At 41.1% G+C, this 70,875-nt stretch overlaps 6 protein-coding genes across 9 annotated transcripts; 3 read left to right on the top strand and 3 right to left on the bottom strand.

Moving 5' to 3' along the window:
- Positions 1–18,347: 18,347 nt before the first annotated feature.
- On the bottom strand, positions 18,348–19,245 carry CNX7 (co-factor for nitrate, reductase and xanthine dehydrogenase 7). The gene is made up of 2 exons (XM_078577243.1): positions 19,129–19,245; positions 18,348–18,831 (listed from the first exon to the last, which is right to left on the bottom strand). The coding sequence occupies exons 1-2, from the start codon at positions 19,148–19,150 to the stop codon at positions 18,503–18,505; spliced, it is 351 nt and encodes a 116-aa protein (XP_078433369.1). The 5' UTR covers positions 19,151–19,245; the 3' UTR covers positions 18,348–18,502.
- Positions 19,246–19,437: 192 nt separating this feature from the next.
- Positions 19,438–21,284, top strand: GRP23 (glutamine-rich protein 23). Its single transcript, XM_078577234.1, has one exon. It carries the CDS (start codon positions 19,540–19,542, stop codon positions 21,235–21,237), a length of 1,698 nt encoding a protein of 565 aa, XP_078433360.1. The 5' UTR covers positions 19,438–19,539; the 3' UTR covers positions 21,238–21,284.
- Positions 21,285–27,861: 6,577 nt separating this feature from the next.
- On the top strand, positions 27,862–35,758 carry LOC144704716 (esterase/lipase/thioesterase family protein). Of its 3 annotated transcripts, none has more exons than XM_078577236.1 (14): positions 27,862–28,012; positions 28,597–28,681; positions 28,761–28,831; positions 29,136–29,250; positions 29,341–29,420; positions 30,029–30,113; positions 30,227–30,307; positions 30,479–30,573; positions 30,658–30,708; positions 30,816–30,896; positions 31,023–31,095; positions 31,649–31,726; positions 31,795–31,896; positions 35,573–35,758. In XM_078577236.1, the coding sequence occupies exons 1-13, from the start codon at positions 27,909–27,911 to the stop codon at positions 31,852–31,854; spliced, it is 1,059 nt and encodes a 352-aa protein (XP_078433362.1). In that variant the 5' UTR covers positions 27,862–27,908; the 3' UTR covers positions 31,855–31,896; positions 35,573–35,758. The 3 variants fall into 3 exon arrangements, with proteins under 3 accessions (XP_078433362.1, XP_078433363.1, XP_078433361.1); XM_078577237.1 differs by lacking the exon at positions 35,573–35,758 and adding an exon at positions 32,292–33,029; XM_078577235.1 differs by lacking the exon at positions 35,573–35,758 and having other exon boundaries at positions 31,795–31,976.
- Positions 35,759–48,519: 12,761 nt separating this feature from the next.
- LOC144704714 (KH domain-containing protein) lies at positions 48,520–54,720 on the bottom strand. The gene is made up of 7 exons (XM_078577233.1): positions 54,352–54,720; positions 53,990–54,216; positions 53,446–53,631; positions 53,126–53,221; positions 52,972–53,043; positions 52,773–52,889; positions 48,520–49,647 (listed from the first exon to the last, which is right to left on the bottom strand). The coding sequence occupies exons 1-7, from the start codon at positions 54,671–54,673 to the stop codon at positions 48,718–48,720; spliced, it is 1,950 nt and encodes a 649-aa protein (XP_078433359.1). The 5' UTR covers positions 54,674–54,720; the 3' UTR covers positions 48,520–48,717.
- Positions 54,721–56,076: 1,356 nt separating this feature from the next.
- On the top strand, positions 56,077–61,247 carry LOC144704713 (putative serine/threonine-protein kinase At1g54610). 2 transcript variants are annotated; one of them, XM_078577232.1, is made up of 8 exons: positions 56,077–56,859; positions 57,568–57,852; positions 58,552–58,869; positions 59,068–59,295; positions 59,385–59,485; positions 59,561–59,675; positions 60,316–60,636; positions 60,914–61,247. In XM_078577232.1, exons 1-8 carry the CDS (start codon positions 56,404–56,406, stop codon positions 61,127–61,129), a joined length of 2,040 nt encoding a protein of 679 aa, XP_078433358.1. In that variant the 5' UTR covers positions 56,077–56,403; the 3' UTR covers positions 61,130–61,247. The 2 variants fall into 2 exon arrangements, with proteins under 2 accessions (XP_078433358.1, XP_078433357.1); XM_078577231.1 differs by having other exon boundaries at positions 60,313–60,636.
- Positions 61,248–61,542: 295 nt separating this feature from the next.
- On the bottom strand, positions 61,543–63,396 carry LOC144704721 (zinc finger/BTB domain protein). Its single transcript, XM_078577241.1, has 3 exons — positions 63,127–63,396; positions 62,135–62,249; positions 61,543–61,790 (listed from the first exon to the last, which is right to left on the bottom strand). Exons 1-3 carry the CDS (start codon positions 63,337–63,339, stop codon positions 61,717–61,719), a joined length of 402 nt encoding a protein of 133 aa, XP_078433367.1. The 5' UTR covers positions 63,340–63,396; the 3' UTR covers positions 61,543–61,716.
- Between the last annotated feature and the right edge of the window lie 7,479 nt (positions 63,397–70,875).

Raw genomic sequence — 70,875 nt, 5'->3', positions numbered from 1 at the left:
GATAGCAGAAGACATGAGATACAAGAGTAGACACGGTTGGAGAGAGATCGCATCGATGCTGCTCCTGTAAACCATGCTGAGAGGATCTTGCTACTCCCTTCAAGTTGCTGATGTGATTTGAAATCAAGAAGACTATGCCCTGTCCCATGCTAATAGAGTAGACAAACCCTGCAAAAAATTGGCAGTGGATGTAGTGGAGTCATTACAGGCCATGATATGAGGAAGCAGAAGATCAATGCCGCAGATTTGGTTTCTTCATTTCCACAACTCAATCTATGGATTCAATCCATAAAAAATAAAGTTCAGCTAGAGTGCTCTTTTAGCCTTGTTAATTTCAAGCCCTCTAAAAAATAAATGTGTTCCCTATGTAAAACAGTTCAAATTTATCTGATATCTCTGAGAAGAGAGTTTTCAGGTTACTGGTTCAAAAAAGCAATGGTATTACATTCACAGATATTTAAAATATTGCATCCATAATGCTTTAATTAGGCCATTTTCTATGGAAAATAAATCACCAATGAATTATTAAGTGATTTCATATATTATTTCCCATTAAACATGTCTGAACAAAGTATTTATCTAGATTCTAAAAAAGAGATGAAACCTAGTTTTCAGAAAATCCTATGAGTCACATATTTCTCTTTTTAATCACCATTAGAAGACAAATGCTAAAATTCTCCCCCAATAAAAGTTTACACATTGCTTTCATTCAACCTGAGAAATAAAATTTTTAGTTATTTTGGGATATTCATTTTGTAATTACTTCCATGTTTTATGTTTAAGTAATTTAAATATAGAAATGTTAGACCTATGTTCATATTTTATTAGAAAGCAATTGAACAATTTTCTTTCGAATAAATGTTAAAATGCTAACCCAAATAAATTTACCAATGTATAATTCAGTTTTTTCTCTCAAAGAGACACCTATGTTGAACCTTACCAATATCCATTATTTTTTGTCGGATATTTAAAGACCAGAATTCAATGTCTCATATTTACCCAGAGCAACCTAAACCATATCTTCCTCTTACATCAACCTAAACCATACCTTCTTAATTCATGATCCATTTCAAGGGTTAAACATGATGACATAATAGAACTTTAATTTTTTTAAAAATGAGAAATTTAATTTAATATAAATGAGAAATAGTTAAAACAAATTACTTCATCTTCACAGAATAATTAAAAATGACATTAATGTGCTTCCATAATTTTTATTTCGCAAAAAAAGTTTATGCACCATAGTAGAGAATGAAATTAAAATTTAAGAACAATTAGATGAATATATTTCAAATTTTATAACTCACATCTCATATTTCATTACTCCACTGAACATTTTTACATAATATATAAGACACCAATACAAGATAAGGAACATATTGAAAAAACATATATTTCCATAGCTATAGCAAGATTTTTACAATCTTATGAAACATAAATCTATATCGAAACAAGCACTTATTTAGTTCAACCTTACAGCACATTATTTTCAGGTTTATTCTTTAGTGCACACCAACTCATTAAATAGTTCTGTATAATTTCCTGAATAATATGGAAAAGAGAAGAACAATATAATGTTGAATTATGAAAGACTCCATTTCGTTAACATTTGATCAGGTCATTAAAACTATAAGCCTTCTGTATTGAAAACATATCAGTAACATCGCTTAATACGTTCATTAATTTTTTGTGAAAACTCACATTCTTATTACCAATAAACCTTAGAAATAGGAATTTTTTGGATATGAGTTCTTGCCCACAAAGCTATGGAAGTGAGAGAGATTAGAATAAGTACCAGGATAAGTGTGCAGTTAATCTCTGTCCTCCATGATCCAAGAAAAGGAAGATGAAAGTGATGGCTGGCTGTATTTTTTCATCCTATAGTTAGGAGTATAAACTTACTTTCATTTCGTCTTTCTAAAGTACATAAGCTTCTCTAACAAACCTACAATAAGAAATGTCCATCAGTGTTGTGAAATTTGTCGAAAGAAAACGTCTAAAAACTATGACCTTAACCTTCCCAAATGAGTTAGTTATGGGTCTTCAAGAAGCAACTCATGTATCAGTCATTGAGCCATTTCCCCCATAACAGAAAACACAAGGCAGTAGTTCATTTTTAAATAAAAACTGCTGGGATTTTCAAGTACAGCTAATGTAAGCCGATAATTCATGTTGGATATTTTATCAAAGGCATACGAGAAATGAACAGACACTGCACAGAGGCTGGTTGAGACCTCAGATGTCAGCAATTCTAGAGTGAAAGAAAAAAGGAATGCTATTTAAAAAGGATTAATTATCCACTTTTACATTTGGAAATATGCAGAAATATGACATTGCATCTGTGTTGAGAATAAATAAATCAAAGCAGATTTAGGGTTTTATAATCTGATTTATGTAATTCTAGATGTAGCCTGTAGTTTTTTCCAAGAAAAGTGGAAGAAAATAACAACTGTACGGACCAAATCTTGTGAGAAAATGATCCTTAGAAGCTGCCAAGATGGGCTTGACTCATAACAAATAAAGGTTCTGGTGGCGACGTCAACGCGCCATTTTTGGACGTGCCTCCACCATCACCAGCGACATCCCGCATCATGACTTGTCGCCAAGTCAACTCCAGAACCGCCCTGATAACGAAAAAGTCAACGCACCAGCATCAGATGTGTCTCCACTTACACATGACACATCACGCATCATGACACGTCGTCAACGCCAGATCTAGAACTGCCCTTTGACGTGACACAATAGCACATCGTCTATTCTATTTTACTCCAAGGCCTATATGTAGGCCAATGTTGCACGATACACGTGATGAATCATTTTCAAGAATTGAACTTTTCTTTCTTCTTGATGGATTTGCCCTAACTCTCTCTCGTTCTAATCCACTGCCACCACCGCTTGTTGTCGATGTCATCGTCGCACCTCATCGTCATCCTATGCCGAGTGGATTGATCGCCCACACAGGCCGCCACTCGCGCCGGCCGTCTTCCGCGCCCTTGGCCGCCGTCCAGCACCCTGGCCGCCCACAGCCGCGCCCTCGACGGCCCACACCCTTGGCGGCCGCCCTACACCCCGGTCGCACATGCCCGCCACGCCCTTGGCGGCCACCCGCGCCCGTCGCGCGCTTGGCCGCTCGCGCCTGGCCGCCTGCTCCCCCAACGCTCAGGCCGCTTGTGCCCGCCGCACCCCAGGCCGCCCATGCGTGCCCGCCACGCCCCCAGCTGCCCACACGCGCCCGCCGCGCCCCCGGCTGCCCTTGTGCGCCAGCCGTGCCCCTGGCTGCCCTCGCAGCCACTTGACACTACGCATATCATTTAGGTTTTGGGGCACTGCCCCAAACCCCGCAAGTTGGATCCATGCATATCGTTTAGTTGGATCTGCGACACCTTGTCGAAGCGCACGTCAATGGCCAGCACCAACGACGTGTCAAGAATTCCCCGTATCATTGTCACGCACTAATCTAGTTCTGAGGTACCTCTCCACTCTTTGGGGTCTAGTGTTCATCATCCGGTGTTCCTCTAGAGTTTATCCACCGCTGTCGGGTTTGATTTAGATTTTGAATCTTCAAGGGACTAGTTGAATAGGTTTTTGAATCTTCTAGCAGACGATTGTTCAAATTTATTGATTTCGGTGTTTGGCGTCAACGCGGTGGTTGAAGACAGTACTCCCGCCCTCGACGAGGAAAGGGGCTACACTATCACTATTTCATCGGATTAAATTCTCCAGATCCGATCGTGTGATTTGCGGTCTGGTTTTATCCTACACATTCCCTAGTCGTCCCAATATCCAGCACCCATCGCCATCCCGTCCCCGTCTCTTCTAGTCATCCTGCATCAGGTTTTTCTAAAATTATTGTCCCTCAAAAGCTCACAATTCCATAAATTTTTATATGAAGTTTAATACTTCAAAAGTTCATGAAAAAAGCAACATACATTATCCTGAATATCTCAAAACATGAATCTATGTAACACAAGCAGAACAAGACGACACAGCTGGAAATATAATTTCAGAAGTGAAACAATGGGAAAAGAAATGAATGTTCTCGTATTAGGAATAAATTATTATTCAATCCCACAATAAACAATTCCAAATATTTAACATCAAACCCAAAAAGTTTGAGAGAATCCATAAAAATTAAAATAGTTCTCGCTGCAAAGTTTGTATCCAAATTTTTTGTCTAACAAACTTAAACATTTCAACTTATTCTACGATAAATTGCATAAATCTACCAGTGATCAACAAACAAATAGTTTTAAATAAATAATATTCCTGTCAGGTGAAAGATTGCCCATCCTGATATCGACATTGTATTACAGTATCGGGATGGATGCTGTACTGAATACCAGAAATCAAATTTTTGGTATCCATTTTCCTGATATCCGTATATCAGATAATGATATCAGATATCAATTGCTACAACACTAATATCCGATATCTATATGGGTCTCAATGTCTTCATCTGCCTCTGTCTCTTTGGGAGGGTGATGATATCAGATATCAGAGTTGGATATCCAACATAGAAGGGTTGTTAAAAATATATTTCAACCATTGTAGTCATCATCATGCAATGGTTTGTAGAATAATTTACATGGGCCATCGGGTAAGCAAAAAGCTTTTCTAGTTGTAATGTAGCTCTTTTAATATATACAGCCCAACATTTTTGTTATCTTCCATATGGGATAATAGGATTTGAAGCCTTTAATATATACAGCTCAAATTTACTGTTTTCTTCCATGTTGGACAATATGATTCGAAGTTCAATGTTAAACTCTGAATCGTGTTACCCATATGGAAGAAAACAAAAATATTGTGCTGTATATATTAAACGAGGTATGATACATATCAAAAACACATTTCATTGTTAACATAAATCATATAAAATGAAGTTCAATGCTGATTTTTTTATGTTGATACCAGATATTGATATCCGGATAGCGAAATCCGATATCCGGTATCTGATATTTATCTAGTCCTTACCCATTTGCTATCCATCTCCGATATCAGACACCGTCCCATTTTTTCTGGATATTGGATATCGATTGTCCGATACCAGTTATCGGACGGACAATCCCTATGCAACAAGCAGAAAAATAAAAAACAAATGTGGTGGTGGTACATGTGACTCAAACGTGTACCTCAGCAAATCATTAATAAAAGAAGAAAATAAAAAAGTACTAATGTGACAGGCAGAAACATGTGTGGTGCCAAACAGTGACAGCGCCAAACATGACGATGATTGTGGAATCAACGTCATTCACTTACGTGAATGACGTGTGTCAGTGCGTCATTGACTTAAAGAGCAAGAAAAAGATGAATATTGCATGATGTGGTGCACGGCGACGTGACGCCACATCATGGACTAATCAATTAATAAAAAATGTTCATTGTTCATTTACCTTGGAGGTACATGTGGCAGATATGAAGCACGAACACAGAAGATGATGCTACATGGAATATCGATGATTTGATAGCTCAACCAAAATGGAAAAAGAGGAAGTGTTAGTACCAATGATGAGAAGAGAAAAAATGAAGGTCTAGGATTGCTTTAAATTCAAACAGTGGTATCTGACGATTCACATGTCCAATTGATTTAAAAATTGTAGGATTTCAGTCTCCCCGCCTTCTGTCCGTATCTTCTGATCTATAAATAGAGGCCTGGATCACAATAAAAATCATTCTTAAACTTAATTCCTACTCATTGAAGAGATAAGTTTTTGATGGCGCGATGCAGCCCAAGACCCCAGGATCATCATCGGAGAAGTCATCACCATCGTCGCCATCTAGTGTTCGCCGTCCCGATATCCGTCCGATATCCGGTATCGGACAACCTATATCCAATATCCGGGAAAAAGTGGGACGGTTCCAGATATTGGATATCGGATATCGGTTCATATCCGTCTATCAGGGGTTAGACGGATATCGGTATCAGATATCGGAGGGGGAGGGACGAGGCGGATCTCGGATGCTGGATATCGGTTTTCAATATCCGGATATCGGTTTCCGATATCCGGATATCAAAAACCGATATCCAGCAATTTTTGTTCAGTTTTCTGCAATCCCATATCGGAAAATTCCAATTTCCGTGAGAGTATATATTCTCCCCAGCCATTTTTCAGTTAAATCTCATCTTTGCCACCGTGCGGGCCATAATTATGTAAGTTAGTAAGTTTAAATTATCATGATAACGAGGGTAGAGTTGCCTAATATAGCTAATAAAAATAACAATAAATTAAATGTTATTTGAAGGAAATATATCGTGTTTTATAGTTAGTAAATGAAATAATAATGTTTATATGACCTAACAACTAATGCTACTAGGTAATTAATATATAGTCATTTTGAGTAAATAAAGTTGCAAATATAATAAAAAAATAACAGTAGATTTAATCTTACATAAAAACTAGTGGTATTAAGAAAATACGTAGAACCATAACTAGATTGTCGTAGAATTGTTATTTTTAACTAAAAACTATTGTTATTAAGAAATTAATATACTGTTATTGTAAGAGAATAGAAATGTGTAATGTAGTGAATAAATATACTAGAAGAGTAAGTATATTTCTTGGCAGTATGTTTAATTACAGGGATTAATTTTTTTGATTGATACTAAGATTATTAATGTTAATATGACCTAACAACTAATGCTACTAGGTAATTAATATATAGTCATTTTGGAGTAAATAAAGTTGCTAATATAGTGAATAAAAATAACAATAAATTTAATCTTACATACCAACCAGTGGTATTAAGAAATAAATATATTGTTATTTTAGGAAAACAAAAATGTGTTTTATAGTTAGTGGATTAAGTAATAATGTTAATATGACCTAACAACTAATGCTACTAGGTAATTAATCTGACATAACAAGTAGTGGTATTAGGAAAATACGTAGAACCATAACTAGATTGTTGTAGAATTGTTATTTTTAAGAGAATAGAAATGTGTAATGTAGTGAATAAATATACTAGAAGAGTAAGTATATTTCTTGGCAGTATATTTTATTACAGGGATTAATTTTTTTTATTGATACTAAGATTATTAATTGGACAGTTGGAGGAATATAGTGATGTCGGATATAACCTTGTAAGAAGAACTGAAAGTGTCTATTCAAGTTGATATAAAATTTAATATTATGCATTCAACGGAATCATCGTTGTAATCTAGGGATATTCGATTACATATTTGGCAAATGTATCAAAATTTGAATAAATTCAAAAGAAACCATACACGTCGTTAATTCAAGATTTCTAGCAAAATTCACACGTATGCTATGATTGTGGCCCTGTCAAAAAAGCGTAGTCCTAACGGCTCTGTCAGAGATTTGTGCTCAATTGATCATCACCTGCGTTGCATAAGATAAGTGATAAGTAATGATAATTACGTATAAATAAGAAGATCTAGTTCAGTTATGTGATGTGTATCTCGAGCACATGCGACCACACCATCTTCGTCGTCGTCAGCATCCTCATCTAGCTCGACGTCATTGTACCAACGTTTGTTGTCCGCACGGAGCCAACACTTCACAGTGATTAGTGTTTAAATGCTTATTGGCAACAGATGCGATCGCTTGTACGTGACAATAGCATTGCCAACCGAGAACATGCGCTCGGCAGGGGCGCTCATCCCACATACGGATAATAGGTCCCTCGCGACGGTCGCAAGCAAGGGGAACGCTTCACCCCGGTCGTGGCCCACCAAGATAATGGAGTGAACACACCCTCATTTGGCACAGTCTCCGCAAGGAACTGGTTGAACTCATCCTAGGCCGACCGCGTTGTCACCGGTGTCGGTTCCACGTGGTGCATACTGGTGCTAAGCCACTCGTCCAACTCTTCACCTCCTCGCTGTCCCTCCTCAACGGCCACTCTCGGTCCACGGCTCGACCAGTCACCGGGCAACAACGACCGTACATATGCGATGGTCGCCTCTCGGACCCCCGGGCGGAGCATTGCCCCTTTGTGGATTGGATCCATCAATGTTGCGGCCGTGATAGCCTCATTAGCCCACAATATCTCCGCGTACTGTGCAAGCTTGGAAAGCATCGCTCTACACGCCTGTGCCATGTTCGAACGATCTCCTTCGTGCAAGCGTCGAACGAATGTGAAAAATGTGCCGTCTTCGATTTGCTGGCCACTTCCTCCATGTGAACCTTGAGGCTGTTTATGAGATATAGGACATCGCAGATTGTTGGCGTCACTATCTTGCAATCATGATTAGTCGATACGGCAAAGCGGCCAAGGATGCGGCAGAACTGTTTGACCAGTTCCCACTTGTCCTTCGACAGCTTCGACGACGTCGCCTTCCGGCTAAAAGCTGTCGAGACTTCATCAAGTACATCACGCTTCTTCACGGCGGTCGCCAACATAGTGTACTTGCTGTTCCATCGGGTTGGACAGTCTAAGACAACCATGTTGAGTCCCCGACTGCGGGGTCGTCTTCACAGGCCTGGGTGTAGAGTTTTCTTCGCTGCATAGAGCTCCGAATACTCCGCACTAGGGTGCGTACCTTTGCAACTGCATCACCCAAACATAATGGCTTGCGTGGTCCCTCACTGTCATCAGACACTGAGTATACATCACCGAGATCATTGTTGTGGTCGTTGTTGTACTGATCTGTGGTCCTCATCACATCGCCTTCTTCGGGTTCCACATCCTGGGCCGAAGGAATACTGAAACTTTTTAACGCCGCTTGCACTACAATATTCAAAATGTGTGCGACACATGGGACGTGCCTCCTGGCAGTAAACGTCGGGTTTACGCACTTCAACTTTCTCGCCATCAAAGCCAACATCCTCTTATTCGCCGTGGCATTGTCGGTAGTAACTGCGTAGACCTGCATAATTATGTTAGACATGTAAAGTAACAAGTTCAACTAATAAAACGAGCAACACGTTGAGTGCTGACCTTCGTCCGTAGACAGAACTCATCTAGTGCTTGGAGAACAATGGACGCCATGTTCTCCCCGTCGTGCTTGCCGATGATTTCCCAGATGGCAAGAACTCGCTCTTTGTACGTCCATGTGTCGTCCACCCAGTGGACGGTGATGCCTAGCAATCCGGTCCCATTCTCCGCAGTCCACGCGTCTACAGTGAGTGACACTCGGGCCACAGTCTCCCAAAGCTTCTTCACATCAAGTTTCATTTGGCCGTGCATTTGGATGGTCCACCTCTTTATGACTTTCGCACTTGGAGGATCCAAGTCGGTAAGCATCGCGTAACGCCACATATCCTTGAAGGCGACGTTGTCAACAATGCTCCAGGGTGAATCTGTCAAGCATACGAATCGTGCAATGAAGTTCTTCGTCTCATCTGGAGTGTGCCCTTTAATCGGCCCCTGTCGGCTAGGCTCTCCCTGTTGTTTGCTCTGCATTCTGTCAGTGATGCGTGTCTGACCACGTTCTTCAGGGACTTCGCCCTTCAGTTCGGCATGACGAGCTGGATGGCAGGATTTGAAGTGATGCCAAAATACATCTGTGCTTTTGTCGGCTTGCCTCTTAATGGGTTTCCTCTTACTGTGCGGGTTCAACTCCCGGCACAGTAAGCATGTATAGTATCCCTCTTCCATCAGTTTGAAGTAGTCAATGATGAGGGAACGATTCGAACGAGGTTGACTATGTAAGGCACGAGAAGTTCCCGCCTCCGTACATTCGGGACCTATGGCTCCTAACCCAGCTCTTTCCTAGGCTAGGTCATTGCCTCCAGTTGGGTTCATGTTTCTGGTGTCATAATTTTGTAAGCAAAAGGTCAACACAACGGCATCACATGATGCCAAACTGCAATTTACGCTATGAATTACATAACGGATGCACTGAATACAACATTTTACGAGACAGTGAAAATTTGGATAATGGAATGTACAGGTAGAAGGAAGAACGATCGATATTCGAGCAAGTCTTATAGAGTCACGGAGCATGAGAATGAGGTGAGACGGGAAAGGAGAAATGGAGAGGGAAGGGAGAAATTGAGTGAGAGAGGGAAGGAGAAAGTGAGTGAGTGAGAATGATGTGTTGAGTGAGAGAGAGAGGGATGAATGGAATGAATGAGAGGGAGGGAGGGAGAAATGGGGAGGGAGGGAGAAATGGATAGAGAGAGGCAGAAATGGAGAGGGAGGGAGAAATTGAATGAGATAGAGAGGGAGAAATGGAAAGAATGAGAGGGAGGGAGGGAGAAATTGAATGAGATAGAGAGGGAGAAATGGAAAGAATGAGAGGGAGGGAGGGAGAAATGGATAGAGAGAGGCAGAAATGGAGAGGGAGGGAGAAATTGAATGAGAGAGAGAAATGGAGAGGGAGGAAGAAATGGAGAGGGAGGGAGAAATGGAGAGAGAGGGAGAAATGGAAAGAGAAGAAGAAATTGAGTGAGAGAGAAGGAGAAATTGAGTGAGGGAGAAAAGAGAGAGAAGGAGAAATGGAGAGGGAGGGAGGGAAGAAAAAATGAATAGAGAGAGGCAGAAATGAGAGAGAAGGAAAAATGGAGAGGGAGGGAGGGAGGGAGAAATCGAGTGAGAGGGAGAGGGAGAAATGGAAAGAATGGGAGGGAGGGAGAAATGGAGAGGGAGGTAGAAATGGAGAGAGAGGGAGAAATGGAGAGAAAAGGAGAAATGGACAGAGAAGGAGAAATGGAAAGAATGGGAGGGAGGGAGAAAGGGAGAGGGAGGGAGAGAGGGAGAGAGAGGGAGAAATGGAGAGAGAAGGAGAAATGGAGAGAGAAGGAGAAATGGAGAGAGAAGGAGAAATGGAGAGAGAAGGAGAAATGGAAAGAATGGGAGGGAGGAAGAAATGGATAGAGAAAGGCAGAAATGAGAGAGGGAAAAATGGAGAGGGAGGGAGGGAGGGAGAAATGGATAGAGAGAGGAAGAAATGAGAGAGAGGGAGAAATGGAGAGGGAGGGAGGGAGGGAGAAAGGGAGAGAGGGAGGGAGGGAGAAATGGACAGAAAAAGAGAGAGGGAAAAATGGAGAGGGAAGGAGAAATGGAGAGGGAGAGAGGGAGGAAGAAATGGATAGAGAGAGGCAGAAATGAGAGAGAGGGAGAAATGGGGAGGGAGGGAGAAATCGAGTGAGAGAGAGAGGGAGAAATGGAAAGAATGAGAAGGAGGGAGAAATGGAGAGGGAGGGAGAAATGGAGAGAGAGAAGGAGAAATTGAGTGAGAGAGAGGGAGAAATGGAGAGGGAGGGAGAAATTGGGTGAGCGAGAGAGAGGGAGAATTGGAGAGGGTGACCCTGGGAGAGGGAGAAATGGAATGAGGGAGAAAGAGAGGGGGGAGAAATGGAAAGAGAGAGGGAGAAATGGAATGAGAGAGAAAGAGAGGAAGGGAGAAATGTAGAGGGAGAGAGAGAGGGAGAAACGGAGAGGGAGGGAGGAATTGAGTGACAGAGAGAGAGGGAGAAAGGGAGAGAGAGGGAGAAATGGAGAGAGAGAGGGTGGGAGAAAGGGAGAGAGAGGGAGAAATTGAGTAAGAGATAGAGAGAGAGAAATGGAAAGAGAGGGGAGAAATGCAAAAAGAGAGAGGGAGAGAGGGAGGGAGAAAAATAAGTGAGAGAGAGAGAGAGAAATGGAAAGAAAGGAGAGAAATGGAAAGAGAGAGGGAGAGAGGGAGGGAGAAATTAAGTGAGATAGAAGAGAGAGAGAAAGGGAAAGAGAAGGAGGGAGGGAGAAAGGGAGAGGGAGAGAGAAAAGGAGAGAGAGAGAGAGAGGGAGAAAGTGAAAGAGAGAGAGGGAGGGAGAAATCGAGAGAGAGTGAGAAATGGAGAGAGAGAGAGAGAGGGAAAAATGGAAACAGATAGAGGGAGGGAGAAATGGAGAGAGAGGGAGAAATGGAGAGGGAGGGAGAAATTGAGTGAGAGAGAGAGAGAAATGGAAAGAGAGGGGAGAAATGCAAAAAGAGAGAGGGAGAGAGGGAAGGAGAAAAATAAGTGAGAGAGAGAGAGAGAAATGGAAAGAAAGGAGAGAAATGGAAAGAGAGAGGGAGAGAGGGAGGGAGAAATTAAGTGAGATAGAAGAGAGGGAGAAATGGAAAGAGATGGATGGAGGGAGAAATGGAGAGGGAGAGAGAAATGGAGAGAGAGATAGAGAGGGAGAAATTGAAAGAGAGAGAGGGAGGGAGAAATCGAGAGAGAGTGAGAAATGGAGAGAGAGAGAGAGAGGGAAAAATGGAAACAGATAGAGGGAGGGAGAAATGGAGAGAGAGGGAGAAATTGAGTGAGAGAGAGAGAGAAATGGAAAGAGAGGGGAGAAATGCAAAAAGAGAGAGGGAGAGAGGGAAGGAGAAAAATAAGTGAGAGAGAGAGAGAGAAATGGAAAGAAAGGAGAGAAATGGAAAGAGAGAGGGAGAGAGGGAGGGAGAAATTAAGTGAGATAGAAGAGAGGGAGAAATGGAAAGAGATGGATGGAGGGAGAAATGGAGAGGGAGAGAGAAATGGAGAGAGAGATAGAGAGGGAGAAATTGAAAGAGAGAGAGGGAGGGAGAAATCGAGAGAGAGTGAGAAATGGAGAGAGAGAGAGAGAGGGAAAAATGGAAACAGATAGAGGGAGGGAGAAATGGAGAGAGAGGGAGAAATTGAGTGAGAGAGAGAGAAGGAGAAATGGAAAGAAATGGAGAGAGGGAGGGAGGGAGAAATGGAGAGAGGGAGACGTTGAAATTCTCATTTGCATACAAGATGAACAATAATGAAAAATTGACATGTTTTCAGACCTTGAAATTCAACAAAATTCATGAGGATTGCTTAGAAATTCAACACTAAATGAAGGAATTTTACATCCACGCTGTTAATTCTGGGAACAGGGCTGATTGGTCGATCGTTCTTCTCCGTTTCAACTTCACCGATTCGCAGAAGGTTGAAAATGAGCTCTCCAGTGACCTTCGAATGGGGAAATCATAGGAATCAGATTGAAATGCTAGACATTCACAGAGCGATCAAGAAACCCATACCTCTCTAGGGTCAACTCCACTGCTGCCTTCGTCCGCCGACACCGCCGTCCACTCCCCGCCCCTCGCCGTTGGCCGCTCGCCGTTGCTCGTCGTTGTCCACCTTTGAAAAAAGAGGAGGGAGACAGAGGAAATTTTATAACGTATGAAATTCGATGCGGATATCGAAAACCGATATCCGCATCCGATATCCGGTACCGTCATCTGACCCCCTGAGACGGGAGACGGATGCCGGTATTGGACGGATACCGGTATCGAATATCGGCACTATAGCAACCGATATCCGATACCGATATCCGGATATCGGAAAAAACGGATACCGGAAAATCAATTTCCGGTATCTGGTTCAGCATCCATCCCGATACCGGCATCCGGTACCGGTATCGGGACGGGCAAACACTATCGACATCGCCGCCGACTCGCGTCCTGCCCGCCCCGGAAGCCAAAGCAACGATGCGCACACCTGAATTCAGATATCCCGGGTAACGACATGCCATCTTCGGTCTCGTTTGCCGCTCTCATCTGACCTTATCCGTGTTTTTGTGTTTCCTATGTTCGCGATTTCTCGTATTTTCTCGTATTTCCTTCTTCCCTTAGGAGGATTTTTCCCCTCCACCGTTGTTGGGCCCAAAGACCCCCTCTCCTATCTATCTGTTAGTGGCCCATCCACCTTTTCCCCTATAAAAGGGCAAGGGTGGTTGCCATGAAAGACACTCTTTGAATTATCTTGTCTAAGAAAAACGTTGGACGTTGAAGAGTCATGATCGAGAGGAAGGAAGAAGGGAGAAGGAAGAAGAAGAGTAGAAGGAAGGGGGAAGGGACTGTCGCCGCCGCCGCCAAGCCACGCCGCCGTCATCGCTGAGCCGCGCCGCCGCCGCCGCCGCCGCCGAGCCGCGCATCGCCGGCAGCCAACCGCGCCGCAACGCGCAACTCGCCCGCGTGCCACGCCGCTGTGTCACCGCCGCCGTCCGCGAGCACCGCTGCGCCCGCTCCTGTGCCTCCACAGTGCACCCCCGGGCCGTTTAAGTCGCCGGCCATCGTTAACGGCCGCCTCTCGCCGCCCCGCGCTCTCATCTCCTCGCTCGTGCAAGCCCAGGCCGCCGGAGCTGCCAGCCGACATCAGCGGCCGCTATCCACCGCCCCGCGCTCGCCCTTCCTCCCCCGCACGCGCCATGGTCGCTTGGGCCGCCAACTTCCGCCCCTCGCCGCCCGCGTACATGCCTCCATGCCCACTCGGGTTGCTAGAGCTGCCTGCTGCCGCTGCGAACGTTGCCCAACGCTCTTGCACGCACCGTCCACGCCGTAGTCACCGCTCGGTCCTAGATGTGCCCATTTTTTAGTCGCCGCGGCGCCTCTGCTCGCAAGCACGCACCGGAGCCCATCGACCGCAGACCCCACCCACGACCGCACAACAACACTGATTATCTTCTACTGCACCCCGTCGCCAACGACGCCGTTACAGACATAACAGAATATTGAGACGACCTTCGCCAGACGAGACAAACGGTACGCCTCCCTGCCCTCGTCTCTTATTTTCTTCAGAGCACTTTGAATTGCCTCCACCGCACCCGGGTTAGACGTAGGTGAGCGGATTATAGAGTGTCAAAAATAAGTCATGTAGTTATACAAGGGAATTTTGGGACCATTTCATGTGTATTTTACCTAATTTTATGAAATATTGCATGTCATGCACTAAATAGAGCAAATTATAAAAACGATGCATTTTAATGTCATTTTATGCATGTTTTACAATTTAGATAATTTTCAGCAAAAATATGTTTACGACATTTTTAATTTCTAATGCCCCATCTAGTATTTCAGTCATATTTTTTAGCAGAGATGAAGCGGAAGTAAAGGGAGTTAAGTAAAAAAAGAAAGAAAAAAAAAGGAATAATAATGAAAAAAGGGGGGGCCCTATTGGGCCGGCCAGAAGCAGGCCAAGGCACCTCATCTCAAACCAGCATCCAGGCCAGCGAGCGCACAGCACTCGAGCCAGCCCAGCCGCCAGCCAGGCCCGGAACCCAAGTAGTCGAGCCCCAATCCCCACAGTGAGGCCCACAGCAATCGCTTAAGAGAGGTATGTATTCCGATTCAAATCGTTTGATATGACCTGCGGATTATTATATACTGTATTGTTTTTTAGAAAGTTTCCATATGGGATTGCGAAGTCCCACTTTCAATCGGAATCGCAACAGGCCGGACCGTCAGGGAGTCTATTGATCGCGACCCAACGGGTCACAATCTTAAAGAAAACAAGAAGAAAATCGAACCGGGCTTCGAGCCAATCTGGCCCGAAGCCCGTGTCTTTTTCAGGCTTATTTAAAGAGGCGGATATGATCTCAGCCGTCCGATCTTTTTAAAAAGATCGGACGGTGGAGATCTATCTCGTCAAATTTAACTACTTTATTTCTCTTGTTTAGGCTGACTCGGCCGTGGGACCCATCGACGGACGAATCAATAGAGGCCAAGGGGATATGTACTGATGACGGGGAGGTGACAACGCATGCTGACGGGGCAGGAGCATTGGTCCACCATAAGAAGGGTCCACGGCTGTGATTTAATCGCAGCCGTTGAATGTATTTGTGTGGAGGATCTGACGGCCGGGAGGCAGTCTTGTCCATCTTCACGCCCAGCCGTCGACTCCACCGGCCGGAGGCCGTTCTCGGCAGGCGAGGGACCAGCAGAGATCCTACGGCCCGGGAGGATCCCCAAGTCCACCCTCCTCCATCTGACGGCCCAAGGGACCTCTCCCAAGCCGTTAAAAGAGGGCCAAGAGCCCTTAATTTCTCATCTTTTGACCTTAAGCCATTGCGGCGGCGGAGATCCGTTCAGCGTTTGTAAGCAAGCTGCGGCGTCGTGAAAGCGCCGGCGGTTGTGGACAGCGAGGGAGGAGTCGAGGAATCTCTGAAGAAGCTTGGATTCGCATCCGGACGGAGGAGAAGAACGAGGGACACCTTAAACCGAAGCTCAGCGGCGGCGATCGGCTGCACAACTCTCGTCTTCAAATCAGGGCGATTCAGGTGAATTTAAGTGTTTCCTCAGCCAAATCATGTTTTCATATTAACCTAGACGCTTAGATCCTCACTCAATCGAAACCGTGATCGTAACTTTGTTGAATTTTGACTCGCAGACTCATTTTGGCATTTGCATCAAACACATAGTGTGTTTGATCAAATTATCAATATTGTTTTGCTTTAGCTAAGTCTATCCAACTCAACCTTATAAAAATATCAAAAATATATTCCATCTTCTTTTGGGCATTTTGTCGAACACCTTATAGGCGTTCGACAGAATCAACCCTCTTATCCTCTCCTAAGCATTACCCGAAGTCTATCGGGCATTTTGTCGAACACCTCACGGGCGTTCGACAGAAACACCCCGTTCCCTTTATAAAATCTATAAAAAAAAACGTGTAAAAAACTTACGATTAAGTAAGCATTATATAAATATATCTTCTTCTACCATTCTTACGGGCATTTAGTCGAACACCTCTCAGGTGTTCGATTTAAAGCGACCCGATATCCTTGGAATCGAATATAAACAAACTTGTAGACTATATAAAAATCTTAGAAATAATACATTAACTCCTAGTTCGACTAAATATCGATTATACACTTTATAAAAACTATAAAAAATTATACAAACATATAAAAACAAACTGCTAGAATAGGTATAACCTATTCTACTACTCTAACCTCTATTCTAACTATAGATTAAATAGTATACCTATATAAATATTAAATTCAGTTACCCCCTCTTAACTTAGTAATATTTCTCTTTACTCGTATTTACTTAGTATATTATACTTAATAATTTCTTAACTATCTCTCTCTTTACTTATCTGTTTAGTATTTAAAAATGCTACTCTTGCTCTTCTATTCTATATAAATATTTATCTAGATACTTAATGTTAAATAACTAGCTTTTCACTAGCTATATTCTCATCCTGCTTAAATATAATATCTAACTCTTTACTCCCTTACTATTCTTAGTATCTCTAGGGTACATGTATATATAATCTTAGATATTTTCTTCTATACTATTCTTACTAGACTAATTTCCCTTCTACTTATTAATTATTTATCTCTTCACATTCTTATTAGCGTTAGTATTATTATTATATTTTAATAAAGATAACTCAATTATTGAATTTAAACCTAAAGGCCAGTCCCTGTGGAGACGACCTTACTCACGCTATACATGAGTAAGTTTCTATACATTTTATAAATTTATTTGATTATAGGCAAATTAAAATTACAATGATCATTAAAATTAAACACCGCAATTCGCCCCCGTCAAGCACACCCGGCGGGAACTTATTCCGTTCGGCGCCGTATCGTCCTCGACCCCTCGGATGAGGCTCGGAGGGCCCAGCCTACCCACTAGATGACTCCGTCGATGACACGGAGGTCGGACTCCCGTGTTAGTTGGCACTTGCACGTACGACAATTAGACACTCAGGCATTTCATCGTAGTTTCTAACTGTTTAGTATCATTATCGGACGACATTCCGACCGTAGTCTGAATCAGGCCTCACTTAGGCACCGAGTCGATAACCTCGGTGACGACAAGACGATGTCCTAGACAACGTTCGGCATCAGAAATCCATCAGTTGTGTTCTTAGTGCCTTGGGCGTGTGGGAAGAAATATTTCTAATGATGGTTTCCCCAGCCTTACCGATGAGGACCCACATGTATGGACAGGGTATTAGTCTACGAAAAAAAACTAATACTACCCGTCCGTTCAACAGACACGAAGTCCTGATTAGACAATATTTTTCTCAAACGACCGAGAAAATAAAATACAACAAAAAAAACCATATTTATACCTCATTCAACTGTTGCTTGTAAGAGTGGGGTCTTGTGGGTAGACATGGTAGTTATGTTCTTTTTGTGCAAATTTGTGAGAATTTTTTGTTCCGTTCGGTTTTCCAAACAGAACAAAAACAAATTCGAACAGAAAATTTGTGCGAATGTGAGAATTGTGTTCGTTTTTGAAAAAAAAGAACAGAACAAAGAACAAGGCAAATTTTTGTTCGTTTAAAACACACAGAACAGAACAACCATATCTACTAATGGGTGTAACACTTTTAAAACTTTAAAACCTTGTAACTCAATCAATTTTATCATATTCACGAAAAAGCTCGTAAAGAAAAAAAGCCCAACATTTCCTTAAACAACAAGAAAAACAAAGGTAAAACCGAAGGCTTTCCTTATTTTTGGGAACTTCTATCCTCGGTGTAACAGGTTTATCGTTTTCGGATTCAGAAACAGCAATCGTTGTAGCTTTCGGCTGATCATGTTTGAATGTAAAAAAAAACACGATCGATTTATAGGGCCTGGCAGCTCTCTTTCTTACTCTCTATAGACGGATGTAAAAAAAGTTGAAAATGGATTCGTTCTAAGCGTGATCGATTTACCAGATCAGTTTGAATGAGGAATTTATTTACGAAATATTGTTCATAGAAGACACGGATCTGATTTGGAATTTTGATTTGAGAGGACTGAAAATCAATCTTGTTTTCGGACCGATGGCATGTTCAAACAGGTGGTGACTGAAAATTGTTGAAGCCGGAGTGGTTCAACCTCCGCTGATGGGAGGTATGATGGCCAGTTCGTCTTTGTTCTTGAGGATCGTTGATTCCGGCGCGTACTCTTCGTTCAGAGCTAGCACCACAGAGTTTTTGATCTCCTCCAGACTCGGAAACTCCTGGAAAATTTTGACCATGCAATCTCCGGTCGTGCTTCCGATCGGTATCCTCAGCTTCACGTCCGTCTGACCTGCGAGGTCTCGAGCCCTAGCGAAGAACAGAACCTTGATCTCTATTAAATCTTCGGCATTACCTTCGCTTAAATTTTCAGATCCGCGACTGTCGACTGCTCCAGAGCTCGCATCGGTCGAAGACATGCCTGTGAATTAAGCAAGATTTGGGGAAGATCATTGCCGCAATTTGGGAACAGCAGATCCAATGATCGAAGCGCGAATTCTAAAGCATTTTCGAGAACGAAAGACGCTAATAATCGAAGAAAAAAACAAGAGAAACAACTTTAAATATCCTCCAGAGAGAAAACTGCGCATCATCATCGTCGATAAGAAAGAAATCCAGCGGTCAACATACTCAAATCTTCAAATGTTAAACTCAAATCGATCTGCCAGAGGTAAATTACTTCACGAAAATCAAAAGTTCACAAGAGAGAACCGCAAACCTGCGACAGATATCTCAGCCATGAACGCCGTTGCAGTCGCGCAAGACCAGAATCTCAGCTATCATCCATCAGGCAGTTCCAGCGGAGGCTAAAATAGTCATTTCCTCCCCAGAAATTCAACTCAGCCCAAATCGGCCCATTTTACCCAAATTTTAAAAAAACAAATATATGAAATAACTTAAACCTTCCTTCTGTCCGTATAGTCATAAAAAAATAACTTAAATTAAAAAAAAAACATCAATACGAAATGACCAAAATAACCTTCTAGAAACACTCGAAAACTCTCCACAAGTTCTTACTTATTTCCCCCAAATTCATCGCGCTAGGGTTTAAGCCGTCCTCTTCCTCGCATCGGCGGCGATCGATCGAGACCTTCAATCGATTCCACCGGCCGACTGCAGAGCGAAGATCATGGCTTTCTACAGGAACATCCTCCTGCGAAGCCTCCGCAGCTTCGATCAAGCCTTCGGAGGAGCTTCACCGAGGTGCCCGATCTACGCCTCGGCGAGAACGTTCGCGTTTTCTTCAGCAGAGGAGGCGGCGGCGGAGCGGCGCCGGCGGAAGCGCCGCCTGAGGATCGAACCCCCGCTGTACGCCCTCCGGCGCGACCCCAACGCGCCGCGCCCGCCGCCCGACCCGAACGCGCCGCGCCTCCCCGACTCGACCTCGGCCCTGGTCGGCCCCCGCCTGAACCTCCACAACCGCGTCCAATCCCTGATCCGCGCCGGGGACCTCGACTCCGCCTCCTCCACCGCCCGCCACGCCGTCTTCTCCCGCACCCGGCCCACCGTCTTCACCTGCAACGCCGTCGTCGCCTCCATGTACCGCGCCGGCCGCTTCGACGACGCCGTCGCCCTCTTCCACTTCTTCTTCGAGCAGTCCAACATCGTCCCCAACGTCGTCTCCTACAACTTCCTCATCGTCACCCACTGCGACGCCCGCCGCGTCGACGCCGCCGTCGCCGTCTACCGCCGCGTGCTCGAGCACGCGCCGTTCTCGCCGTCTCCGATCACGTACCGGCACCTCACCAAGGGGCTCGTCGCCGCCGGCCGCATCGCCGAAGCCATGGAATTGCTCCGAGAGATGCTCCACCGAGGCCACGGCGCCGACTCCCTCGTGTACAACAACCTCATGGCGGGGTTCATCGAGCTGGGCAACATGGACAAGGCTCTCGAGCTCTTCGACGAGCTCAAGGAGAGGTGCCTCGTCTACGACGGCGTCGTCCACGCCACTCTCATGGAAGGGTACTTCAACCGGGGGATGGAGAAGGAGGCCATGGAGTGTTACCAGTCTCTCCTGGACCGGCAATTCAAGATGAATTCGGTCACCTGCAACACCCTCTTGGAAGTTCTCCTCAAGCGGGGCAAGCACAAGGAAGCAGACTCTCTGTTCGATCAAATGCTCTCTGCCCACAACCCCCCCAGCTTCCAGGCTATGAACACCGACACTTACACCATCATGGTGAACGAGTGCTTCAGGAGAGATGACCCGGTTGAAGCCCTCAACGTTTTCCACAGGACTGGGACTAAGCCTTGTACGATGGACGTGGCCTGCTTCAATAACATCATCGGCAAGCTCTCTGAGAGAGGGCTGATTAAAGAAGCCATGGCTTTATTTGAGGAGATGCCGGGGAAATCAGTGAACCCTGATGAAGCCACGTTTTGTTCTCTGATGGGTGCGTTCTTCAAGGAAGGGAAGGTGGAGGACGCGCTTGGGCTGTTTGATAAAATGATGTCTGCGGGGGAGTCTGCTCCCAAGGTTAGTGTCGTCTCCTTCAATATGGTTTTCCAGGAGCTTTGCAAGGTGGGTCGTGCTGGGGATGCGGTTGAGGTACTTGGGCGAATGAAGGAGAAGGGATTGAGGCCTGATCAGGTGAGTTATGGTGTTTTGATTGGAGGGCTTTGCTCAGAAGGGAGATTGGATCAAGCTCGGTGCTTGCTGGAGGAGATGACTGGAAACGGCGTTTCTTTCGGCAGTGCGCTGAAGGAGAGTGTTTTGCAGGCTTTTGATAAGAGTGGGCGGGTTGAGGAGGTGAGTAGGATTTTTGCTGAGAGAGTAGACTGTGGGGGAGCCCAGGTGCAGGCTCCTGCTGGGCAGTCTGTAGCTTGATGGATGAGTAGAAACACTTTAAATTGGATCGTCCGTTCGATTTCTTACACTGAATTGTTGGTAGAAGAGAGTGGAAGCAATCAGCATTGAGTTGGCTCGTCTGATATTAAATGTTGCCATTGAATAGTTTGTGACTCATCAATCGGTTTCTCAGTTGGGAGGCATGATAGAATTGAGTCTAAAAATAGTGCATGATAGAATGGTCTTGAAGCAGAGTGGTTCACCATCAAGTTAGATGATTGGGGAGTACGTACCTTCAACATTTAAAAAGACCCATCACAGAGTTTGTACACATTTTTTTATTTCTACACGTGTGTTCCCATACCTTTATGAACAATGCCTTAGGCCCAGACTTTATAGAATAACTATATTTGGGATATTATATTTACAATAACCCGTAATGCACGATTAATAATGAGCTAGCCCAATTTATAGGATACCACGGTGGCGCATTGAATTTCAAGAGAAATAATGAAATGGGCGGAGATTGTTTCATTAGCTTGAACTGAAAATTGCCAGAATGAACTTGAATAGCTGCAATGAAGAGTCCATTTGGGGAAATGGTTTTAGAAACTGGTGTTTGTTAAATTGCACTTCTTGCATTAATGGTGGCTCTCTTTCTAGGTTTCGTTGAGTGATCGGGTTCACATAAGAGGGTGAATAAGTAATCTCTATGTGTGAAACAACCTTTTACCTCATGTTTATGTAAATATTATATAGGGAGAGCTGAAATTTTACATTTGTTAATCCGAAGTGAATAACTACTGATTTTACCATGTATTGGGACTTGACGTAGGAGAATAAGAAGTAAATCTTAAGTGATAAGTATAAGATATTTCAAAAAAAAGAAGTAAAATATTTGAAATTCAGATTGCTGAAAAGTGAATTAGAAGAACTACCTTTTTACAAATAGATAATGATTCCAGATAAACTAATATTATTGAAATTGCATCAGTATTGATGTTTTGCTGGAAAGTTATTGCCCGTGATCATGAGCCATCTTCATGGACCGTTATTGATGTAGGTCCAAATTTATCAGATTCCATGCTCTTAGGATGTTTTGTGAGCATGATATGATATTTTTAAAGTCATAGTCTTCATCCTGAATATATGACAAATATGTTTCCACTTGAACGTTTAGTGCTTGCACCTGAATCTCTCTCTTCAATGGCATCAACATAACTGCTAGGTTTTTTTAATAGCGTGGAAGGTCATCCATTGGAATAACTGTGGTTTTTATGTGCTTGGACTTCTTGGGGCACTATCCAGATTGTGTGGCATTCTTTACAGGTTCACTATGGAAAATCCCATGCGTGGAAGGCGAGGAGACGCAGAATATTAAGCAACGTGACATTTAAAAAAAAACAAAAAATGAGGACGCTAACGAGGAGAGAGAAGGAAATCATGGGCTAAGATTGGCTCAACTTTAAACAGCCATAACTTTTGATCTAAAGTTCCAATTGATTGAAATTTTCGGCATTGCTCCGTCTTCCCCTCCTATTTCCATTCTCTCTGATCTATAAATAGAGACCTGGATTATTGTGAAATTCATCTTGAACTTGCTTCCCACTTGTGTGGGCTGATTGAAAGATAGTGAATTTTGAGATCCATCAAGTGTATTATTGGTGTCTTGGGTGTGTGGGAAGAAGCATTAGAGAATTGGGGGAGCTCACAGGCACTCGTAAATCACCGTGATCCTTGAGAAACGTAAGTATCTAACGTAAGTGTCCTCACCTTACGTTGTTTCTCTTTCGAGATCGCCGTTATCATAATTATGGTTTGTTATCATCTCTTCATTTATCATTTCACTTACTTACGTCCCCATTATCTCATCTCTATATTTACCATCATACCATCTACGCATTCGATCACTATCATATCCGTCACACCCTCTACTTTATTCTTGTAACACTTCACATAATTCTACTTATATTTCCTCAATATCATTATCTTGCTTATTCTATTCTCGTATTTATCATTCTCATACTGATAATCACTATAGTGAGAAAATTAAATCCTTAATCATCGTTCCCTGTGCAGACGATCTGTATTCATCACTGACTAATTATTCCAAGTATGGTTAAATATATTTTTATTGAATAATCTCAATTACCAACGACGAATTAAAACCCCTAAAATTGAGATTTTCACAAGGTAAGGTGGACATCACATATAGTGAAAGGATTTATCCATGGTTGCGAACATTTTTGGTCATTGAAGAGCAACTATAGTATGGGCGTATGTGCCCTTGCCATAGAAATCGAATAAAAAATAATTTATAAATATCCTGAATTACTTGGAATAAAGTCTCTCTAACTAAAGTCTATCTAGAAAAAAAAAATCACATTACAAGATAAGACACATATTATTTGCATTTTACTTCTTGATGGCGGAGTTTGGAAATGTTATTATGTAAGATGGCATACTTGATCATTTAAAGACATGGTGGGTCCCAATTGTTGTGATGACAGCACGCCATCGAGGATCGCCGACGACGTTGTCCGTGCTGCCGACCACCATCATCGGAAGCGGGGTGAAGAGATGCTCGATTATCTCGTCTTGATTTTCATTGTTTTTCTTAGTTCTGTCTCATGTTTTCTTTGCCATCGTCTTGTTTTCATCGCACTGTGATGCGGCTCGTGTCCGCATTTTCATCGTTGAGGGAAGGGACCTTCCCCGTCCCCTTTTCTTTTTTTATTTTTTTATTTTTTATTTTTTCCCCTTCTATGTGTAATGGGGGGCCCTTTATATAAGGGCCCCCTAATGGACCCGTCTCCCTTTTTTTGCTGATCCATTTAGGGGGCCAAACCTCTCCCCTATATAAAGGAAGAGGGGGGCACCCTAAAAAATCAGACCAAGGAAGACAAGAGTTGATTGTAGTCTATCTTTGGTCTCACCTTTAGAAAATACAAAAAAAAGGGAGAACAGGAAGAAAAAAAGAAGGAGAAGAGAGGAGAGAGGATGGGCGGAACGGAACGGGGTCGGGTTCACGCCCATTCCGTCCTGCCCGTGTGCCCGTTCTAGGGCTCCGTTTGGAGCCCTTGATGGCCGCCGCCGCGGGAGCGCTGCCTCGCGGTCGCCGTCGGGCTGCCCCAGACCAGCGCGCGCTGCTTGAAGCAGCGCCTACACCACTAGAGGCGGGCGCCTCTCCCAGCCGTGGGCACCACCGCTCATACGGGCGTCGGCCCCAATCGCAGGCGCTGCCGCAAGCTGCAGCCGCCGCCGCCAGAGGCGGGCATCCCGCCAGCAGCTGGCGTCGCCGCCCAGCACGCGCCAACGCCAACAGCAGGCGCTGTCGCAAGTAGCAAGTGCCGCCGCCAGCAGCGGACACCGCTGCAAGCAATGGCCACCGCCGCCAGCCACGGGCGCAGCCGCCAACAGCAGGCGCTCCCGCAAGTAGCACGTGTCGCCGCTAGCAACGGGCGCTGCCGCCAGCCGCGGGCGCCGCCGCCAGCAGCATACGCTGCCGCGACCAGCGGGCGCTGCCCCCAACAGCGGGCGCCATCGCAACCGCTGGACCGGTCTCAATCGCCGGAGGGGCCGTAGCCGTCCCAGCTAACCGGAGGCGCCCGGTGCCGCAACAGCCACCGGAGCAGCCGTAGCCGCTAGGGCGGCTGCAACCGTTGACGCCGAACGCCGCCACCGGGCACGCCGTTGCCCTGCGCCACCACCTCACTGGGCATCGCCACCAGACACCTCCACCGCGCCCTACGCCCCCACCGATCATCGCCGACCCGCAACGCCTCGACGGACGACGCCCCAGGGCGCCATTCCTCGGTACCCCAAAGAGGTCGTCGACCCGAGCGCAGGACGTCCTCAACAAATCTTCCGCCGACCTTTACGAATAGCTCCGGTGCTTCTTCGCGTGTCAAGCCGCCGTGATCTCTCCGACGACTCTCCGCCCCACCCACTCCAAATCGCCACTCACCGTCAACGACACTGCACTATGAGCCACCGCCGACGAGGTACACCGTCATCTCCCGTCGCTTGTTTATTTACCGCTTGCAGTATATCCTCCTCTTGACTCCACTACGCTCGGGCTAAGTAGGTGAGAGAGGACGAATCGAGAGAACTACGGTCAACTAAGTGTCTTACCGGTACGGACGAGTATGTCCGTTACGTGTGAGCCCTACGAATAGATTTCGTTCGGCCGTAGACGCCTTCGTCTCTCCGACGAGGTTCGAGAGGCCACCGTCACCCCACCCGGCGACCCGTCCAATCTTGGAGCTCGGCGCTTCCCTCGAGTTAGAGGGTGCACGTACGACACGTAGGGCATTCAATGCATCGTAGTTACATCGACCCGTTAGAGTTTTGATCCGTCGGACGACGACACTGCCGCAGTCTGATACCATCATCACTTATCGGCACCAAACCATCATATTCGGTGTCGACCGGACGACGTCCCCGACGACGTCCGGCATCATGTTGTCTTCTTAAGTTCATGCAGCTACAATGGTGAAAGCTGGAATTGTCATGACCACAGTTTTGGGTTGAAATGTTAAATCAATTATATAATACTTATACTTATTTATTCCAAAATTTTCAGGTTACAAAAATCTATTTAACCTAAAAATGATGTTCTAAAAATGGATGTGCAACTTTTTTTGAATGTTCTGCAAAATTCACTGCATTTTTAATTGTTATATTGATACATTTGAGTTTAAATATGCTGAAAAATGACTGGGTTGATGTCAACATCCTGCCTATGTTAAGAAGTAAAGTAGCACCCTTGCCATTATTTATAGCTTTTAACTTAGCGGTCATCTGGAATTTTAGTGCCTTGGAAGTTTCCTTATGTTCGCATCGTCAATTTTACATTGGCAAAAGCATGATGATTGTATTTTCATTTTGTGTAAGATCAACCCTGTGGAAGAAGGGCAAAGATTTTGCCTTGAGTTATCTATTGAGAAGGTAATGGGCTATTAACCAGCCTATTCGTTTGTCTAGAACAGTAACTGTTTGCTTCACTTTGAATTAAGCTGACTGTTGGAGCTGACACTTTGAACAGCATAAGGGTTGTCGGGATATTCATTTTTGCGGCCCTGTGGAATATTCATTTTCTGTGGGGATTATCTATCAATTCAAAACCTTACCTGTTCTTTTATGTTGATCTGTTTATATTAATCCCGACTTTTTCGTGCCTAATCTCACCCAGTTTACAGTGCTGAACTTAAATAACGCTGCATGGATGTATAGTTCCAGATCGTCCGGGATGTGGACAATGGACGGGACGGGGTCCTACGTCCCAATTTTTAGAGTTTTGTCTAAATCGTCCCGTCTCATTTTTTCGCCCACGTCTCATCGCCTCCCGTCTGATGCCGTCTCGTCCAATAAATTCTAGTTCCGTCCGAGGTCCTCCACAAAACAGGGCGTGCGTCAGCATTGGACCACTCGAAATTGACACGTGGCGCAGTGCGTGCGTCGACCAGCTGGACCTGTCAGACTCAAACTATACTCTGACAAGACGCAGAAACCGTTCCGTCCCCTATCCACGGCCCCATCAATCGTCCGAAGTCCTGGTTGGGACGATTTTTTCGTCCACGGACGAAATTACCGTCCCGTCCGTGTCCGTGCACAATGTATGGACGGGCTTCCGGATAAAAAATGTAGCTTTCATATTAGAGATGAATTCTAAGGGTTAATATCACGGTACAGCCCAAACCAGGTCGAAAGTCTGCGATCTAACCTTAGCTCTTTTTTGGTACGGTATATCCAAAACTCATTAAATCGTCTGCGATATATCCTGGTGATGACGTGGAGTCCATCGTGGCTGCCAGGTGGATCTCCGGCCAGATTTTGACCTGGCGGAACCCACCTGGCAGCCACGCTGGATTCCACGTCATCACCGGGATATGTCGACCTGCCAAGGGTTTTCCGATAAGAGAGAGGCATTCTAGAGAGAGAGCGGCCTAGAGAGAGAGAGAGAAGGAGAGAGAGGTTCTAGAGAGAAAGAGAGGTGTTCTAGAGAGAGAGGCATTTTGTAGAGAGAGAAGGGAGAGAGACCCGGTGAAGTCCGGCGGAATGCCTCTCTCTAGAACACCTCTCTTTCTAGAGAGGAGAGAGAGGTCGGGTCTCTCTAGAGCGCCTCTCTCTCCCTTTCTCTCTCTACAAAATGCCTCTCTCTCTAGAACACCTCTCTTTCTAGAGAGAGAGAGAGGTCGGGTCTCTCTAGAGCGCCTCTCTCTCTCCCTTTCTCTCTCTACAAAACACCTCTCTCTATAACACCTCTCTTTCTCTCTCTAGAACCTCTCTCTCTCTAGGCCGCCTCTCTCTCTCTAGAATGCCCCTCTCTCTCTTATCGGAAAACCCTTGGCAGGTTGACATATCCCGGTGATGACGTGGAATCCAGCGTGGCTGCCACGTGGATTCCGCCAGGTCAAAATCTGGCCGGAGATCCACCTGGCAGCCACGATGGACTCCACGTCATCACCAGGATATATCGCATACGACTTAATGAGTTTGGGATATACTTTCAACCTGGTTTGGGCTGGTTTGGGCTGATGGATCGCAGACTTTCGACCTAGTTTGGGCTGTACCGTGATATTAACCCTTCTAAGAAAGAGTGGACATGCAATATATATATTTATATGTAGTAATATAAATATAAATATACGGACGTATCCCGATTCCTACTACGTCTTATTTGTTCTTCCCCAGGCAGGTATCTTCGAATGATGGAGCCTTCCGGGCTTAGATCTGTGTCAGAGGTGATTGCAGAGGACGGCGATGGAATCGAGTCGGCTTCCTCGTCGGGGCTTCCCCGGCCGGCTGTTCAGTAAGAGTCGGAACTCCGTTGTTTGTGCTCCGATTGTAGAGTTTGTGCGTTTAAATCCTGGTTTCGACGTTTGAAATTTCGTCTGCGTGATCCGGAGTTGATCCGAAAATCTGGTAGGCTCGAAATCTGATCTCGTTCTTTAATCGAGGTTAAAAACTAATTTAACGTCGGATATTTTTTTTGTACGTATCGATCTTTCTACCGTGATCTTTCGCCGTTGTCTGACGCCCTAACTGATGGATCAGTCGTCTGTAATCTTTCTCACTCGGAATCGCGATTCTTTTCCGCTTCGACTTCTTATTATTCGTTATAAAATGTGCGATAATCAATTACATGAATAACGGTGTGCGTCCAAATCTCCCACAAATGTTGAAATATGGCTTCATGTCTGGGATCCAATGAAGAGATGATCGAGGTAGATTCTTCAATGAAGATGAATGTTCAGAAGTATCTTTTCTCCTTGCTTGAATCAGTATAATTGTGTTGTTTTCTTTCTCTGGTCGTAAGCCAGATGTACTTAAGTTTTTTCGAGTTTGAACGAAGTTTTTTCGAGTTATCTGAACATATATTTGTACGAATTTCAGGAATCGGCTTCAAAAGTTTGCTCCTCTTGATGGGTTGGGTTATTTCGATGAAGAAGCCGACGTCGCAATTCCAGGAAAAAACGATGTGGGTGGTTCCCATCTTGCAAACACTTGATAAAATATCGATATAGGTGTCTGATGCGTTTGCTCTTCTTCAACATCAGGTTTTTCATGTATATAAAGCTGGGAGTGAAGGTCCTGTTGTTTTCTGCCTACATGGGGGTGGCTATTCTGGGTAATTTTCCTCTTTAATTATTTTCCCATGTCTGGACCGTATTCCTTACCCCTGATAATGTTTAGCCGTAATTCGCGTGGATGTTAAATTATATAATCTTCAAGTAAAATATATGCTGAAACTTGTACTCGGTCACCATTAGAAATCAGTTTTGGTTCTAAAGCTCAAGTCTCCTGCCGGTTGTAATGAAGTGATTGCTTTCATTATAAATACGACTACTCTGTATGCTCTGGGTGAATTTTACCACTATAGTTTCACTAATTTTGTTTTCTTGGGGTTTATTTAACTTTTTGCTGATTTTTAGGTTGTCTTTTGCATTGTCGGCAAGTAAGATTAAGAAGAGTGCTCGTGTAGTTGCGATGGACCTTAGAGGGCACGGGAAGACTACCACAGACGATGAACTGGACTTATCTATTGAGGTAGAGGCATTTGGCGCTTTATTTCAATTTTTGGATCCTTCTTTTTTTCTGTTCTGGCCGATAATGAAACTTAACTTGCACGATATGCAGACCTTGTGCGATGATGTTCTGGCCGTCTTGACAACAATGTATGGAGCAACCCCTCCCGCGATTGTGCTTGTCGGCCACAGGTTTTCTTCACTGCCCATTAGATTCAATTATTACAAAACATTTTTACACTAGGCCCTCGTTTGACTGCTCTTTTTAGCTCAAAATCTGAAAGAAAATTATCATTTTCCTTCCGTTTATGTACTGCTAGCCTTGGGCCTTTTATGTTTTTCTTTCTCTCTCTCTCTCTCTCTCTCTCTCTCTCTCGCTCTCTCTCTCTTTCTCGCTCTCTCTCTCTCTCTGCCTGTCTGTCTCTCTCCCTCTGCCTGTCTGTCTCTCTCCCTCTGCCTGTCTGTCTCTCTTTCCTCTCCTATTTTTGTTCTAGTCTGCACAATTCTGCATCATTAAGAGGAAGAAAAGGCTAACTGATCAGTACCTGAAATTTTTTCAATGGTCATGACCATATCGACATAAGCTCACAGAATAAAATTCATATATAGAGTCAAAAGAATGAAACATAACTACACTCGTCTTTTTGAAACTCCACAGATTTAAATTTTAAGATAAATTCTCGTTTGCTGGGTGGACAAAATTAAAGATATTGCACTTGACTTCGTGAAACTTCAAAGATTAATTAAAGATTAATTCTTTTTTTAATTTTTATATTCTTTTTTCACTGTACCCACTACAGCATGGGAGGCTCAGTGGCCGTTCATGTGGCTGCGAAAAAGACATTGCAGAATATTCATGGTCTAATCGTCGTTGATGTTGTGGAGGTTTGGTATTTTCTCCTGATAATTTTGCTGACGTACAATTTTTGCGTTCACTTGTAATACTCATTTCCTTTCTCTATTGATATCATGTTTCTCTCTTTCTCTCTCTCTCCAAGGGAACAGCCATGGCATCCCTAGTCCATATGCAGAAGATCCTGGCCGCACGAATGCAACACTTCCCCACCATCGAGAAAGCGGTGCGTTGAACACTCTCTGTGCTGCTCATTCATCTACAGTAAAAATAATCCAGAATATTCTCAATAATCTGTAATCTTCTAGAAAATTCTAGAATCATGTCTTTCTGGAAACTTTTAGAACAACTTGAGGATCTTTACTCTCACAAATTCCTTAAAAGCTGCCATTTTCAGGTGGAGTGGAGCATAAAGGGAGGTTCTCTGAGAAACCCAGAATCCGCCCGCGTGTCCGTGCCTTCAACACTGAAGTACAACGATTCCAAGAAATGGTAAAGGATCCAGGCGTTGACTTGCTTCTTCTGCGTTCTTAAGTATTTTATGAAGGACCCGGATGGAAACCCTTTTTCCTGTAGTTACACTTATCGAACACCCCTTGAAGAAACTGAGAGATACTGGCGAAGATGGTTAGTTACTGCCGTTGACTCCTCGTTTTTTAACTGATTTCCAGATGCCGAAGAGTATAATATATATTTTTACTTATTATTTTCAATGTTTGACTCTTTTGACCCAGGTATGAGGGCCTCTCCGAGAAGTTTCTCTCTTGTCCAGCGCCCAAGCTGTTGCTGCTCGCAGGGACAGACAGGCTGGACAGGTTGGCGTTCTCCTCTGAGAATGGAGTTTTACTTCGGACTTTTAAGGAGAAAAAGAAATTTATTAACAATTATCAGTTGACAAAAAGAAATCACAAGAATTAAACTTATGTTCGAACTCTTCGCAGGTCCCTCACTATCGGCCAGATGCAGGGCAAGTTCCAGACTGTCGTCGTTCGTGGCAGTGGCCATGCTATCCAGGTCTTCTCTCTCTACCTCACTATTTGTCAGTTTCTCTACCTCACTATTTGTCTCTATTTTGTGAGTCAACCTGCATTAATTGCGACAAAAAGGACTTTATTTTCCTTCTTGGTCCACATCATTGTCTTTCCGCATGCATTTTTTTGCGCAAAAAAGTGGCATTTTCTAATTAAGCCCCATCACCCTTCCACTTCTTACCTATGTTTGTGTCTGTCTCCTTCCATCTCTCTCTCTAGCTGTCTGCCTCTCTATCTTGTCTTTCTTTCTCTATTTTCTTGATGTATCATCCGTCGCCCTCTTATCTGCGTTTCTCTCTCTACATTTATGTTTTTATCTCTCTCTCTGGCACCCTATTTTTCTATCACAACTCTCTCTGTCTCTTATGTTCTCCCTCTGTAGCTTTTTCAAGCACATGTTATTTTTTTCTTTCTCTGGCTACCTATCAGAATTTGCCTCTCCTACTTCTCTAATACCCACACAGAGTCGCTCCTCTTTCTTTCTTTACACCGGCCATAGTTATTGTCACTTGTTATTTGTGGGCATAATACCGCAGGAGGATGCGCCCGAAGAATTTGCATCTATCGTGCTGAATTTCATCTCTCGGAATCGCATAGGTCCACATGGCGTTGAGGTTTGTTTGCCCTCCTCTCTCTAAGCGTTTACTTTTTCTTGATTTTATTGTTGTCTTTTTACTTTCAGATACCTGCCATTTCTCAGCGCTTTTCTTTCTCCCCTTCCTCTTCCCGCCCCGGCATATGACATGGACTCAAGAAGTCAGCTCTTATCAGCAGACTCAACAGTGTAAGATCATGGGCCTTTTTTTATTGGGCCAGAAAAGCCTTTGAATTATTAGGTCAACATGGTTTCGGTTTCACATGAAACCTAATTGGCCTGACTAATTCAACTAGTGCAATCGTCATACTGTTAATGGGCTTTGACTAAATGTTGGCCCATTCCATCGTACAAAGTGAGAGTGCTGTCCTACCCTTCCCTATAGGATTCTTCACGACAATTAGGGTTGGGTGGATGGTTCCAGTTAACCTGTCCTTTTGATCAGGTTGGCTTGGTCAAATGCAAGGCATAGAGGGTGTGGGATTCTCCTGTTAGATTAATTTCTCATTATCCAATATGGAATTGCATATTATTAAGCTATCATTTAAGGATCCCAATTAAAGTGATTCATTTATGTCATTTAGGTTAGGAGGGTGATCAAAGAAGATTAAGTTTGCCTCATCTTGGTGGTATTCATTAAGATATACTAAAGAGCACTAAGTTTACATATTTCCATATGGGTTGTTGACGATTCTCCTGAGCATCCCATTATTGAGAAAGACTCAAGGTTGTCATCTTGTGCTGATCCAAAAGGCCATCCCTCTAGAAAGTTTCGCTTACATGTTCAGGACAGGAAGGAACGAGGTATGCTCATGTTCTTCCATGATACATTTGTTATTCAGAACAAGCAAAACCTCTCCGATTCACCTCCAATGAATGCAAGGTGATGACAGTTACCCTTGACCCTTATGATCCACTACAATCATGACATTTTGCGAGTGCAGGTAAGCTTCCATTTTCTTTGTCACCTATTCTTAAAAAACCTAGGACGCCACAGACAAGCTTGATGGATCTCAGATAGTGAATCTCTTTCAATCAGCTCACAAATATAGGAAGCAAGTTTAAGTATGATTTTTGCAAACATCCACTTTCTAATTCTTAGATCAAAGGCTATGGATAGAAAGGGGGGATAATGATAATGCTTGAGCTCAATCAACTTTCTAAATCGTTAGACATCAAGCTTTGAAGTTGGGTCATTAGTTGTTGAATTCATTGGATATTCTCTCTCCACATCAAGACCACTATTGCTTCATCATTTTCTGTTAACAATTTTTGAATATTTGTTATTTAATGATTGGTATATTTTTCTACGTCTTCTACTACATGCGTCCTTGAAAGTGATACATGGGATAAGAGACAAATAAAGTTTTATTTAGTTATTTATAGTGTGACGTGGCAACGTGTTGCGACATGTTACATCAGCTCCTATTTTGTGGCATTAGAAGAAATAATAATGCAATTCATTCATATCAGAGGAGAGAATAATTTACAATCATTGCGTCATGGGAGAAAATATTATAGGTTCTGGTTAATCTGATTTAATTTGAGACTAATTTTGATTATTCCATTTCCATCTACTGTCAAATTTAGGCTAGTAGGTTTTTAGCATCCTTAGTGTCTCCATGCAAATAGTTATGGGATCTGCCATAACAATTGTATGACAGGGAGCATATACAACTATTACATCTAAATGATATCTTTTTCAAATTTCCTACAATAGGAAATATTAGGATACATTTTTAAGAAAACACATTCATCATATTCAGATCCCATCTTAATTTACTTATCATGCACATATCAATGGACTTCAATATAAGCATCAAACTTGTGTAATAATGAATATGATTCTTAACTATGAATGGTAAACAATGCGGAATGTTAAATTAGCTGGCTGTTATAGATTCATATCTTGTTCTCCTAAACTTCTAACAAGGTACTACATACATATACGATGTATGAATTGTCCTCAACAACTAAAGTACAACTGAATCAATTAGATGATTGAAAGATAGGCTAATACACCAAACAAGTGATTTCCCCTTCCAAGAGAAACATAACCACACATATCGAAGCAAGTCGGTTGCAGGTTGGCCCTAGCTGCCTGTTATTTTGATCATCAGCTTTAGCTTAGATCCATATTATCATTTATCTTACATCATTACGCCTTTGTCATCCTACCACCATCCCATTTATTTTCTTTCACCAAATCTCTGCATATATATTTATCTTCTTCTCTCATTATAGTCACTCCCTTCTTGGCCTCACTCAATATAATCTTGCTCATTGGCTATATCTTATCTCCAACAATTTATGCTAATCATCTTACTCAGCCCGAGAGATGGTCCATTTGTGCAACCGAATCGCTTTTGTGTGATTGTGTGGTGCAGTACAAAAATCGCACCGCACGTCGCACATTCGCACCGTGCACCGCACAGACCTCTGTGCGGTGCGATTGTGCAAAATTTTCACAACCATCTCACTCTCCTTTGATTTCTCTCCCCTCTTCCTCTCTCTCTCTCTCTCTCTCTCGCTCTCTGTTGCTCTTTCCTTTGCTTTCTCTCCCTTCTTCCTCTCTCTCACTCTCCTTTGATTTCTCTTCCCTCTTCCTCTCTCTCACTCCCTGTCTTTTTCTTTTGCTTTCCCTCCCCTCTTCGTCTCTCTCCCGCTCTCCTTTGAAGAAGACGCTCCCAAGCACAAGGTACTTTTCAAGGTAGTTCTTGGTCTCTCATTCTATGTGTATTTATCCATCTATCTATCGATCTTGATTCTTCCTCGAGAAAGACTTTTGCTGGATTCAGAATTTCAGATTTGTGGGTTCTTCAGATATCTCCTCTCTCATAAATCTCTATCCATCTATCTATCTCTCTTGGTTCTTCAAAGTTCAGATATCTCCTCTCCGCTCTCTTATTTATGTATATATATCTCTCTATTCGTATATCTATGTGTCATCTCTCTTCTATCTCGCTCTATCTGTCCCTGCAATCTATGTATTTATTCTATAGATTCTCCCTCTGGGAGAGATCTCATCTCCCCAATCTCTATCTAACTCTCTTGGTTCCCCTTCAGTAACATATCAATCTATCTGTGTACTTATGTATATGCATCTCTCTCTCTCTCTCTGTCTATCCGTTTATCTATATGTTCCCTCTCGTCTTTCTCGGTTTATCTATCTCTGTAATTTATCCATCCATCTATTGATCTCTCTATCTATCTATATGTTCTATTAAATCTTCCTCAGATTAATTCTCCCCTCTCTCATATCTCTATGTATCTATCTCTTCACCCTCTATCCATCTATCTCTCATGGTTCTTGAGATATATCTTCTCCTCTCCCTTACTTATGTATCTCTCTCTCAATCTATCCTTTTATCTAATGTGTACCCTCTCTTCTTTCTCAGTCTATATATTGCTGTAATCTATCCATGTCATATGATCATAATATCCAGAAATATAGATAATTTCATAATTATGATATTGACCGAGCAATTCGAGTTCATGAACATGTTTATTTGTCCAAGGACATCGATGCCAATGTTCATAGCGTTGTAAAAACTCTATCCTTGTCAACCTAGTTACACACTTAAAAAATATTTTACTATGATGTCGGAGTCATTTTCAGAAAAGCTTAAAAATTCAAAGTCAAACTTAAAATGCATCAATGTGTATTTTCCTCTCGATATGATTTTGTTCAATATTTTCTGATAATGACTCTTTTTTATCCAGTTTTATAAATGCTTATGGCTCTAAGGACGCGCTTTGAGTTCATCATTTCAATATATTATGAATCAAATGTTTGCAGGCGTAACAAATGAATCAAATGTTCGTCGTACAAACTTAAAGTTAATTGTTTTCTTCTTGTTCGCAGGTGTTGACCACAATAATAAAAGCGAGTAGTATATATCATCAGTTCCACGATTATCAGTTATGCATTCCGATTGTGGTTGGCTTGATTGTGCAGTGCACCCTCTTGCGAGATATTGGATATAACTATTTTTAATTTTTTTCTGTTTTTATGAATGCTTATGGCTACATGTCCACATTTTGGAATCGTCATTTGATTATTTCAGTTTGAAATTAAATTACACACCCACACACAGAGATATATATATATATATATCTATATGTGTGCGTGTGTGTGTTTAAATTTCTTGTTGATTTCATTAGTTTAAAAATAATATGAATGTCTAATTTCATTCAAATTATGATTATTTTTCCCTACCTCTTGTATAAAATATGATTAAAATAGTAGTTTTCTGTTCACCATCCCCTTTATGAGCTTGTGATGTCATGAATTTATTTTTCTTTTCACCATCCACATTATGATCCTGTGAATTGTAGGATGGAAGTTGGTATGTCTTTGCATGTACTTAATACTCCAGAAATTTCTACAGAAGATGAATCACATCACAAAAGGCCAAACACCAAACACAAAAAAAACTGGCCTTAATGCATATGATGCACTAAGGCACTACACATATTTGGGTGAAAAAAAATTCAAATACAACTTGTGTGGTCTCATTGTAGACCGTAACAAGTATCAAAACAGTACTCCATTGTGGAAGCATATGGAAAAGTTCCACCGCAAAACATTTCAAACTTTGAAACAAAGACAAGTCGAGTTAGAAAAGAGAGGATAGTGGATAATTTTTTGACACCGAGAATAGTAAGAAACAGTATTATACCGAGTGTACAATGGAGAAGACCAAAGAAGAGCTGGTGGGCTTATGTCTTTATGATTTGCAGGGGCTATTGTTAGGAAGAAGTACTTCATACGAATTCTCTATTACATTGCTCAAGAAGAAATATCAGTCCTGTATGTTAGGGCTATCAAGGCGAAAGTGTTTTCTCTCTACCAAGATATGAAGAAGAGCATTGGAAGAAGATTGGCCGATGTTGCACGAGTGTCATTAACACATGACGCATGGACTTCAGAAAACAATATTGCATTCTTAGGTGTGACTGTGCATTGGGTGGACTCTGAGTTGAAGTTGTGTGAGCGTGTTCCGGGCATACGCTAATTGAAGGGTCCCACACTAGTGAAAACATGAGTGCACGCATCCTTGAAATCCTATAGGAGTTTGACTTGAAGAGAAAGGTAGGGGTTACTTCATTAAATAGGGCATCACTGATTTTTTCTCTGTTCCATTATATTGATGATGCAATTTTACGCAGGTTTGTGCGCTGACCACATACAACGCATCAAATAATAGAAAGATGATGAGTATTCTGGACGAACATCTGAAGTTAGTAAACCCTCAATTCAGTGCAAGTAGACACGTGCTTTGAGTTGTGCACATGATAAACCTTGTGGTCCAAGCAGGGATGAGGTCACTGCTTGTAATAGAGGCATCATCAGAGACACTAATTAGAGATGAGGACGATATGGTTGTTATGAATGATACATTACAAAGCAACACACTTGCTACATTCAATACGTCAATACTAGGTGATGTCGTACTCCAGCTCTGAGAGATAATCACAGAAATACAGGGTTCAACACAACGTGAAGAATGCTATGCACCGTTATGAAAACAGTTTGTACTACTTGATCATAGAAAGGTTCCCTTGGACTGCCCAACAAAATGGAATTCTACATACACCATGCAAGTAGCTGTTGTCGAGAAAACGGATGTTATAGAGATCATTGCGCTGAACATTTTAAAGAAACAAGTGTTATGTGATGAGGAATGGGCAATGATTAAGAAGTTCAGAGGTATGTTACAGCCCCTTCAATTGGTTACTGTAGTCGCATGCTAATTAAAGACGCCCACAAAAAATGAGGTCATTGTTATCATAAGAGTAATAACAAGACACCTGTATGGTGTCATGAGTGGTATCAGAGAGGGAAGGATGTTATGAGTCAATAGTGTTATATCCATCGAACAACGGACATCATTGTACAAGGCTTGTGAGGCGATGAAGACCAAGATGAACAGATATGCATCAGTCTTCACTCTCAACCAGGCCTTCACCCTTGTTGCCCTTGTTGATCCCTCCATGAAGCTACAGTTACTTGACTGCGACCAATGGGATGAAACAATTGCATATGTGCAAAGCTTATTGCATTCCCCCGAGTTTGCCAATGATGGAAGCGTAATTTGTTCAGATTCTTCTAGATGTTTTCGATCGGAGTGGACATCTACAATTTTATTTAGTGAAGCACTAGATGAGTTGTTACCAGACAGTGAGCACACACCAACCATTAGTCTAGGGCACGAGTTAGATATGTACATGAGCTCACCTCCTCTCTAGGGAATAGAACCATTGCATTGGTGGAAAGTAACAGGAGAATACTCATATCCAAGGTTGGGAATGTTTGCAAAGGAATTCCTATCGATCTCTACGATGAGTCCGCCCTCAGAAAGATTCTTCTCTTTCGATCGTGCCGCCATCAACTACAAGCGTTCCAGGTTGACATCAGAGAGCACCGAATTACTAATGACTCTCAAGTGTTGGTGGCAAGCGAATGACAATGACGACAATGATATCAAGAAAATAGACGAAGACCCGAGGGTTCATTAAGCTCATTTCTTTTTCCTTCAACTAGTTGAACCATTTATACATTTGTATAAGTATTGAAACTAGTTATGGCATTTATACTTCAAGTAAATTGTAACATATTTATTTGCGACAATTATTTAAATTAAGTGGACTGACTAAATTAAATGTTCATTTCAAATATTAAATACATATAAACAATGTGTTATTAGTGTCCATAAATCTGTTTTTATTGTGACAATTTGCATAGTTATAAATAATTTAGTCATGGAACATCAAATATTTACTGTATTATAATAAAACAATAGTGAGCGCAATTAAAACATTACATATTTACGGTATATAATAATAAATAATTGCACTAGTATCAGCACACAAGTGTATCGGATCCCATTTGATCACAGTTCATTACTAGGATTACCAGTTCATAATTGCAAGAGCATATGAACTGTTGTAAATAATTTACAAAAGATAAACTATTTTTATTGTGATAATTTCAAAGTTATAAATAATTTAGTTATGGAACCACATCTATTACCAGGATGGGTAACCGCCTGGGAAGTCCTCATTGGTAACCACAGCATGGGCATGTGAAGATGCCGTGCAGACGTAAATATACAATAATAAAAGTCCTGAGGGCAGAATGAAGTAATCTTGATATTGTGCAAATTTGTGCGGTGTGCTTTGCGAATTACCACATGAATTTGCACAGTGCATCGCATAGTGCCCTTTGTGCGATCAAATATTCGCGCAAACGGTTCGAATTTTTGTACCCTACCGCACGACCATCTCTACTCAAGCAACCTTTTCCTCGTCTCTTCATCTTGCATTTTATATGTATCCTCCCTCATCTCGTAAATTACTATTTAAAGAATATTAAAATTTTAATTATTGTTTCCTATGGAGGCTATCCATAGCATTACTATCTAGATGTATTTATTTGAGAACATGTTTATATTTTCATTTATTAAGTCAAAAGCACCAACAAAATAAACCCCTAATTTTGAGCCATCCTACGGTCCTTATCATTTGTTCTCACTCTCTCACTCTTTCCTTCTCAATCTCACACACATTCTCTACCTCACAATCTGTTAATCTTCTTGCTATCTTTCTTGTTCTTTCACTCTCTCATTCCTCACAATCAAACTCTCTCCTCTCATTCTTTCAATTTCTCGCTCTCTTACACTTTTGATTTTCTTTATTATTCTCTCATTTCTTCTCACTCTTACTCTCTCCCTCTCGTTCTCACAATCTATCATTTTAACTTTCTTCTTCTCCCCTCTCACTCTCACACTTTCTCATGATGAATTCTATTGCTTCTCTCGAGTTAAACAGACTGAACGTTAATTGATACCCCATGCAACATTCAAACAATATCTAGCTAGATGTGGTGAGACGACCAAGTATTGCATTAGGTTGTGTTGGAAGCTAAGAGGGGGGGGTGAATTAGCTTATCTACTTTTAATTTGCCTAAATTACTTTTAAGATTCCTTGGATTGTCGCTCACCTTCTTTCTCTCGAACACAAGATTTACTTGGTTCCTCGATCCGCTAGTGATCGAGTCAATCCAAGGCCCCCCCCCTTCGAGTCCAAATTAGGACTCAGGATAACCTTACTAAGGATCCTCCCTTGTAAGGCACCCTAACCCAACTCACCGAGTTGCCTCTGCAGAGGAGTCTTCCGATGGTACGTCACGTCCTTGGGTGCACGAGCTTCACCCCCGAATCGCCTTCGGGTAGACCGTCACGAGCTCTTCCTCGTACGTCCACTTCCTCATCACCGTCATGTCCTTGGTGCCACCAACGTCACCTCCCTGCCTTCGCGATCTTCAACACCTGTTCAGATTAGTGGAAGAAACGATATACCGCTCCCCGTGATTCATCAAAGGTCAATCACCGCTCTCAATGATGTATGAATGATCAAACACACTAAGATTCAAATGTGATATCAAGATAAATTCTGAAAACCTGTCTCATAAGTACTTTCAAGATCAACAAATCAATTCCTCTTAATCACTTTCAAAAATAATATCAATCCCTTCACTATCCTTCACAAAATCTCATAAAAATCACCACTAACTCAATGATTGTGGAGGAAACTATCACCCTATTCAGTAAATGAATGAATGATGAAAATGAAAAACTTCCCTTGAAAGTCAAGAAGCACAAGCACATTGATTGCAGGGGAAGAACTTCACAAGAGGGAGCACTTTCTTCTTCAAAGAGGAGCTCAAGAGAGATGGTTTTCAAAGTGGATGCCTCAACCCTTGCTCTGAATGGGTATTTATAGGGCTAGAGGGGTAGATTGTAATTTTCTGAGAATTTTTTAAAAAATTCGAGCTCAAAAGGAGTTGTAATTAATTTTTTATGATCTTTCAAAGTTTTATAGAAAGTTTCCTTAATTAAAAAATTAATTATAGTAATTAGTGCTAATTAAAGTAGTTAGGTTTAATATAGGAATTCCAAAAGTCAGAAAAGTATGATTTTTAGAAATGACAAATGAATTTTGGAAAGTCAACCGTCGGACCCGACCTTTGGAATAAATCGAATTTCCTAATTCGATTTATCGGGTCTGAAGTGAGTTAAATATAGAAATTTTATTTCTATATTAAAGTGCACACGTGGCGCACTGGTCAAGCGCCACGTTGCCAGGGTGGAGGTCGCGGGTTCGAATCCCGCCCGCCCCGTTTTTTTTTATTTATTTAAACTTTCTACTGCGGATCCGACCGCGGACTTAACTGGTTAAGTCCGCCCGTCGGGTCCGCCACTAAGGCTAATGGGCTCCGCCCATTTAGGCCTTATTGGGCCCTTTATAACCCAAAATAAATAAATAAAAAGTGATTAAAAAACCATTTCTCATTCAATAAAAATTCATTTCATTTCTTTATTATTTTTTTGACATTTTAAAATATAAATCAATGTTTTAAAGACAATTTAAAACCTAAAACGCCCTTTATATTATTTAAAATATTTTTTAAAAATTTACAAACATTTTCAGAATATTTAAAAAGCATTTTTAATTATACAGAAGATTTTAACAATTTCTTTAACAATTATATTAATAGCTCTTAATATTTTAAAACATTTTTTTTTAAAGCATTCAAAAACCTTTAAAAACCTTTAACTTCAAGGAACTTATTAATTTATAAAGTCATGATTACTATTTTAATTTAATGTACATTAAAACACAAAAACCTCAACAGGTTGTCTCACTATTCTTCCGCCATCTAGCTAAGTGTTGTTTCAAAGAGTCCCTATTCATTTCATAGAGTCCAACATAATGATTAGGTTGTCTCACTAATCTTCATAACTTACATGGTTCTTGTGTAGCTATGATGGAAATATATGTGGCCGGCAAGCCAATCACACATTCCACATCTCGTTCCATGTTCATTAATAGAACATATTCATTATAGTGCACGTGTGATGCGTATAGTGAATTCCATGAATACATGATCGGACTTAGTGAATTATGATGAGCTCGTAATACGGAGGTCACTAGTTTTTAAGCATGTGTTCTAAACATTTCTATTCAAAGGATACACGAAAAGGACATCGAAGTATCCGAATAGAATAGCACTATCTAGCCTCACTCATATGATGAGTATGGCCGGTCCCGTAGCCATTAGTGTGGAGACACTAAGGATAGATAGTGGGTGCTCTTTAGTGGAAAGAGTTCACTGAAATGATCTGTACGAATCCCTGAATGGTATTATACTGAACTGTCAATCAGGTTGATTCATGTCACAGTTGTGTAAGTGGTCCTTAGACCTGAGACACCAAAGACGTCTTGTGGACGTACAGTTGTACTTTGGCTATGGCCAACGAGTCTCTAATTATGGGATTCTAAATGGTCTTAGTTCGGATTCATCAAGAAGTTCACAAAGACGATTGAGTGGTCAAGATGGGATTATCCACCCTCTGTATAAGAGGTGATAGCTCAAGGAAGATGATGCGATGAAGTCCTTGGCCAAGGCAGTGAAATATCATAGAAGAGTTCTCCGATGATTTATGAATCCATCGGTACTAACTCGGATGATCGATTAGGGTTTGACAGTTGACCATACCCTAAGTCATCCAAGGAGCGTCAAGTGGATGAAGGATTATACATACACGGTAGCCCATGACGAACAAGTTCCATGAGTGAGTTGATACAAACTCCTATGTATCTTCTAGGACACGAGGTGTAGCTTGGCACCCCACGTGTCAGAGACTCGACCTATCCATTGGGTTAAATCAATCTGACATTAATTAATCTATATGATGATATAGTTAATTCATTTAGAAGGCCAATAAAGGTTATTGGGCCGATGGAGTCGTTAACTAGACTGATACATGGGTCTAGAGGGTCACACGCAAATGGTCTTTTGGACGTCGTAAGATATACTAAAGTTTTGGGGGTTTTATGAAAAATACCCACTTAGTATAAATAGGGTAAGGCCCTGAACAAAATTTAACCAGGCGAGAATTTTTCAAGGGCCTTCCCCTTCTTCTCCACTCTTCCCACACCCCCTCTCCATACCCGATGCAATCGGAACGGCGTAACGATGATGGTAGAGGTAGAATGGGACTCAAAGAGAAGGAGGAGATTCAACGTGCCGAGGATCACGTGGATACGTCTAGAGGCTGCACATGTGAGCAGCTCAATTCATCTCACTCCAGGATCCAAGAAATCACGGATGCGATCCGTGGAAAGGTACTTCATTTAATGTTTTTGTTGATGCCGTTCGATTCGTTCAAGTCTTCCGCTGCGAGTCATTTTTATTTTTTCATCCAGATCAAGGCCTATAGAACCCAACACCTACTTGACCAAGTTCAGGAATTGAGCCCTCATCTAATGAGGTAGTATTTGTGTGCTAGTTTGGAATTTCTTCCAATACTAGTTCATTCTTGATACTTCTTGATGAATAACTCTTCTAAGAAGATGACCCTTTTACAACAAAGATTATTTTTTACTAATGATGATAAAAGTAGTATCCATCCTACATTAATTAATTTATATGATACTATAATTAATTAATTTGGAATGCCAATGTAGGTCATTGGGCTACTAGAGTCATTAACTAGACAGATACATGGGGATAGAAGGCTACTCGCAATTGGTTTTTTGGATGTCGAAAGATATACATAAATTTTCGAGGGTTTTATAAAAATATCCGCTTGGAATAAATAGGGAAAGGCCGAAAAAAATTCCCCCAGGCTAGAATTATTCAGGGGCCTTCCCCTTCTTCTCCCATCTCCCCACAGCTCCAGTCCACTCTCGATGTAATCCGGATGGCGTAACGATGACAACAGAGGGGTGAACAGAGCTCTTCAAGGTGGAGGAGATTTCATGTGCCATGGACTAAGTGGATACATCTAGAGGTGCAAGCATGAGCAGCTCGACTCATCTCGCTTTAGGAACAAAGAAATAACAGATATGATCCGTGCACACCTGATTTTTTTAATATCTTAATGATGCTAATATGATTTTGTTATAACTCTTCTGTTTCAGGGAATCATTATGTCCATCTAGATCAAGGCCTCTAGAACCCAACATTAAGTACTACCTTCCATCACATCACTACCTCTTACCATCTTTGTATCCCTTCTCATCATATCTGAATCACTATCTAGAGATGTTAAATCCCTAAGATCTCTTCCTTGTGGATATGTCCCATACTCATCCACTATCTATAGTTATTACGTAAGAATTATAATATATTTTTGTTAATTAAACTCAAATCAACAATCCCATCTAACATAATTTTTACCATAATTTTTAATTTATCAACAATCCCATCTTAAGCACACAATCACCTATGTGGACTTGTTATTATATCCTAGGACAGATTAGAATTTCATGAATGGAGACTCATATGTCATAGTCAAAATATAATATTCTCTCTGCTAGGTGTCTTTTGTGTATCTGGTCTGAGGATCAACTACATCACCTTGACATGAATCAACATAATTGACATTTCTTAAGTAAATCTTTCCCTAAGAGCACCTTTTGTCCATTCATGTCTCCACACTAATGACTACAAGTTTAGCGATACTTAGATTGACTTTCATATTCAATATACTTAAAATAGGGATATTTAGAATACATGCTTATAGACTAATGATCATTGTATTATCATATCATCATAATTAACTAATTAATTGCATGTATCATGGAATTCATTATAAATATCACATAGTAATAATAATGAATATTATTTATTTCAATTAAAATAAACATGATATCAAAGTATGTCACAACAAGCGGCGAGCATGGGGTTGATACATAAAGATAAGACCAAGTTTATGAATTAACTATATTAGAGGTTTGAAAAAAATATATGTGTAAGTAATAAAGGATTATGAATGATTAATAAGGTAAATCCAATGTAGATTTATACCCAAAAAGAGGAAAAATGCAAAATGTCACACTCAATTAATCTAGTTTCTTCATCATAACCTGCAACATATTCATCTATATTTGTCCACAATATATTCTAATCGATACACTAATATGGATTACTAATGGGAAGACCCTATAAAGTCTGGATCCAAAGTTTATTCATATTTCTAACTATACCTAAATTATTCTATGACATGGAAATTTTAATATCTGAAGAAATGAACATTTGGGGAAAGATAGTGATTAGAGAGTATTTGAAACAGCTTGTCTTTTATGGCATAAGTTGTTTAGACATTGGCACTCTGTGTTTCAATCATCTTCTATTACATACCCAATGTCACCAAGTGTCAAGTCACCTCACATACTCTAGCTCTTCAAGAGTGCCTAATGTCAACAATAAATATTTTGTACAAGAGATTCTGGCTCATTAAGAAACGAGCTATTGAGTTAAAGTGAGTTATTTTAATCCTCTAATATATGGAAAATTATTTATTAAATTTACCTTACACAATACAGGGTATTTAATGATTGAATCCATAAGGAGCATGTACATTTTTCAATAACTCAACTCTAGTAAATAGAAGAAAACAGGTTTAAACTAATTTTTTAAGAAAGAAATTATTGTTTATTTTTATTTAAGTAAATTATATTAATTTCACAGGTGTTTGTGGAAGCTTTCTTGAAATGTTAGATCTTGAAATAAATTAAATTAATCAAAATACCCTTGGTTGACACTTTGGAGGCAGCTTATTTGGCCAGTTGAGCTGAACATGATAATTATCATAGGCCGCAATGTGCAGGCAAATGGCGGAGTGGAACAAATGAGGAGTACTTTTAAATTTTTCTACTCAATAATTTTTTTGGTGGGGGTTCATATTGTTGGTGGTGTTGGAAAGTTTCTCATCTAGGTTACCCATCGGAACACTTTTCTAGATGAAAAGATGAGAAAATTCAAACCAAAAGTTTGATCATTGTCTTGACCAAACTTAAATTATTTATTCCATACTCTAATACAACAATAACAGATCAAAGATCTTATGCATTACGCTTCCAAAAAAATTTTAGGGGCATAAGTCCAATATGAGATAAAAAGAGAGAATGAAATGGATTAAATATAAGTGGCATGTCTCTCCTTGCCCTTAGACTTAATTACAGGGGTTTGAGGGCAAAAGCAACTCAATCTCCATCCAAGATCCATGTGCCTTATTTCCTAGATTTGGAAATAAACTTTCTAAATAGGAATTGCAGGTTCGTTCAAAAAGTGGTACCTTTATTCAACTCAGCTCTAAGAATGTCATAAATGGGCTGAAAAATGGTCTTCTTGTGTAGTGGGCCTCTTTTTTAGGTGCAAATTGTCGCTTGGCTTCTCTCCTATAGTCTACGTCATGGATTGGGCTTATTTTTCTTCTCCCATTTGCATCTAGATATCACCATCTACTTTACTAAATTCTTGTATTTCAATAAAAATTCCAAGGTGATGTTAGAAAAATCCTCATTCTAAGCCAATAGGGGTAAGTCTCAAAAAAAAAATGCAAAAATAGGACTTGAGAAAAATTTAGATTTTCTCATTTTAACTTGTAATGGTAAATAATGCATGTGAAAACCTAAAAATCGGATGAAACAAATCAGATTCCTACATCGAAATACTTGGAAGGGAATCAAAATAGCATCAATAAACCAATTGATGAAATCACCTGAGCACGAATTGCGTATATCAAATCCATCACATAAATGGCTACAAGATCAGACATACTCATCATATGAGTTAGATTAAATAGTTCTATTATATCTAGATACTTCAGTGTGCTTCATGAATATCCTGTGAACATGAAAATTTAGATCTCATGCTTAAAACTAGTGATCTACAAAGTGTGATCTCATCATAATTCACTAAGTATGATTTTGTATTCATTGACTTCATTATAACCATCACTCCTGCGTTCTAATGAATACATTGTATTAATGAGCATGGAAAAAGATATGGAATGTGTAATTGGCTTGCCGGTCACATATTTTTTGTTAAAAAATTCTTGGAAAAATGAAGTAGAAAAAATTGTATCTAAGTTGATAAGATTAATTTAGTTGTTTGGCATGACTTTCCCCCTCTTTATATCCCAAGTCATTGCATATTTCCAAAAAAATTCAATTTATTGTTGCATGTGATAAAAATAACCAATGCAACATAAATTTATATCCAAGTGAAATTTTTGGTAATAAATTCAATCCTCTTATTGTTGCACATTGCATGATTTAGTTCAGAATCTCATTGAGTTTTTATGTATGTTATGAAAGGCTTCTAAGGCATGTGACCCGCTTTATTGACATCGTCCAACTCTTTTACTGGCCATGGGTTCTCGAATAAACCACATTGGGTGCAGCATGATCCACTGGCTTCAGTAAGTGAGTGGTCCATTGAGTATGCATCATGACAAATAAGGCCACCTTTTTCCTCCCTTTTTTTCTCATCTCACTCAATTCCAACATAGATAACTTTTAAAAATGTAATAAATGACAGAAGCCCTGAATTTCCATAGCTAATTCATAGAGAAGATATGAACCAAGGAATTTGTTCAATTTTATAATATAATAATAGTATTGAAATGCTATACTCTGTTTTTATTAATATGCAGATATCAAACAATGATGCACATCATCTATTTTTATTTAATATGATAAATTAGACATAAATTTATGATAGTAATGCATATTATCAATGACAAAGATGTCCAAGTATGCCACAACGGTTGCACACATCTAGGCCCTCATAATTATGACTGTTACAGACCTATAGAGCTCCAAAAAAAAGATGATTCTTATTTACCACTTTGATGTATTTTTTCATGTGAGATCTGAATTAGATATCACATGTATAAATGATAAATGATTCTATTTTCAGTAGCAGAAGATTCTCTCGAAGTGCATTGCAAGCCGAATAAGTTGTGAAGTTTGTTACTGAAGTTTTTTTTGTTATTTAGGCCTTAATAAGATCAGATGCTGATAATCAGTAGCGGAATTCCTCTCATCATAAATTGGTTGGCTGATTGAATACACATTGTTGTGTGGATTCTGTCTAATTGGTGTAGATGGATATGCAAAGGAGTTCCTATTAATTTACCAACTAATGCACCCATCAACCCATTCTTCCCCATTTGTTTTTAGTTTCTAATCTACAAGAATTCAAGACTATAGTAGGAAATCATCAACTACTTAACGTTAAAGTTGTGGATGAGCTTGGATAAGGGTAAGTCAGATGTTAATGACAACTAGGATAGAGATTGTGTATGGGTGATGATGAATGGTGAGGTGATCTTCTCGCATAGGTTGCTCAAAAGTTAGCTCTCGACAAAGAATTACATTCTATCAGATAAAACAATTTCACTTTTCATTAATCTGAGTTAACTAATATTTCATTGAAAATTAGAGAAAACAATCAAATATCATACAAAAAAATAATATTATGAAGTGTATTGTGCAATAAAATTTGTCAATTATATCATAAATGATTAATTATCACTTTAGAAATTATTCACATTTAAACAGTAAATTTCAAATAAACCCTACTTGTCTGCTATTATTAGTTCAAAAATGAACTAAGCTCATTTAACTCACAAGTAATTAGATGTTAAATTTCAACTCACATCAACCACTGATTAAATGTATTTGTAGGCAATAACATACATAAAATTTTCAACTTGCACCACTCTACACATTATCAAAGTTAATCCGCATGCATTACCATAAAAAAACAGCCAGTATCTCAACCATTTCTAACCATTTTCTAGCCCTAGCTAGTTTTCAAAAAACAGACGCTCTGAAATCCTATTTAACATATTTAATATTTACTATCTGATGATTTCTGTTGAACCCATGCTAGTGGCACATTCTCCCTCCCCACTCGTCTAATCCAATCGTTTGCATTGACAAAAACTCTTCAATAAGAAAAATGAGGGTAAGCGTTAATTTTTAAAGAGTCCCAGGAAATCTCCCTCCAAAAGATCCCTACAGGAAGTTGCTCAAATATTTTGAGCCAGATCTGTATCCATCTCATAAGCTAGTCAAAGAGGAGAAAGTCAAAACAAGGAAAAGAAACCCACAAACGCGCACAACCACGTCAGCGTACCTCGTCCCCTACGAAGGCGGCACGGCACCTGACGGCGGCGCTGCCACCGTCACGACAGGTTTCTGCTCGTATCCTGCTCCTCCTGGCTGCAGCCCGTATCCTGACCCTGGAGCCATTAGATTGCCGGTGTAGGCTGATTCGGAAGCCGTAACTACTGGACCCGCGCCACCGGTCGCATAACCGTAACCTCCCGAGCCGACCACAGTTGCCGCCTGCTCGCCGTAACCCGTTACCGTTGCCGGGTACTGCGCATAGACCGGCGCCGGCTGAGGATACTGCGTGCTGTACTGCTGCTGTGGCTGCTGCCCGTAAGCAGGTCCGTACGGGTAAGCCTGCGGCTGCGGCTGCTGCTGGGGCTGGGCAGGGGCTGTGTGCCCGTATGTAGCGGCAGGCGCGCCCTGGTACGCGGGCTCGGCGGGTTGGCCAGCTGTGCGGAGCGTCCCGTAGGGTGCTGGCGCAAGCCCGTAAGTCGGCTTGGCATAGGCTTGTTGTGGCTGGGTTGCATACGGGTATGCGGCGGGCTGTGACGCCTGTCCGTAACCCGGTTGGGAGGCCGGAGCTTGACCGTAACCCGGAGCGGGCTGCTGTGAGTACGCCGGCAGTTGACCATAGTAGCCGCTGGCGGCGGCAACAGGGGCTGACGTGACCCCTTGCCGGTAGTAGTCGTAGCTGACTTTCTGAGACGGGTCGGGAACGGCAGAGGCTCGCGGCTCCCAGGCTGATGGCCCATAACTGCCACGGGTCGGGGGCGGGCGATAAGCGGAAGCGCTGTAGGTCGTGTGGGCTGCATACGGGCCTCCCCTTGGTGGGTAGTTGTAACCCGCCACGTGCTGTGACGGTGGCGCTGAACGGGCCCCCCATTGAGCTGGGGTCGAACCACGGTACTGGGTCAGCGGCTGGGTGTATCCCACGGGAGTCGGAGCTCCTCTCAGCGGCACCTGGACAAGAGAGTTTAATTAGACAGAAAAAAAAATAAAATCAGATACTTAATCGGCAAGTTATACCGAAAGCCCAGAAATATGGCAAAAAAAGTAAACTGAAAAAACAGGTAAACAATAACTACCAGTATCAGCATAATCAGCATAATGCGTCAATTTTCTCAAGATTATATACGAGGATTAGAGCAGGAGCATTGTTTATGTTCAGTACTGTAACCTGGGAGAGATCAGGCACGAGACAGTCGGAGATCGCATTAAATATAAACTTAAAAGAAGAGGTCAGCAGTGAATTGATGGATATTATCAAAGGTAATCCTGAGTGGACATAAATATGCCAAAGGCCGCAAAGAGTCTCCATCCAAAAAGTCTCTTTCGTATTCAGATCAGTTAATCAGTGACCCAGGATTCGTGCTCGCAATTTAACAAAATAAAAAACACAAACGGACAAAGAATAGGGAAAGTTCGTTAACTATATTTAAGACTGTTAATATTAAATATCATCAATTATGTCAAGATTATTAACGTAGATGCAGGGATTCCAAGGCAGTATTATTCGATATTTATTCTCTGAGATGGAGTAGGAGTATTCCGACGTTCAACATGCTAATTATGAATAATACCACGTGATTTCAAAGGATCTCATTGAGATGGGATCTCACAGAGCGGCTGCAACCGGGGTTTCAATACCCTTATCATGCAAGAACTTTGTTTGATCCGAGCTTGAGGCATCCTTACCAACTATCAACGGTCCTGCCAATGACAACACATTCTTATGGCCTCGTATTCCTCGGCAGTGGACGAGAACGAAGAAGGGTGGTGGTGTGATTTTGGTACACCGGGAAATGAATGCTGACCCGAGGTGAATTGTTCGGTGTCCAAATCTGCAGTACGAAAGCCAGTGAACTCTAAAATTGGTCGCCTTTGGCGTAATAAACCATGGCAACCGGCAACAAATTCTCATGTTGTGGATGAAACGTCAACATGGCAAGCACCGACAAATGCTATCAATTAAAATTAGCCAATCAGTGGGCTTACCCACTCTCGTGACAATATGCTCACGTATTGAACTAGTATTCATTTCACATGGCCATTTTACCCAACAATTAGAACAAACTGAAATTCGGGTATGCCCAGTCCTCTTTAGGAAAAATAACTGTTTATTGCACTAATTATCACTGCAATAGATAAGCATCAGCGGTGCACAAATGAATTTCAATCGTTTCAAAAGAAGCAAGCAAGCTCCCACTGGTTACTCTAAAAAATGTGACAAACATAAATTATATTTGCTAAATGCCATGCACCTACTTAAAAGAGCGCACCATGACAAACTACAAGTGAATCAACAAATAGCTGGAAATGGCCGACTTGAATATTTGGCTAATTACAGGAACAGAGCATCATAACAAAAGGATTCCACAAAAAACCTCATACACCAAGGAATTCCAACTGATGTCTCATATCAAGATCCATTATATTTTTAAGAAATGGTAATAAAATAATGGAAGTAGTGTTATATCGACCACCTCAAAACAGGAAGGATAATAGACAGGACAATTCAAAGTGAAGGTGAACAGGTAGTGTTGCAAAGACAAATGAATTGTCTTGTGAAGGTCCTAGAGCCTTTTCAATAAACCCTGTACTTTAGGCAAAATATTTAATCTTACGCAACAATGAAACACTCTTCACTACACGGATGACAAAATATGTTTTTCCCAACGTTACATTAACGATGCAAACAAAATGGAACTCACACGGCACTGTGCTAGAAGGAAACTTACAAGGCACTAAGATTCAACATTACCACTGTTAAAAGCTATAGTTGATACCAAGGGCCCCATTTCATTTCTTAACATAGGATGGATGTTGACATCATCCCAGCTATGTGGATTAAATTCAACAAATTAAATAATAATGAAAAATGGAATGAATTCAGCCACATTTCCAACGACTACTCATATCAGGCTGCACCTTCTGACGAATGCAGAAGACTTCTTGTTGGCAAACCGGAAATAATGTTTCGTAAAATTTTAACTATCCTCGGTGCCCATCAAACGGTGGTCACAGGATAAATTTGAAGTAAGAAGGTCAAAGTCTAAAAACAGGAAAGGCCTGAACAGTAATTAAGGCTCACTGACAAACATACCAAAGATGATAAAAATTAACATAAGGATCAGATAAAATTGACGTTTTAGAGCCATCTAATATTTAGAAATTAACGTTGATCCCAGGGGATCAAATATACTACAATGTTCTAGAGTGAATTGATCAAATATTTTACAAGGTCGTAATTAAGAAAAATAATAGAAGTCAATAAGAGTTGTGTCTTACCTAAATGGCGACAAGTTGTCGTCTCCAGATGATAACCTCATATAAGCATCCCATAAAGACTTAAATTAAAGGATTTATGACAATGTGATAAATCAAACTGTAGGGATATGAGATTTAAGACAATTGTAAGCTCGGTTTTCACTGATAGTTTTTTGAAAACGAAGAATAATTTGTTGAATGAAGCATAAAATATTCAATGCATAGACTCCAATGAAGATAATGAGCAGGACATTTGCGTCATATTAAATTAGCTGGATGCAAGCTTCAAACAATACTACTGGCACAGCAACTTGGACGGCTCCGTCCAGAAGTGTTTTTTAAACAAAATATGAAGGTGATTCTTAACTTGCAGAAATGTTAACATGGAACATACATAGGGAGCAAACAGGGATATGAGATTGGCTTTATATTCTCTTTAGAGTCTTAATATTCTCTTCAGACGTTAGCATATTTTATTTAGGTACGAACTTAAAATTAAACAAGGAGTTAATGACATAGAAACGTGGAGTAAATTAGAAAAATTGTCATTGAAAATGGAAAGAGTTAAACCTAACACAATGATGATACAGATACATCATAATGCAAGAGCACATTCATCAAAAAAAGAAACAGATGACATTCAAGAGAATTTGGATAGCTCAATAATTTAATAGTGAACATGACTTAGAGGGAGACTACCAAAGTTCGACATACCTAAGAGAGTAGTATGTGTTCAAATACTTCAAAGAAGACTGAATTCATGAAATTAACGTTCTCTCAAATAAAACATATCACCCTGAAAAAAACACGAGATATACCTGGTTCATGACTTGTTTGATCATTTCGATTGCAGCGTCAATCTGTTCTTTGGTACCAGTTATTCGTACAGTTCTTTCCTTGGAAATATCTCCCTCCGGCAGATGTTGTGGAATCAACTGAGTTTCAAAAGCCAAGGAAGTTTCAGGAAAAGAAAGGCGGTCAACCTCAAAAATCACAATTGAAAAGAGCCAAGACTACCTGGATGCGAGCTCTTGATCTCGTCTGCAGATTTTTTATTGTCTCCCCACCCTTTCCAATAATTAATCCGACCTGTTGGTTTCAAGAAAGAAAAGGAGTCGTCAAGAAGAAGACAAACATTTAATAAAAAACATTTGCCAAAGAGGACTTTCACCTTTTCATTAGGAATTTGAATTTGCAGCTGCTCTGCTCCAAGTTGTGATGCCCCGAAACCTCTGGCCACAAGAGCAGGGGAGCCCCCCGCATCAGCCTGAGAAATGAAACAATAAAATGTAAGCCTGGACGCAACTACTACTATGCATAGAAGGTTCAAACTTTCACAACTACGAGTACAAAGAAGAGGGTTATCTATCACGATACAAAATGAAAGAAGATATATATATATATATATATATATATATGCATATTTTAAACAAGAGTATCAAAAAGATAACGAAGCCTCCAGTGCAACATCCAAAAATTGCCCAGACTAACCTCGGCCATAACCTCTTTGATGAGTTTTTCAGCCTTGTCGATGCTCTCAAGGGTTCCAACCAGTTCTACTGGACGGGAAGGTGCATTCAGATCAACCTCGGCGTCTCTCATTATTTGAATTTTAGCTCCAGTATTAAATTGCAAGAATTTGATGGTTTCCCCAGCTTTTCCAATGAGGACGCCAACCTGTATGGACATGATATTAGTCAAAGAAAAAAACTAATACTAGACAGCCATTCAACAAACACAAAGTCATGATTAGACAAGTTTTTTTCTAATAATACCGAGAAAATAAAATACACGATTCAATAACGGAAAACCCAGAAACAACAATCCCTAGGCAAAAAAACCATGATATCCATTCTTCATTCAACTGATGCTCCTAAGAATGGGATCGAACTCACGCTCCAAATTTAAAACCTCTAGAAACTCTAGAAACTCCATAATCAATTCTATCCAATTCATGAAAGAGCTTGCCAAGAAAAAAACCTAACATTTCATCAGAAAACCACAAGAAAAATCATAGATAAAACCCAAGGCTCGCCTTGTTATTGGGAACTTCAATCCTGCGGGTAACAGGTTGCCCGTCAGTCGCCTGCTGCGGCAAATCAGACGGCTGCGCGATTTCGGATTCAGAAACAACAACCTCTGCAGCTTTCGGCTCATCAGCTTCACCAGCAGCAGTCTCCCCTTGCTTCTCGGCCTCCTCGGCAGCTATTGCATGACCATTCCCTACTTCGCCCACCACCTCCGCCTCCCCACCACCCACAACTGAGCCAAAAAACGATAACCCAATATCAAAAACCCTAATCACCAACGGCATAAACCAGATTAAACCCTACACGACGTTCAACCGCCGAAAAAAGAAAGAAATTCCCCAAAAAAAAAAGGAAAAACGGTAAATACCGGGAGCATCAGCCTGTTCATCCAAGCGCGGTCTCTTGGCCATCCCGTCTTCATCAGGCCCTGCTTCCACTACCTTCTCCTCGTGTTCCTCTCCCGGAGCACCATTCTCAGCCAGGGGAAGCTCTACCTCGGTTTCCGAAGCCTTAATCTCGCCGTTGGTCGGCTCGCGCGATTCCTCCACCGGCTCCGCGTCTTCTCGCTTCCTCTTGAGCTCCGCCGTGGCCGTCTGGGCGTGAAGGAGAGCCTCTTCGCCTCCTCCGACGGCGAGCTCGGCCTCTGGCTGAGCCTCGGGCGGACCCGCCGAAGCCGCCGCTTCTTCCATGGGAGAGACAATCTGCGGGAGCGACCGAAGACGAACTCCCAGTCTTCAACTGCAAGAAACGAGCAACTAGGGCACATATTTATAGGCGCTGGCAGGTATAATACTGAACGACGGCCCAGTAACGTTCTCTCTCTAGATTTTGAAATAACGAGGCCCAATAACAGCGTCGGCTCATTAAATGTTTAATACTGGGCTTAACGCATTAATATTCTCTCTCTAGATGTTGAAATCGCGATGCCCAATAACAGTGTCGGCCGATTAAATGTTTAATACTGGGCTTAGCGCATTAATATTCTCTCTCTAGATGTTGAAATCGCGAAGCCCAATAAGAGTGTCAGCCCATTAATGTTTTATACTGGGCTTAGCCCATTAATATTATATATCTAGATGTTGAAATCGTGCAGCCCAATAAGAGTGTCAGCCCATTAATGTTTTATACTGGGCTTAGCCCATTAATATTCTATATCTATATGTTGAAATCGTCCAGCCCAATAAGAGTGTCGGCCCATTAATGTTTTATACTGGGCTTAGCCCATTAATATTCTACATCTAGATGTTGAAATCGCGAAGCCCAACAAGAGTGTCGGCCCATTAACTTTTTTATACTGGGCTTAGCTCATTAACATTCTCTCTCTATATTTTGAAATCTGGAAGCCCAACAAGAGTATCGGCCCATTAACTGTTTTATGCTGGGCTTAGCTCATTAATATTCTCTCTAGATTTTGAATCGCGAAGCCCATTAATCTTCTCTCCCTTTCTCTCTATAAATTTTGAAATATTAAAGCCCAATAAGAGTATTGGCCCATTAATTTATGCTGGGCTTGGCCCATTAATGTTCTCTCTGTGGATTTTGAAATAGCGAGGATTAATAAGAGTGTTGGTCCAATTTATAATCTTACACTCGGCTTAGCTCATTATTCTTCTATCTCTTTCTCTCTCTCTAGATTTTGAAATAGTAAGGCCCAATAAGAGTGTCAACCCATTTACTGTTATATACTGGGCTTGGCTCATTAATCTTCTCTCTTTCTCTCTCTAGATTTTGAAATAGCGAAGCCCAATAAGAGTGTCAGCCCATTAAGTAGTGTATACTGGGCTTGGCCCATTAAGTGTCTATCCATATTTTGAAATTGTGAAGCCCAATAATAATGTCGGCCCATTAAGTGGAGTATGCTGGGCTTGGCCCATTAATCTTCTCTCGCTAGATTTTGAAATAGTGAAGCCCGATAAGAATATCGGCCCATTAAGTAGTGTATGCTGGGCTTGGCCCATTAATCTTCTCTCTCTAGATTTTGAAATAGTGAAGCCCGATAAGAATGTCGGCCCATTAAGTAGTGTATGCTGGGCTTGGCCCATTAATCTTCTGTTGGGTGCCTGCTAAAAATAGAACGACGGTACGCGGAGCCAGTTTCTCTCTCTCGTGCGAAGATCGTTGGAGTTGATTGATCTTCGGATCTGGCTCTCCTCCTAGACGCGGCAGCTCGTCTTCCTGCCAATTCTTCTGATTTCTCTTCAAATCGATCTCTCCTTCCCCGCATTTCACCTTCTCCAGCCCCAGGAACCCTAAATCGATCCAGGAAAGAGGAGAAACGGCCTCGAAATCGCCCTCGTTTGGGAAATTTGGGCCTTTTTTCGCCGCATTCTACCCTAGATTTGATCTCCGTGTGAGCTGGATGACTCTAGCGGAGTCCGGGGGATCGATTATCGGTATAGGCGGCGACTGATTCGAGCCTATGGGCTGCATTTGCTCCAAAGGAACTCAAGAGGAGGAGCGATCGGAGGTTCGTCGGCAGAAGAGCTTGTCCAAATCGGTGAGGCCTCTCGCCGGCGCTTCTAGGAGAGAAGAAATCGCCATTCCCGAGATCGAAGCGTCGCCGATTGTGAATGACGTTCCTGCGAGGACGAGGCAGGCGCAGAAGCCGCAGGAGAACGCCGTAGCCCCCCCCGCGCGCCATGGCGTGGAGAAGAAGGCCGAACGACCGAGGAATTTGGTCGCGCATCAGCGACGGGCCACCGTTGATTTCGGGATCAACGAACAGGATCGGCATCCGAAGGTCTCCCCCGTGCCCAATGGGGTTGAAGGAGAGCTCGTGGCTGCGGGATGGCCCAACTGGCTCGTTTCCGTAGCTGGAGAAGCTGTCCGAGGATGGGTTCCTCGCAAGGCCGAGTCGTTTGAGAAGCTTGACAAGGTAAAAGAAAAAACCCTCTGTTTCTCTCTCCAGGATATCTCTTGCTCGACGTCTTTCTTTAAATTTTGATTTTAATTTCGTGTTTATGCGATTCTGCGTCTAGGTTTTTGCGGGAGAGACGATTCTGCATTTGGTTTTTATAGGGGGATTGATGTTCTGGATTTCCCTGGTCTAGGTTTCAAAGAATCCCTCCGGATACTTTCCAAAGTTCCTGCCAAGTTCTTAATGTTTGATTTTTATATTTCTGAAGAGAGAGAGAGAGAAGGCTTTAGATCTTGCTGTTTCTAGGGGAATGAATGTGCTGAATTTCTGGAGAGAGAGATGTAGTCGTGAGTCTGGGCCTCAGAAATTCACCCGACGCGCATGAAAGTACTTGCCCCATCCTAAAGTTAAAACGTTTTTGGAGAGAGAAAAAGAGCTTGAATTCCTTCCATATTGGCATGTTTGTAATGTTTCCTTTCTAAATATTTCTAGAGAGATGGACAGAGAGAGAGAGAGAGAGAGCCTGAATTCATTCCATACTGGGTCTTGTGGGTCAAGAAGACAGAAGGGCAGATTCTTGGCAATACCAATGTAGGCAGTGAATTCCTAGTGAGAGAAACCGAGTAACTAGATCAGGATAGCAACGACTGGGGGGCGTAAATTCTTTTGTGAATTTTTTCTACAGAGAGAAACTAAATTCCCTCTCATCGGTGCTGTGCAATTCAGATCGGGCAGGGGACCTACAGCACTGTCTTCAGAGCCAGGGACCTCGAGACGGGCAAGATGGTGGCCTTAAAGAAGGTAAGGTTCGTGAACATGGACCCGGAGAGCGTCCGATTCATGGCGAGGGAGATTCTCATCCTCCGTCGGCTCGACCATCCGAACATCATCAAGCTGAAAGATCTGGTTGCGTCCCGCGTCTCCTGCAGCCTTTATCTTGTCTTCGAGTACATGGAGCATGATTTGGCCGGCCTCGCCGCTGCTCCGGGAGTCAAGTTTACTGAGCCACAGGTACATGGAGATGAGATTTTTTCTCAATTGCTCCAGCCAATTTGATTAACCCACTAAAATTCCAAAATAATGTAAAATGGTGCTCAGATCATGCAAAAAGATGAGTTTCTTTTCCCAATCTCTCCTCTCTTGGTCATTTCATGAACCAATTAAAACTTCAATCTTTTTCTTCTGCTCAGAACATGCAAAAAAAGAGTTTTCTTTTCTCAATCTCTCCACCCATTTAATCATCCTGTTAAAATCTCAAGTTTTCTTCCTGCTGCTCAGATCATGAAAAAGATGGGCTTTTTTGTCAATCTCTCCAGCTAATTTGAAGCAAATCAAGATCTTAAGTTCTTTTTCTTTCTGATGCCCAGATCCTGTAGAAAGATCATATTTTTTTTCTCAATCTCTCTTTGCCCATTTGATTAGCGAATCAAAATATCGTTTTTCCAATTCTGGTGCCAAAATCATGTGAGAAGATGATTTTTTCTTAATCTCTTTAGCCAATTGAAATCTTAAGTTTTTTTGGATGCCCAGATCATTCAGAAAGGAGACTTTTTCCAAAATCTCGCCAGTACATTTGATGCCTCAATCAAAATCTTAAGTTTTTTTATTTCTGGTGCCCATATCATTCAAAAAAAATGAGATGTTTCTCTTAATCTCTCCCTACCCATTGATTTTCCAATCAAAATCAGACAATTTTTTTGTGGTGCCCAGATCAAGTGCTACATGAAGCAGCTGCTTTCTGGGTTGGAGCACTGCCATGGCCGGGGAGTTCTCCACAGGGACATCAAGGGCTCGAATCTTTTGATGGACAACAAAGGGGTTTTGAAAATTGCAGACTTTGGGCTGGCGACCTTCTTCAATCCTACCAAGCAACAGCCGCTGACCAGCAGGGTGGTAACTCTTTGGTACAGACCGCCTGAGCTTTTGCTCGGCGCCACTGTCTACGGGGTTGCCGTCGACCTCTGGAGCGCTGGCTGCATCCTTGCCGAGCTTCTCGCTGGAAAGCCCATCATGCCGGGGAGAACAGAGGTACATAATCTGGCACCATCATTTTCTCAACCCACTCTTTAAATAATTCATTATTCGGTGGAATCATTCATACTCTACGACCTTCAGTAGTCCAATGTTCTTTAATCTGACCACCCTCAAAAAATTCAGTTTTCTAGTGAGAGAAAGAGATAAAGAGCGATGGATTTATTGGGCCCTGAACTTCTATTTTATCTCCAGGTGGAGCAGCTGCACAAGATCTACAAGCTATGTGGATCTCCCCCAGAGGACTACTGGCAAAGGTCAAAGCTGCCCCACTCAACTATCTTCAAGCCTCAGCACCCGTATCGGCGATCCTTCGACGATACTTTCAGGGACTTCCCTCCCTCAGCTCTGTCCCTGCTAAACATCCTTCTCTCCTTCGAACCAGAGTACAGGGGAACTGCCAAGTCAGCCCTAAACAGCGAGGTATTCATCTCAACCTTCTTCTTTTCGCCACACATGCCCTCTTCGCATATATCATTTGATAATTCCCTTTTTCTGATGATTATCTCAAGTTCTTCACCACGAGACCGCATGCCTGCGACCCTTCAAGCTTGCCCAAGTACCCTCCCTGCAAAGAATATGACGCCAAGCTCCGCGATGAGGAGCAGAGAAGGTAACCAACCCTTTCATTGAAATAATGCACTTATAACTCAATTTTAGTGTATTTATATAAGATAATATCATTCAGGCAACGAGCAGCCGCCGCGGCCGCTAAAGACCAAGCATCCGAAACTGAGTCTCAGCCTCGGAAACGAGCTTCAAATGCACTGCCACCGACATTTGAGGAGAACCCAGATCCCCTGGTGAGCACAGCCTTCATTTTTCCTCCATTCTAGAGAGAGTTTGAGGGAGATATAAAAATAGTTCAGGGACACAGACGGGACAGTTTTTTCGTACCGAGATGAAAAAATCGTCCCGCCTGAGGATACGGACGAATTTTGGGACGAAAATTCGTCCCGGGGACCACTGAACGGGATGGTTTTCGTCCCGTGGGATGAAAAAACAGTCCGTCCGGAGGTCTCGGATGATGGACGGACGGATGTGGACGAAAAACCGCCGGATTCACATCCGACGGTTGAGATCTCGCCACATGGCCTTGCTGTGACAATTTGCATCAAGGTCCCTGTATTTTTTCGCACCTGCAAACCGACGCCACTCAGAATTAATTGTACATATGTCCATATCTATTCTCTCTCCTCCATATTTCCCTTAAAAGACTTAGAAAAATCTTTATTAATATGTTAAAAATATAAAATGGGTTTTTTTTCGTCCGGTACGAATTTTGAGACGAAAATTCGTCCGTATCCTTCGTCCCGTCCTTCGTCCCTGAACTTACTCTGGACGTCGGACGGGACGAAATTCGTCCCGTCCCATCCATCGTCCATGTCCGGGACGATCCGGTACTATAGATATAAACACCCCCATTTCTTTCTCCTCTAGCAGACCCGGCGGGCCCAGCCCAACAGGAAGAGCTCAAGTGACAAGTACTCGGGCCAGCTGATCTTTCCCGGCGGCCACGGTTATGGGCCCAACAGGTCCACGACAGCGGCAGCCCAAAAGCCACGGGCTCCGAACCCACCGGAGATGCCCAATTTTGCAGTGGCGAGAGGCGCTGCCAAGTCAGATAACCACCGTGAGCGTACCCGGCATCCGCCATGGCCGGAACACGCATCTCGGTGCAACGGGCCGGAGTGTTCCGATAAGCCTGAGTGGCCCTCCACCTCGTACCAGAAGGAAGAGAAGAAGGAGAAGCGGCCCACCACGGTGTGTTCCCACTTGCCTGCCTTTAACTGTTTTTTTTATATGTTGGATGGCAATCCGTCGTCCGTCCGATACCAAAACATCCCTCGTCCACAGCCTTCGACAACGGACAGTCTCTGGAATTCAAACTGCTTCTGGATGGTTACTGTCCGGGACGGAGATAGTTACCATCTCCCGGCTTACTGCCCGTTCCCGTCCCGTCCCGTCGTATCCCATAACAGTTTCCTATCTGTGTATACTGGGAAGTCAACTGACTAAACTGTGGTGGTGGGATTGACAGGGGTATGGTGGGGGGAGGAAGAGCAGGATGCACTACTCGGGACCGTTGATGCCCCCCGGGATAAATATGGAGGACATGTTGAAGGAGCACGAGCGGCAGATACAGCAGGCAGTGAGGAAGGCCCGGCTCGACAAGGCCAAGACAAAGAAGGGCTTCGGCGAGAAGGGCCAGCTAGAGTCCTTGCTCAATGGCCGAAGCGACGCCTCCGACGCATAACTATGTCTTGGCATTGTGTAAATGGGTCAGAGAGAGAGAGATGTAAGATGTCCATTTTAAAGAAATTTATTAAAGGCAATATGAGAAAGAAATGTAGGCCGGAGGAGGTTTCTTGAAAGTTAAAAGTGTCGGTCATCGTCACCGATGAGGATGAGAGAATGATGATGACTCGTCATCATCCATGTCATTCATTTGTGCACGGATGGTTGATAATGATGACGAGATCATCATTGTTTTGTCTGTGGAGCAAGTCGACCGTTTTCGTCAACGTCATTGACCATGATTGATGTTGGCAAAATTTGTTGTCATCATCCTCCTGCATTAACAAATTCCTCCTGCAACGAATTTGTTATAGTTTCCAACCCTTGTTGAAACTTTTTTCAAATTGGGTTGAAGAAAGAGAGAGAGTTGGGTTTGCTGTAAAATGTCCATTCAAAAGAAATTTATTAAATGAGATTTGAAAAAGAGAAATGAATGGATGGAGACTGTCAACAATCTGTTTGAGCACCTAATTGGGATTTAAGGATGGGGCTGTTAAACCGGAAGACAATATTAATAAAACCCAAAAAAAATGATTTTATCGTTGGTCAACGGACTCGCCGAGCCTTCTGCTCCTGACCCAAGCCCAAAGACTTTTGTGCATCAGCAATGCCCTCGGGATCTGCCACAACAAAGCATTTAAATTCCACTGATTTGTTCGTTTTCAATTTTGTATAAAACAGAAACAAGGAAAATAATGAACAATTGTGATGCATTTAACACTAAAAAATATTATTTTTCCCTGACCACTAAAAATATCTCCATGAATAAAATCAATTCGAGGATCTCCGAGGTAGAAACAAGTGGAAATTCAGAAGGTTTATCAATGGCATTGATTTTTAGAATATATTTTCTTTTCTAGTTTCATCAATATCAAACCATAAGTTTTATGCCAAAAATATTCTTCGACAAATCAGAAATGGAATTTGCCAGTTTAAGTTGGATAATCATAGGAGTTGAACTTACCGAAGAACTGAGTGAAGATTCGAGTGAAGAAGCTAATATTGCGGGAGGCATTGTACGCCATTGCAGGAGGAAGGGGTTTCACGATGGTATCAATGCTGAAAACGCGCTGAAGAAACTGCAACAAAGAGAAAGTCATCAGAATGGTTTTTTTCAAATTCCCGGCATCTATATAATTCGGTAAATGAAGTTTTTAACAATCTTAAAGGGTTTCTGAAATTAGCTTAATAAAAAATAATAAACCTAAGCACTCAACAACAATATTGACATTCCAAGAAGAAAGATAATGGTAGTTCTATGAATGTCTACAACAAAAAGAAGGCACGAAGGCCTAAAACAAGCGTTTCTTCCTCTTATTAATGGTAATTTGCGTCGAATAGAAACGCCAGCTAACAAGTTTGAAAATCATGTACTTCAATTATGAAGTTGGCATAGTCACAAATAAAGGAGAAGATATTGAATAATTAGAGCGGAACCATTTATCAATGAAGAATAAAATAAAACATAAATTATTGACCAGAGGACATACATTAAGAATTTGAATTTTAGCCCCAAGAATATCCTCTCCTTCTTCAGGCGTTCGGGTGGTGAAATCAAAGCACAAAATTACAGAAAAAATCGGAAAAAAGAATTTACTTGGAAGTTCCTCATGACGGAGATTGGCAATCAGGACAGAGAATGAATAACAGTTCTATGAATGCATAAAAGGAAAGGCATGATGCTCCAAAGTAATCGACTCTTACTATCAATGTTGGTAATTCCGTCGAAGAACAACACCCTTGAATTTTGAACTTGGCAAAGTTAAAACTAAACGAGAAAATATCAAATGATCGCCCAGAACCAATTTTCAATCCAAAATTAAAATGAACCCATAATTTTTTAACCAGAGGGCATGCCATCTACGACATTAAGCCCCAATCTAACCAATTTAACCCGAACAAAAGATCACGAACTGAGATTGATGAAAAATCACTCAAAAAAAAGAAGAAAATTACCTGGAAATTCCTCTGGAAGCTGTACCTGAGCTCGGGATCGATCTCCAGCGCATCGTCGACTTCCGGCGACTTGGATGATCCCGGCTTCCTCTTGGGGATGTGCATGGTCGCGTGGCCACCGTCGGCCGGCCTCGTGGCCTTCAGCTTGGCGTCAGCGAACTCCTCTTCCTTCACCCTCCATGGCGCCGATTCCAACAAATCCTTCTTCTTCATCTTCTCTCCCCTGACTGCGCTCTGCGAAATCGCGAACTCTGAAGACTTGTCTCGGCAACTCTGAAGACGAGGATAATATAAGAAACTGAAATTTTCTTCTGTTTTCTAGAGAAAAAACACGATCTAACCGTTCGTTTCTGATCCGACGGTCCGTATTGATCCTGTTTAGGAGGTCCGCACTTAACGGTCCATTTATCCTAAGCAATAATGTTTGATTGACATTAAAACAGGGTGAGTTTATAAGTACTGTTAACTAATGTTTGATTGAGTGAAAATTGGGTCAGCTTAAAAGTAATCAGAAATAATGTTTGAACGAAATAAAAATTGGGTGAGTATAGAATATTCATATGTAATGGTTGATTGAATTAAAATTGTGTGCGCTTAAAAATATTCATTAATTATAAGGTTTGATTGAACTAAAGTTGGGTGAGTTCAAAAATATTAGTTAATTATGTTTGATTGAATAAAATTGTTTGAGTTGAAAAATATTCATCAATTATGTTTGATTGAATAAGATTGGGTGAGTATAGAAACATTCGTATGTAATGCTTGATTTAATTAAAAATTGGGTGAGTTGAAAAATATTAGTTAATTATGTTTGATTGAATAAAATTGGGTGGTTTGAAAAATATTCATTGATAATGTTTGATTGAATAAGATTGGGTGAGTTGAAAAATATTCATTAATAATGTTTGATTGATTAAAATTGCGCGAGTTGAAAAATATTCATTGATAATGTTTGATTAAATAAGTTTGGGTGAGTAGAAAAATATTCATTAATAATGTTTGATTAAATAAAATTGGGCAAGTTGAAAATAATTCATCAATAATGTTTGATTGAATAAAATTGGGTGAGTTGAAAATTATTCATCAATAATGTTTGATTGAATAAAATTGGGTGAGTTGAAAAATAGTCGTCAATAATGTTTGATTGAATAAAATTGGGTGAGTTGAAAAATAGTCATCAATAATGTTTGATTGAATAAAATTGGGTGAGTTGAAAAATAGTCGTCAATAATGTTTGATTGAATAAAATTGGGTGAGTTGAAAAATAGTCGTCAATAATGTTTGATTGAATAAAATTGGGTGAGTTGAAAAATATTCATTAATAATAAGGTTTGATGGAATAAAATTAGGTGAGTTTAAAAATATTCATTAAAAAAAGTTAGACTGAATTCAAATTGGGTGAGTTTCAATATAGTAACAAATTATCAAACCTGAGATTTCTTAGGAAGCTTAAAAGAGAAGGCATGAATTTTCTAAGAAATCCCTCTGTCTTTTTATATCCAAGGTTGTGTGAGCAGGACAACTACTTCTGCCAGCTAAGCGTCAGGGATCTCTCTTGGACAAGATATTGTTTGTCTTCATCTGAATAAATCATATGACTGATTTCAATCTAGAGGAGAAGATGAAGAATGTAATTATAGAGACATAGTGCAGTATATCATCTCAGTACGATGGTCCTTGATGTCTAAGTCAATAAGTTTCATTAAAGTAGATAGGATGTAATTGTAGTATTCCCAGTGATAATGATATCATTCAAATAGAACACAACGGTAGGCCCCCCATTTGATGGATAATGACAATAAAACAGTATAATCACCACTATAATCAAAATAACCACAGTGCTTTGTTGAGTGATCAACGCAACCGATCCAAAATTATGAGATTGATTCATGCAATGGCGAGCCTTGTTCAATTTTTAAACATAAGGGCAAGATGAGGGTGGCACCCGAAGGTAGAAACCTATAATTTCCTCTGGGAAATAATTATTTAACATGAAACTAACATGATTTCCAGAAATGGAAATCATGAAAGAGACGAATGAACTGCTTATTGTTTGGCTTAACTCCCTCTACATAATAAACCCCATACTGGCTAAATTTAATCATTATCCACTACACATGCTCTATGCTGAATGATAAACCATCTTACATTCAGATAGATGGACAAGATAAAACTTATGGTTATTATCGATTGTCTAAAACTCCATGTCAATAGCTAGGCAGTATTTAGGTGATCCAAGGCATCATCCATTATCAAAGCCAAAATTACTAGATCATGTAGGTATGTTACAGGCCAGATACTTTAACAGTGTAGTATGATTTTCTTGAGGAAGCGATAAGTCCATTTCATATGTACAATGGTCATTTGATCTTTGGTTTTGTATTCTTTTTAAAGATCTTTTACAACTTTGTTTTCTCTTAAGCTGAATAATATATCTCGATATTATGACAATCACCAACTTAGAACCCAAAATAATTAAATTATGGAATAGTGACAATGCATTTGAGGACATTGTCTCTCACTTATTAATGATCACCTAAATGTACTTCGCACACCTCATGGATGTTAAAAGACATTGCCACATGATTATCTATTATAATATCTACTTCTCCAATAATAGATCAGATACATACCATGATATTTGGGCTCTACACTTCTCCTACATATAATAACTATGTTTCTTGATACACCAGGCGATGCGAGTCCTCCTGAGTCAAGTGTGATCCCTTAGAGTAGACTTTTCAACACCCTGATCATCAACGCGGATATAATCAGAATAATCTTAAGGTGTAAATAATTCCCAATCGTATGACATGTTTGGTATATGCAAAAGCCCACACGATATCAGACAATAGTCGTGGTATGGCTCATTAATAAAGCGACGAAGTGATACTATGATCTAGACTATATCAGCTTGAGATAGAATCAAATATATCAGCTTACCAATCAATTATTGGAAAGGATGAATATCCTCGTGAAGGGAAGACTTAGCATCTCAATTTTTGTTTTAGATTCAATCATAGAAGTTTCTGGAGCATTCCTCATAAAATTACTCTCCTCCAAAAGATCTGATACATGCTTTTGCTAATCTGACACCATTCTAGCCATGAAAATATGGGAATTGGATCTCCAAGAAGTATCTAGATTTCTCCGAGTCTTGAATAGATTTATATATCTATGTATACACATAGGCCTGAGAAATGATATCCACATCATTGATAGTAATGATAATATCATCTGCCTAAACTACATGAATAATTTCCCTCACTTCTGTTTTGCTTAAAAAATGTTTGGATATGGAGTTCATACTAGGAGCTCAATAGTTTCATATTCTCACTAAATTTATCGAACCAGCCTCAAGAACTTTCTCAATACCATGTATACTATATTTTTAGAAATAAGGGATAGGACTATTGCCTTTAGTAACATACCCTAGTGATAAGCCTAAAATTGCGTGTAAATATGTCATTGATTTGACGCTTAGACTTATACAATAAAATTTATAAATACCTTTAATCACTAAATATAGAATATAGAGCAAGCAAGGGGTCGAACCACAGGGAGGTAGCAACCAAGAATTGTATCCAAATTTTAATGAATTAATTCAAGGAAGAATTATTTTTCGATTAATAAATCTTAAATATGCTCATTAATGTTATTAATTAATCAAAATCAAGTAAAAAAACTTAATTTTGATTTTAAATATTTTGGTCAAAAAGCTCAAGATGGAATTATTTCAATTATAAGATCAGATTAATTCGGATTATTAATTTCCCAATTATTATAAAATTTTAAGACGATTTTTATGAACTAAAATTGGACTTCAAGATGAATGAATTTTTGAATCAAATTTTATTTTTAGGTTTTTTTTAATATTAAATTTCCAAACAATAAAAATTGAAATCTAGAGAGAGAAACTAGACAAATTAATCTAGAGAGAGAAAGTGAAGAAACTAGGAAAAAGGTGAAATCCGACCCTAAATTAAAAATCTAATAATGCAAAAATGTTCAAAATTGATGTAGAATTAAAGATTAAAAACCAGATCTTGAATCAGAATCAAAATGCAATGCTAATTTCATTCAAAACCACTTCTAGGGCATGTACATTTTGCCCATGCCTTGGCGTTTTAGAATCGTTCAAGAAGAAGGTTGAAATAAAAATCAGAAACTTACAGATTTGAGTGCAGAATCAAGAACTGTCGACTTCCAAAGCAACTCTTGTGTCCTTCTTGGCCAAATCCTTGGAGAGAGCTTCAAAAAGTCAATTTCGCCCTTTTTCAGACCTCTATTAAAATATCCAACCATAGGGAATGTAGAGGGGAAAAAGACAAATATGCCCTCAAAATTTCAGCCCAATCGGACGTCTAGATCTCAAGATATCAAGGTTTTACTGACGCTTAAACTCCACCGTTGGATATTTTGTCTCTCCTCAAAATATCTAAAAAATCGGCATTTTCTGATTGGTCGGCATTTTTTTGTATCATTTTCTCGGATCGTGTTCTGACATGATTGTCCGCGTCTGCCGCCCGCAATGATTGGAAAGCGATTCGTGTATTTAAACGGCTATAAAAATGTCACGGCACCCGTCAGCACTGTTTAAAAAAATAATATTAATAAAAAACAAGTACAGCGGTAAGATTACCGCTATTAATAATATTCTCTAATCGATTTCCGTGTGCATTTAATGCACACAGAAGATTGAAAAGCGGCCGCCATCTTTTTTTTCTAAACTCACATGGAATCGATTATCGCGTGCATTTAATGCACGCGGCTACTCGATTCCGCGTATGAGGAATATATGTATAGATGCGGAATCGATTCCCGCATGCATTAAATGCATGAGGTTATCAGTTCCTCAGTCAATGATTAGGCGAAATAAATAGGAATGTATTTTTTTTTCTCGCCGGCTGCGCTACATCATAAATATTTTCAAACTAATGATTGGCTCATTATTGCATCGCGATTTGCGATGCCATAATGAGCCAATAATGCTCATTCGCTCTTTCTAATTGATTTAAATAATATTTATCCACATATTCGCCCGAATTTCGGGCAAATGACGTGGATGTATATTATAAAATGCCAAATAAATAGAATATGAATTATTTAAATATAAAAAAAATCATTTCTTGGCTATAGAATGGTCAAAAAATTATATAAAAATATGGGGAAAATTCTAAAAAAAGAGGAAATCCCTTACCAACCTTTAGCCAATTATTTAAAACCCTGTAAAAAATATGTCTTCAATGAAATAAGGTTAAATAGCATGTAAAAAATGAAAAAAAAAATAGAAATAATAGTAAAATCAAAGTGTAAGTCATTAATCTTCATTTTTATATGATAACATGCAAATATGATCATAAAAGCACATAAATATAATGTAAAATTCATCAATTAATCCTGTTAATTTGCAAGTTATCACCTAGAGACTTCTCCTCCTGAAAATGTTGACACATATTATTTTGACTTTAACCCAAGCGAATTTATATGCATTTGGGTAATTGAAATGATAAGTTATCCATTGTTATTTCATGTGATGTTTATGTTGATCTTGGAATACAAATAATGACTAAGTGAATTATGACAAATTCATATTGGATTACTCGTGGTTCTTTAAATATATATTCTAAATATTCATTTTTAATGAATATTTAAGGTGGAAAGTTAAATGTTCATATCAAATTGCGTGATCAAATATGTCTTAGATGAAAAGTGTGTTTGATTGATGCAGCCTAAGTATACGAACAATGAAGAAACAAGACTTGAATCCACAAGCTTTGCTCTACTTGAAGTAACCAAGTCCTTATTGGTTACTTCATGTTTATATCTGGATGAATAACTCATAACAATCCATAGCACAAGACTTGAATGAATCAAAATGGCATCAATAAATATCATTAAATGAATAACGTGTGCACGGATCGCATCCATAAATAGCAAGACGAGTTGAGCTGCTCAAGTGTGCAACCTTTTAAAGTGCCCACATGATCCTTTGCATCTCGAATATCCTCCTCATTTACGAGCCCCGTTAAATCTCTACTGCCGTTGTTACGTCATCCCGATCGCATTGGGAATGGAGAAGAGTCATGGGGAGACACTAAGGATAGATAGTGGGTGCTCTTTAGTGTAAAGGGTTCACTGAATTGATCCATAAAAATCCCTCAACAGTATTATATCAAACTGTCAATCAGATTTATTTACGTCACGTTTGTGTAAGCGGTCCTTATACGTGAGATACTAAAGATGTCTAGTGGATGGAAAGTTGTATTTTGACTATGATCTATGTGTCCCTAATCATGGGATTTTAAATAGTCTTAGTTCAGGTGCATCAAGATATTTATGAAGACGATTAAGTGGCTAAGATGGGATTGTCCACCCTCGGTGTAAGAGATGACAGCTCAAGGAAGATGATGCAATGAAGTCCTTAGCTAAGATAGTGAAATATGAGAGAAGAGTTGTCCGATGATTACCAAAAGCATGAGTACTAACTCTGATGATCGATTAGCGTTTGAAAGTTGACCATATTGTAAGTCGTCCTAGGAATGTCAAGTAGATGAGGCCCAATAACCTTTATTGACATTCCAAATTAATTAACTATATCATCATATAGATTAATTAATGTCAGATCGATTTAACCCAATTGATAGGTCGAGTCTCCAACACGTGGGGTGCCAAGCTACACCTCGCATTCTAGAAAATACAAAGGAGTGTGTATCGACTAATTTCATGGAACCTGTTCGTCATCGATTACCGTGTATGTATAGCCCCTCATCCACTTGACGCTCCTTAGACGACTTAGGGTATGGTCAACTGTCAAACCCTAATCGAACATTCGAGTTAGTACTGATGCATTCAGAAATCATCGGCGAACTCTTCTCCGATATTTCACTGCCTTGGCCAAGGACTTCGTTGCATCGTCTTCCTTGAGCTGTCACCTCTTATACCAAGGGTGTACTTCTTGATGCACCCGAACTAAGACCGTTTAGAATCCCATGATTAGATACTCGTTGGCCATAGCCAAAGTACAACCATCCGTCCACAAGACGTCTTTGGTGTCTCAGGTCTAAGGACCACTTACACAACCTTGATGTGAATTGACCTGATTGACAGTTTAGTATAATACCATTCAGGGATTTTTACAGATCAATTCAGTGAACTCTTTCCACTATCTATCCTTAGCGTCTCCACACTAATGGCTGCGGGAACAACCATACTCATCATATGAGTGAGGCTAGATAGTGTCATTCTATCTGGATACTTCGATGTCCTTCACGTGTATCCTTCAAATAGGAATGTTTAGAACACACGCTTAAAGACTAGTGATCTATGTATTATGATCTCATCATAATTCACTAAGTCTGATCATGTATTCATGGACTTCATTATAAGCATCACACATGCACTATGATGAATATGTTCTATTAATGAGCATGGAACAAGATGTGGAATGTGTGATTAGCTTGCCGGCCACATCTATTTCCATCACCATCAAACTTAAAGGGGTCCACGACTATGATTAAATCGTAGCAGTCGAATCCCCAATGCGTGACCTAATAGTCCAGGGGCATTCCCGACCTTCTCTTCTTCCCACCGCCGTCTCCATCGTCGGAGCCTTTATTCTGGCGACGAGAAGATGGGGGGTTTTATGAAAAATACCCACTTAGTATAAATAGGGGAAGGCCTTAAACAAAACTAACCTAAGCCAGAATTGTTCAGGGGTCGTCCCCTTCTTCTCTCTTTTTCCACACC

Source organism: Wolffia australiana, chromosome 6, assembly GCF_029677425.1.
Source record: "Wolffia australiana isolate 7733 chromosome 6, ASM2967742v1".
NCBI classification, from domain to species: domain Eukaryota; kingdom Viridiplantae; phylum Streptophyta; class Magnoliopsida; order Alismatales; family Araceae; genus Wolffia; species Wolffia australiana.
This window is presented reverse-complemented; position numbering and strand designations above follow the sequence as displayed.

Bases quoted from the DNA above. Each gene is read 5' to 3' on its own strand.
- CNX7 (XM_078577243.1), bottom strand. From the start codon at position 19,150: ATGGCTGAGATATCTGTCGCAG. The intron at 18,832-19,128 runs GTTTGCGGTTCT...CTTAATTCACAG, and splicing joins GGCTGAGATATCTGTCGCAG to GCATGTCTTCGACCGATGCG.
- GRP23 (XM_078577234.1), top strand. From the start codon at position 19,540: ATGGCTTTCTACAGGAACATCCTCCTGCGAAGCCTCCGCAGCTTCGAT.
- LOC144704716 (XM_078577236.1), top strand. From the start codon at position 27,909: ATGATGGAGCCTTCCGGGCTTAGATCTGTGTCAGAGGTGATTGCAGAG. The intron at 28,013-28,596 runs GTAAGAGTCGGA...TACGAATTTCAG, and splicing joins CTTCCCCGGCCGGCTGTTCA to GAATCGGCTTCAAAAGTTTG. The intron at 30,114-30,226 runs GTTTGGTATTTT...TCTCTCTCCAAG, and splicing joins TCGTCGTTGATGTTGTGGAG to GGAACAGCCATGGCATCCCT.
- LOC144704714 (XM_078577233.1), bottom strand. From the start codon at position 54,673: ATGGAAGAAGCGGCGGCTTCGGCGGGTCCGCCCGAGGCTCAGCCAGAG. The intron at 54,217-54,351 runs GTATTTACCGTT...TTTTTGGCTCAG, and splicing joins TGAACAGGCTGATGCTCCCG to TTGTGGGTGGTGGGGAGGCG. The intron at 53,044-53,125 runs GTGAAAGTCCTC...TGAAACCAACAG, and splicing joins TTCAAATTCCTAATGAAAAG to GTCGGATTAATTATTGGAAA.
- LOC144704713 (XM_078577231.1), top strand. From the start codon at position 56,404: ATGGGCTGCATTTGCTCCAAAGGAACTCAAGAGGAGGAGCGATCGGAG. The intron at 56,860-57,567 runs GTAAAAGAAAAA...TGTGCAATTCAG, and splicing joins CGTTTGAGAAGCTTGACAAG to ATCGGGCAGGGGACCTACAG. The intron at 57,853-58,551 runs GTACATGGAGAT...TGTGGTGCCCAG, and splicing joins TCAAGTTTACTGAGCCACAG to ATCAAGTGCTACATGAAGCA.
- LOC144704721 (XM_078577241.1), bottom strand. From the start codon at position 63,339: ATGAAGAAGAAGGATTTGTTGGAATCGGCGCCATGGAGGGTGAAGGAA. The intron at 62,250-63,126 runs GTAATTTTCTTC...TCTTTGTTGCAG, and splicing joins GCTTCCAGAGGAATTTCCAG to TTTCTTCAGCGCGTTTTCAG. The intron at 61,791-62,134 runs GTAAGTTCAACT...TTGTTGTGGCAG, and splicing joins AATCTTCACTCAGTTCTTCG to ATCCCGAGGGCATTGCTGAT.